Source organism: Arachis stenosperma, chromosome 10, assembly GCF_014773155.1.
Source record: "Arachis stenosperma cultivar V10309 chromosome 10, arast.V10309.gnm1.PFL2, whole genome shotgun sequence".
NCBI classification, from domain to species: Eukaryota; Viridiplantae; Streptophyta; class Magnoliopsida; order Fabales; family Fabaceae; genus Arachis; species Arachis stenosperma.
The window spans coordinates 7,144,906-7,205,828 of NC_080386.1; the positions used below are offsets into that span (position 1 = coordinate 7,144,906).

At 35.6% G+C, this 60,923-nt stretch overlaps 5 protein-coding genes and 1 non-coding gene across 6 annotated transcripts; 3 read left to right on the forward strand and 3 right to left on the reverse strand.

Annotated features, from left to right (window-relative positions):
• Window positions 1-6,557: 6,557 nt before the first annotated feature.
• Window positions 6,558-6,665, reverse strand: LOC130959452 (small nucleolar RNA R71). The gene has a single exon (XR_009078531.1). It is a non-coding gene; the product is annotated as a small nucleolar RNA R71 (small nucleolar RNA).
• A 12,134-nt stretch (window positions 6,666-18,799) lies between these two features.
• LOC130956670 (uncharacterized) lies at window positions 18,800-19,474 on the reverse strand. The gene is made up of 2 exons (XM_057883688.1): window positions 19,138-19,474; window positions 18,800-19,089 (listed from the first exon to the last, which is right to left on the reverse strand). Exons 1-2 carry the CDS (start codon window positions 19,472-19,474, stop codon window positions 18,800-18,802), a joined length of 627 nt encoding a protein of 208 aa, XP_057739671.1.
• A 3,602-nt stretch (window positions 19,475-23,076) lies between these two features.
• LOC130956671 (uncharacterized) lies at window positions 23,077-23,831 on the reverse strand. Its single transcript, XM_057883689.1, has 2 exons — window positions 23,527-23,831; window positions 23,077-23,332 (listed from the first exon to the last, which is right to left on the reverse strand). The coding sequence occupies exons 1-2, from the start codon at window positions 23,829-23,831 to the stop codon at window positions 23,077-23,079; spliced, it is 561 nt and encodes a 186-aa protein (XP_057739672.1).
• A 6,476-nt stretch (window positions 23,832-30,307) lies between these two features.
• Window positions 30,308-30,802, forward strand: LOC130956672 (uncharacterized). The gene has a single exon (XM_057883690.1). The coding sequence runs from the start codon at window positions 30,308-30,310 to the stop codon at window positions 30,800-30,802; it is 495 nt and encodes a 164-aa protein (XP_057739673.1).
• A 183-nt stretch (window positions 30,803-30,985) lies between these two features.
• LOC130956673 (uncharacterized mitochondrial protein AtMg00310-like) lies at window positions 30,986-31,375 on the forward strand. The gene has a single exon (XM_057883691.1). It carries the CDS (start codon window positions 30,986-30,988, stop codon window positions 31,373-31,375), a length of 390 nt encoding a protein of 129 aa, XP_057739674.1.
• A 10,943-nt stretch (window positions 31,376-42,318) lies between these two features.
• On the forward strand, window positions 42,319-44,857 carry LOC130955171 (probable receptor-like protein kinase At1g11050). The gene has a single exon (XM_057881982.1). It carries the CDS (start codon window positions 42,529-42,531, stop codon window positions 44,464-44,466), a length of 1,938 nt encoding a protein of 645 aa, XP_057737965.1. The 5' UTR covers window positions 42,319-42,528; the 3' UTR covers window positions 44,467-44,857.
• The last annotated feature ends 16,066 nt before the right edge of the window (window positions 44,858-60,923 follow it).

Consider the following 60,923-nt stretch of genomic DNA (forward strand, 5'->3'; position numbering starts at 1 on the left):
CTGAACCTGAAAGGACCTTGAAGCGAAAGCTAAGAGAAGCTAAGGCACACTCTCTGTAGAGGACCTAACAGAAATCTTCAAGAAGAAGAACCATGGCAGCGAAAACAAACAACAATGCCAACAATGCAAGGAAGGTGCTGGGTGACTTTACTGCACCTACTCCCGACTTCTATGGGAGAAGCATCTCTATCCCTGCCATTGGAGCAACAACTTTGAGCTAAGCCTCAATTAGTTTCTCTAATGCAACAGAATTGCAAGTTCCATGGACTTCCATTGGAAGATCCTCATCAGTTTTTGGCTGAATTCTTGCAAATCTGTGACACTGTCAAGACTAATGGGGTTGACCCTGAGGTCTACAGACTTATGCTATTTCCTTTTGCTGTAAGAGACAGAGCTAGATATGGTTGGACTTACAACCTAAGACAGCCTGAACTCTTGGAAAAGCTAGTCAATGCCTTCTTGGCAAGTTCTTCCACCTCAAAAATTGAGTAAGCTTAGAGTGGAAGTCCAAACCTTCAGACAGAAGAAGAAAGGAGAATCCCTCTATGAAGCTGGGAAAGATACAAACATTGATCAGAAAATGTCCTTTGACATGCTTTCTGAATGGAGCATCATAGGTATTTTCTATGGTCTCTCTGAACTGTCCAGATGTCATTGGATAGCTCTGCTGGAGGATCTCTTCATCTGAAGAAGACGCCTACAGAAGCTCAGAACTAATTGAAATGGTTGCAATAACCAATTCATGTACACTTCTGAAAGGAATCCTGTGAACAATGGACAAATCAGAAGAAAGGAGTCTTGAGATTGATACTCTGAATGCCATATTGGCTCAGAACAAGATATTGACTGAAGTCAAACTTGATTTCTCAAAGTCTGTCTGGAATGCAAAATGAAAGTGCTTCACTGAAGAAGAAGCTTATGATCCTAAGAACCCTTCAATGGAAGAGATGAATTACATGGGAGAACCCTATGGAAACGCCTATAATTCTTCATGGAGAAATCATCCAAATTTCTCATGGAAGGATCAAGAGAGACCTCAACAAGGTTTCAATAACAATAATGGTGGAAGAAACAGGTTTAGCAATGGCAAGCCTTTTCCATCATCTTCTCAGCAACAGACAGAGAATTCTAAGCAGAGCCACTCTGACTTAGCAACCATGGTCTCTGATCTAATCAAAACCACTCAAAGTTTCATGACTGAAACAAGGTCCTCCATTAGGAATTTGGAGGCACAAGTGGGACAGCTGAGCAAGAAAATTACTGAACTCCCTCCTAGTACTCTTTCAAGCAATACAGAAGAAAATCCAAAAGGAGAGTGCAAGGCCATCAACATGGCCGAATTTGGAGAGGAGGAAGAGGCAGTGAACGCCACTGAGGAAGACCTCAATGGGCGTGCACTGACCTCCAATGAGTTCCTTAATGAGGAACCATGGGAATCTGAGGCTCAAAATGAGACCATAGAGATTCCACTGGACTTACTTCTGCCATTCATGAGCTCTGATGAGTATTCTTCCTCTGAAGAGGATGAGTATGTCACTGAAGAGCAAGTGGCTAAATACCTTGGAGCAATCATGAAGCTAAATGACAAGTTGTTTGGTAATGAGACTTGGGAGGATGAACCCCCTTTGCTCACCAAAGAACTGGATGACTTGTCTAGGCAGAAATTACCTCAAAAGAGACAAGATCTTGGGAAGTTTTCAATACCTTGCACCATAGGCACCATGACCTTCAAGAAGGCTCTGTGTGACCTAGGGTCAAGTGTAAACCTCATGCCTCTCTCTATAATGGAGAAGCTAGGGATCTTTGAGGTACAAGCTGCAAGAATCTCGCTAGAGATGGCAGACAATTCAAAAACAAGCTTATGGACTTGTAGAGGATGTTTGGTAAAGATTGAAGACCATTACATCCCTGCTGATTTCATAGTCCTAGAGACTGGGAAGTGCATGGATGAATCCATCATCCTTGGCAGACCCTTCCTAGCCACAGCAAAGGCTGTGATTGATGTTGACAGAGGAGAATTGATCATTCAAGTGAATGAAGGATCCTTTGTGTTTAAGGCTCAAGGATATCCCTCTGTCACCATGGAGAGGAAGCATGAAGAGCTTCTCTCAAAGTAGAGTCAAACAGAGCCCCCACAGTCAAACTCTAAGTTTGGTGTTGGGAGGCCACAACCAAACTCTAAGTTTGGTGTTGAACCCCCACATTCAAACTCTAAGTTTGGTGTTGGGAGGTTCCAACATTGCTCTGAGTATCTGTGAGGCTCCATGAGAACCCTATGTCAAGCTACTGACATTAAAGAAGCGCTTGTTGGGAGGCAACCCAATGTTATATTTTATCTATTTTCCTTTGTTATTTTATGTTTTCTGTAGGTTGATGATCATGAGAAGTCACAAAATCAATTGAAAAAGCAAAAACAGAATGAAAAACAGGAAGAAAAACAGCACACCCTGGAGGAAGAACCTACTGGCGTTTAAACGCCAGCAAGGCTAGCAGATGGGCGTTTAACGCCCAGTCTGGCACCATTCTGGGCATTTAACGCCAGAAAGGGGCACCAGACTGGCGTTAAACGCCAGATATGGGCAAGCCTTGGCGTTAAACGCTAGAAATGGGCACCAGCCCGGCGTTTAACGCCAGAATTGGCTCAAAACGCATTTTTGCATGCTGATGAGCGGATAATTTGTATACTTTTTGGCATTGTTTTTAGTATGTTTTTGATATCTTTTAGTTAGATTTTAGTACATTTTTATTAGTTTTTATTTAAAATTCACTTTTCTGGACTTTACTATGAGTTTGTGTGTTTTTCTGTGATTTCAGGTATTTTCTGGCTGAAATTGAGGGACCTGAGCAAAAATCTGATTCAGAGACCAAAAAGGACTGCAGATGCTGTTGGATTCTGACCTCCCTGCACTCGAAGTGGATTTTCTGGAGCTACAGAAGCCCAATTGGCGCGCTCTCAACGGCGTTGGAAAGTAGACATCCAGGGCTTTCCAGCAATATATAATAGTCCATACTTTGTCCAAGATTTGATGGCCCAAACCCGCGAAGCAATCCGGCCTCAGGAATTCCAGCGTTAAACGCCGGAACAGGAATAAAAGTTGGAGTTAAACGCCCAAACTGGCATGGGAGCTGGCGTTTAACTCCAGAAAAGGTCTCTACACGAATTTCCTTGATTGCTCAGCCCAAGCACACACCAAGTGGGCCCGGAAGTGGATTTTTATGTCATTTACTCATTTCTGTACACCTTAGGTTACTAGTTTACTATTAATAGGACCTTTTACTATTGTATTAGTAGACTTTGGTAGCTATCTTTGTTTATGCTATCTTAGACCTCTGGGAGGCTGGCCATTCGGCCATGCCTGGACCTTATGCTTATGTATTTTCAACGGTGGAGTTTCTACACACCATAGATTAAGGTGTGGAGCTCTGCTGTACCTCGAGTATTAATGCAATTACTATTGTTCTTCCATTCAATTCCGCTTGTTCTTTTACCAAGATATCACTTGTTCTTCAACATGATGATGGTGATGATTGACGCCCATCACCACTCTCACCTATGAACAAGGTGACTGACAACCATTCTTGTTCTACAAGCATTCGAGGCTTAGTGAATATCTCTTGGATTCTTCGGAGTCTTCGTGGTATAGGCAGGACCTGATGGCAGCATTCAAGAGAATCCGGAAGGTCTAACCTTGTCTGTGGTGTTCTGAGTAGGATTCAATGATTGAATGACTGTGACGTGCTTCAAACCCTGAGGGCGGGGCGTTAGTGACAGACGCAAAAGAATCACTGGATTCTATTCCGGCCTGATTGAGAACCGACAGATGAATTCCGCTATGACCGTGACAGGGGCATATGCAATCGCTTTCACTGAGAGGATGGGAGGTAGCTGCTGACAACAGTGAGACCCTATACGAGCTTGCCATGGAAAGGAGTAAGAAGGATTGATGAAGGCTGTAGGAAAGCAGAGAGACGGAAGGGAAGGCATCTTCATACACTTGTCTGAAGCTCTTACACCAATGAATTACATAAGTATCACTATCTTTATCTTTTATGTTATTTTCGTTCATCACCATATACATCTGAGTTTGCCTGACTAAGATTTACAAGATGACCATAGCTTGCTTCAATACTAACAATCTCCGTGGGATCGACCCTTACTCACGTAAGGTTTATTACTTGGACGACCCAGTGCACTTGCTGGTTAGTTGTGCGAAGTTGTGTAATGCCATGGTATTGAGCCACCAAGTTCTTGGAGCCATTACCGGGGATTATTTGAGTTGTGAAAAAGTATTGTTCACAATTTCGCGCACCAAGTTTTTGGCGCCGTTGCCGGGGATTGTTCATGTTTTGAGCAAGCTTTTGGTAACATCAGAGCCAAGATCCGGCAACAACATCAAATTTTTGGTGTTATTGCCCGGGATTGTTTAGGCTGGACAACTGACGGTTCATCTTGTTGCTTAGATTAGGTATTTTTTTTCGAAATTCTTGAAGGTGAATTCTAGAGTTTCATGATGATTTGTTGAAATCTGGCTGGCTGAGAAGCCATGTCTAATCTGATTGGACCGAGGTTTCAACTTATCACCACAAGAGCTTGTTGATTTCGTATCAATCTTGCTGTTGGAGCAGTGATTTGCTAAGGCTTGGCTGACCTTGGTCATGTCTAGTGTTTTGGACCGAAGCTTTCTTTGAAAGCTTGGCTGGCTGTGAAGCCATGTCTAATTCCTGGACCGGAGTCGTAGACTAGCATTGCACTGATTCCTAGAATTCTCATTAAGAATTTTGATGTTTTCACTTAAATTTTCGAAAATCACAAAAAAATTACAAAACCATAAAAATCCAAAAATATTTCTTGTTTGAGTCTAGAGTCTCATCTTAAGTTTGGTGTCAAATGCATGTCTTTGTTATATTTTTCGAATCCATGCATATATTTTGTGTTCTAATCTTTGAATTCTATTGACTTGAAGTATTTTTTTTGTGTCTCATATGCATTCTCATATTGTTAGTGTCAGTAGTACACAAACTGCTAAGTTTGGTGTCTTGCATGCATTGTTATTTGATTCTTGTTGCATTTTGATTATTAAAAATCCAAAAATTTTTAATTTGTGTCTTTTCAAGTCAATGATACAAAGAATTGAAGATTTAGAACATACTGCAGAGGAATTATACAGAAAAAGCTGAGCATTCAAAAATGCCCAGTGAAGAAGGCAGACTGGCGTTTAAACGCCAGCCAGGGTACCTGGTTGGGCGTTTAACGCCCAAAGAGGTAGCATTTTGGGCGTTAAACGCCAGAATGTATACCATTCTGGGCGTTTAACGCCAGGATGGTGCTAGGGAGAAGATTTTGTTTTCAAATCAATTTTTTTTCAAATTTTTCAAAATCAAATCTTTTTCAAATCAAATCTTTTCAATCAAATGTTTTCAAAATCATTTCTTTCCTTTTTAAAAGATACTTACTAACAATTAATGATTTGATTGAACATCTCAAATTTGTTACCTTTTCTGTTGAGAAAGGTTTTTAATGTTTGAATCATATCTTTTCTTGTTAGGCAAGTCATCAATTTTAAAATCATATCTTTTCAAATTGTTTTTAAAATCATATCTTTTCAAATAGTTTTCAAATCATATCTTCTCAATCACATTTTTTTTTCATATCTTCTTAACCACATCTTTTTCAAAATAACTTTCAATCAAATCTTCTTAATTTCTAATTTCAAATTCTTTTTCAAAAATCACTTAATTTCTTTTCCACTTTTATTTTCGAAAATTAATTAATGTTTTTCAAAATAATTTCAAAATTTTTCACTTGATTTTCGAAAATAAACTTCCCTCCTTCCCACATCCTTCTATTTATGGAGTGCCACTCCTTCTCAATGCACAATTCGAACCTTATCTAACTAAAGTTCGAATTTATCTTCTCCTTCTTCTTTCTATTTCTCTTTTCCTCTGACACTTAAAGGAATCTCTATACTGTGACATAGAGGATTCCACATTTTCTTGTTCCCTTCTCTTTCATATGAGCAGGAGCAGAGACAAAGGCATTCTTGTTGAAGCTGACCCTGAACCCGAGAGAACCTTGAAGAGAAAGCTAAGAGAAGCCAAGGCACAACTCTCTTTAGAGGACCTGACCGAATTCTTCAAGGAAGAAGAACACATGGCAGCCGAAAACAACAACAATGCCAACAATGCAAGGAAGGTGCTGGGTGACTTCACTGCACCTACTCCTGATTTTTATGGGAGAAGCATCTCGATCCCTGCCATTGGAGCAAACAAACTTTGAGCTTAAGCCTCAATTAGTTTCTCTAATGCAACAGAATTGCAAGTTCCATGGACTTCCAATGGAAGATCCTCATCAGTTTTTAGCTGAATTCTTGCAAATCTGTGACACAGTCAAGACTAATGGGGTTGACCCTGAAGTCTATAGACTGATGCTATTCCCTTTTGCTGTAAGAGACAGAGCTAGAATATGGTTGGACTCTCAACCTAAAGAAAGCCTGGACTCATGGGAAAAGCTAGTCAATGCCTTCTTGGCAAAATTCTTTCCACCACAAAGATGGAGTAAGCTTAGAGTGGAAGTCCAAACCTTTAGACAAAAGGATGGAGAATCCCTCTATGAAGCTTGGGAAAGATACAAACAATTAATCAGAAAATGTCCTTCTGACATGCTTTCTGAAAGGAGCATCATAGGTATTTTCTATGATGGTCTCTCTGAACTATCTAAGATGTCCTTGGATAGCTCTGCAGGAGGATCTCTTCATCTGAAGAAGACGCCTACTGAAGCTCAAGAACTGATTGAAATGGTTGCAAATAACCAATTCATGTACACTTCTGAAAGAAATCCTGTGAACAATGGGACTAGTCAGAAGAAAGGAGTTCTTGAGATTGACACTCTGAATGCCATATTGGCTCAGAATAAAATATTGACTCAACAAGTCAATTTGATTTCTCAAAGTCTGTCTGGAATGCAAAATGCACCAAACAGTACTAAGGAAGCTTCATCTGAGGAAGAAGCTTATGATCCTGAGAACCCTTCCATGGAAGAGGTAAATTACCTAGGAGAACCCTATGGTAACACCTATAATCCTTCATGGAGAAATCACCCAAATCTTTCATGGAAGAATCACGAGAGACCTCAACAAGGTTTCAATAACAATGGTGGAAGAAACAGGTTTGACAATGGCAAGCCTTTTCCATCATCTTCTCAGCAACAGACAGAGAGCTCTAAGCAGAATAATTCTGACTTAGCAACCATGGTCTCTGATCTGATCAAAACCACTCAAAGTTTCATGACTGAAACTAGATCTTCCATTAGGAATTTGGAAGGACAAGTGGGTCAGCTGAGCAAGAAAATTACTGAACTTCCTCCAAGCACTCTCCCAAGTAACACTGAAGAAAATCCAAAAGGAGAGTGCAAAGCCATAAACATGGCCGAATTCTGGGAGGAAGAAGAGGCAGTGAACGCCACTGAGGAAGGCCTCACTGGACGTCCACTGGCCTCTAATGAGTTCCCCAATGAGGAACCTTGGGAATCTGAGGCTCAGACTGAGACCATAGAGATTCCCTTGGACTTGCTACTGCCTTTCATGAGCTCTGATGAGTATTCTTCCTCTGAAGAGGATGAGTATGTCACTGAAGAGCAAGTTGCTAAATACCTTGGAGCAATCATGAAGTTAAATGACAAGTTATTTGGAAATGAGACTTGGGAAGATGAACCTCCCTTGCTCACCAAAGAACTGGATGACTTGTCTAGGCATAAACTGCCTCAAAAGAGGCAGGATCCTGGGAAGTTTTCTATACCTTGCACCATAGGCACCATGACCTTCAAGAAGGCTTTGTGTGACTTAGGGTCAAGTGTAAACCTCATGCCCCTCTCTGTAATGGAGAAATTAGGGATCCTTGAGGTGCAAGCTGCAAGAATCTCATTAGAGATGGCAGACAACTCAAGAAAACAAGCCCATGGACTTGTAGAGGATGTTCTGGTTAAGGTTGAAAACCATTACATTCCTACTGATTTCATAGTCCTAGAGACTGGGAAGTGCATGGATGAATCCATCATCCTTGGCAGACCATTCCTAGCCACAGCAAAGGCTGTGATTGATGTTGATAGAGGAGAGTTGATCATTCAAGTGAATGAAGAATCCATGGAGTTTAAGGACCAAGGATATCCCTCTATCATCATGGAGAAGAAGCATGAAGAGCTTCTCTCAAAACAGAGCCAAGCAGAGCCCCCACAGTCAAACTCTAAGTTTGGTGTTGGGAGGCCACAACCAAACTCTAAGTTTGGTGTTGAACCCCCACATTCAAACTCTAAGTTTGGTGTTGGGAGGTTCCAACACGGTTCTGATCATTTCTGAGGCTCCATGGGAGTCCTCTGTCAAGCTAATGACATTAAAGAAGCGCTTGTTGGGAGGCAACCCAATGTTTTATAATTAATTATTTTCTTTTGTTATTTTATCTTTTTTGTAGGTTGATGATCATAAGAAGTCACAAAAACAATGAAAAAAGCAAAAACAAAATGAAAAACAGGAAGAAAAACAGCACACCCTGGAGGAAGATGCTGCTGGCGTTCAAACGCCAGTCAGCCTAGCAGTTGGGCGTTTAACGCCCAGTCTGGCACCTTTCTGGGCGTTTAACGCCAGAAAAGGGCACCAGACTGGCGTTAAACGCCAGTAAAGGGCAACAACCTGGCGTTAAACGCCAGGAATGGGCACCAGCCCGGCGTTTAACGCCAGAAATGGGTCAAAACGTGGATTTTGATGCCATTTGGTGCAAGGATGACTTTTCCTTGACACTACAGGATCTGTGGACCCCACAGGACCCTACCATCACTCTCTCTCTTCTTCCCCCATTCACCAATCACCTCAACACCTCTTCCCCAAAAACCCCTCACCTATCAAATCCCATCTTTCTCTTCACCACTCACATCCATCCTTCATAAAACCCCACCAACCTCACCCTTCAAATTCAAACCACTTTCCCTCCCAAACCCACCCTCAAATGGCCGAACACACTACCCTCCCCCTCTTCCTCATTTCTTCTTCTTCTACTCCTTTCTTTCTTCTTTTGCTCGAGGACGAGCAAACATTTTAAGTTTGGTGTGGTAAAAGCGTTGCTTTTTCGTTTTTCCATAACCATTATGGCACCAAAGGCCGGAGAAACCTCTAAAAAGAGGAAAGGGAAAGCAAAAGCTTCCACCTCCGAGTCATGGGAGATGGATAGATTTCTCTCAAAGGTGCATCAAGACCACTTCTATGAAGTTGTGGCCTTGAAGAAGGTGATCCCCGAAGTCCCCTTTTTACTCAAAAAGGGTGAATATCCGGAGATCCGCCATGAGATCCAAAGAAGAGGTTGGGAAGTTCTCACCAACCCCATTCAACAAGTTGGAATCTTGATGGTTCAAGAGTTCTATGCCAATGCATGGATCACCAAGAACCATGACCAAAGTGTGAACCCGAATCCAAAGAATTATCTCACTATGGTTCGGGGGAAATACTTGGATTTTAGTCCAGAAAGTGTGAGGGTGGCGTTCAACTTGCCTATGATGCAAGGAGATGAGCATCCTTACACTAGAAGGGTCAACTTTGATCAAAGGTTGGACCAAGTCCTCACAGTCATATGTGAAGAGGGCGCACAATGGAGGCAAGACTCAAGAGGAAAGCCGATTCAATTGAGAAGGCATGACCTCAAACCCGTGGCTAGAGGATGGTTAGAGTTCATACAACGCTCAATCATTCCCACTAGCAACCGGTCCGAAGTTACCATAGACCGGGCCATCATGATCCATAGCATCATGATTGGAGAAGAAATAGAAGTTCATGAGGTTATAGCTCAAGAACTCTATAAAGTGGCAGACAAGACCTCCACTGTGGCAAGGTTAGCCTTTCCTCACCTCATTTGTCACCTCTGTTATTCAGTTGGAGTTGACATAGAGGGTGACATCTCCATTGATGAGGACAAGCCCATCACCAAGAAAAGGATGGAGTATACAAGGGACCCTACTCATCATGAGATCCCTGAGATTCCTCAAGGAATGAGTTTTCCTCCACAAAACTATTGGGAGCAACTGAATACCTCCCTAGGAGAGTTGAGTTCCAACATGGGACAACTAAGGGTGGAGCACCAAGAACACTCCATCATCCTTCATGAGATTAGAGAAGATCAAAGAATCATGAGGGAGGAGCAACAAAGGCAAGGAAGAGACATTGAGGAGCTCAAGCACTCCATAGGACCTTCAAAAGCAAGGAAGAGCCGCCATCACTGAGGTGGACCCATTCCTTGATTTCCTTGTTATTTATTCTTCTGTTTTTCGAATTTTATGCTTTATGTTATCCATGTTTGTGTCTTATGATCATTAGTGTCTTAGTGTCTATGCCTTAAAGTTATGAATGTCCTATGAATCCATCACCTTTCTTGAATAAAAATGTGCTTAATTGAAAAAGGAAGAATTGCATGAATTTTGAATTTTATAATAGTTTAATTATTTTGATGTGGTGGCAATATTTTTGTTCTCTGAATGTATGTGTAAACAGTGCATATGTATCTTGAATTTGTGGTTCATGAATGTTGGCTCTTGAAAGAATGATGAAAAAGGAGACATGTTACTGAGGATCTGAAAAATCAATAAAATGATTCTTGAAGCAAGAAAAAGCTATTCAAAAAAAAAAAAAAAAAAAAAAAAAAAGAAAAAAACCGAAAAAAAAAAATCGAAAAAAAAGAAAGAAAAGAAAGAAAAAGAAAAGAAATAAAGTTGTGATCCAAGGCAAATAAGAGTGTGCTTAAGAACCCTGGACACCTCTAATTGGGGACTTTAGCAAAGCTGAGTCACAATCTGAAAAGGTTCACCCAATTATGTGTCTGTGGCATGTATGTATCCGGTGGTAATACTGGAAGACAGAGTGCTTTGGGCCACAGCCAAGACTCAATAAATAGCTATGTTCAAGAATCATCATACTTTACTAGGAGAATCATTAACACTATCTGGACTCTGAGTTCCTAAAGAAGCCAACCATTCTGAATTTCAAGGGATAGATTGAGATGCCAAAACTGTTCAGAGACAGAAGGTTAAAAGCCCCGCTCATCTAATTAATACTGATCTTCACAGATGTTTTTGGAATTCATTGCATATTCTCTTCTTTTGATCTTATTTGATTTTCAGTTGCTTGAGGACAAGCAACAATTTAAGTTTGGTGTTGTGATGAGCGGATAATTTGTATACTTTTTGGCATTGTTTTTAGTATGTTTTTTATATCTTTTAGTTAGATTTTAGTACATTTTTATTAGTTTTTATTTAAAATTCACTTTTCTGGACTTTACTATGAGTTTGTGTGTTTTTCTGTGATTTCAGGTATTTTCTGGCTGAAATTGAGGGACCTGAGCAAAAATCTGATTCAGAGACCAAAAAGGACTGCAGATGCTGTTGGATTCTGACCTCCCTGCACTCGAAGTGGATTTTCTGGAGCTACAGAAGCCCAATTGGCGCGCTCTCAACGGCGTTGGAAAGTAGACATCCAGGGCTTTCCAGCAATATATAATAGTCCACACTTTGTCCAAGATTTGATGGCCCAAACCCGCGAAGCAATCCGGCCTCAGGAATTCCAGCGTTAAACGCCGGAACAGGAATAAAAGTTGGAGTTAAACGCCCAAACTGGCATGGGAGCTGGCGTTTAACTCCAGAAAAGGTCTCTACACGAATTTCCTTGATTGCTCAGCCCAAGCACACACCAAGTGGGCCCGGAAGTGGATTTTTATGTCATTTACTCATTTCTGTACACCTTAGGTTACTAGTTTACTATTAATAGGACCTTTTACTATTGTATTAGTAGACTTTGGTAGCTATCTTTGTTTTATGCTATCTTAGACCTCTGGGAGGCTGGCCATTCGGCCATGCCTGGACCTTATGCTTATGTATTTTCAACGGTGGAGTTTCTACACACCATAGATTAAGGGTGTGGAGCTCTGTTGTACCTCGAGTATTAATGCAATTACTATTGTTCTTCCATTCAATTCCGCTTGTTCTTTTACCAAGATATCACTTGTTCTTCAACATGATGATGGTGATGATTGACGCCCATCACCACTCTCACCTATGAACAAGGTGACTGACAACCATTCTTGTTCTACAAGCATTCGAGGCTTAGTGAATATCTCTTGGATTCTTCGGAGTCTTCGTGGTATAGGCAGGACCTGATGGCAGCATTCAAGAGAATCCGGAAGGTCTAACCTTGTCTGTGGTGTTCTGAGTAGGATTCAATGATTGAATGACTGTGACGTGCTTCAAACCCTGAGGGCGGGGCGTTAGTGACAGACGCAAAAGAATCACTGGATTCTATTCTGGCCTGATTGAGAACCGACAGATGAATTCCGCTATGACCGTGACAGGGGCATATGCAATCGCTTTCACTGAGAGGATGGGAGGTAGCTGCTGACAACAGTGAGACCCTATACGAGCTTGCCATGGAAAGGAGTAAGAAGGATTGGATGAAGGCTGTAGGAAAGCAGAGAGACGGAAGGGAAGGCATCTTCATACACTTGTCTGAAGCTCTTACACCAATGAATTACATAAGTATCACTATCTTTATCTTTTATGTTATTTTCGTTCATCACCATATACATCTGAGTTTGCCTGACTAAGATTTACAAGATGACCATAGCTTGCTTCAATACTAACAATCTCCGTGGGATCGACCCTTACTCACGTAAGGTTTATTACTTGGACGACCCAGTGCACTTGCTGGTTAGTTGTGCGAAGTTGTGTAATGCCATGGTATTGAGCCACCAAGTTCTTGGAGCCATTACCGGGGATTATTTGAGTTGTGAAAAAGTATTGTTCACAATTTCGCCGACCACATGCCATTTGGTGCAGGGATGACTTTTCCTTGACACCTCAGGATCTGTGGACCCCACAGGATCCCCACCAACCCCACCACCCTCTTTCTTCTTCACCCATTCACCAATCATCTCAATACCTCTTCCCCAAAAACCCTTCACCTATCAAATCCCATCTTTTTCTTCACCACTCACATCCATCCTTCATAAAACCCCACCTACCTCACCATTCAAAATTCAAACCACTTTCCCTCCCAAACCCACCCATAATGGCCGAACCCTACCCCTCCCCTCACCCCTATATAAACCCATCTTCACTCCTTCATTTTCACACACCCTAAACACTACTTCTTCCCCCTTTGGCCGAACCACATAGCCTCCTCCATCTCCTCCATTTTCTTCTTCTTCTACTCTATTCTTTCTTCTTTTGCTCGAGGACGAGCAAACCTTTTAAGTTTGGTGTGGTAAAAGCATTGCTTTTTGTTTTTCCATAACCATTTATGGCATCCAAGGCCGGAGAAACCTCTAGAAAGAGGAAAGGGAAGGCAAAAGCTTCCACCTCCGAGTCATGGGAGATGGAGAGATTCATCTCAAGGGTGCATCAAGACCACTTCTATGAAGTAGTGGCCTTGAAGAAGGTGATCCCCGAGGTCCCTTTCAAACTCAAAAAGAGTGAATATCCGGAGATCCGACATGAGATTCGAAGAAGAGGTTGGGAAGTTCTCACCAACCCCATTCAACAAGTCAGAATCTTAATGGTTCAAGAGTTCTATGCCAATGCATGGATCACCAAGAGCCATGATCAAAGTGTGAACCCGAACCCAAAGAATTGGCTTACAATGGTTCGGGGGAAATACTTAGATTTTAGTCCGGAAAATGTGAGGTTGGCATTCAACTTGCCCATGATGCAAGGAGATGAACATCCTTACACAAGAAGGGTCAACTTTGATCAAAGGTTAGACCAAGTCCTCACTGACATTTGTGAAGAAGGCGCCCAATGGAAGAGAGATTCAAGAGGGAAGCCGGTTCAATTAAGAAGGCATGACCTCAAGCCCGTGGCTAGAGGATGGTTGGAGTTTATCCAACGCTCAATCATCCCCACTAGCAACCGGTCGGAAGTTACTCTAGACCGGGCCATCATGATTCATAGCATCATGATTGGAGAGGAAGTGGAAGTTCATGAGGTTATAGCCCAAGAACTCTATAAGGTGGCGGACAAGTCCTCTACCTTGGCAAGGTTAGCCTTTCCTCATCTCATTTGTCACCTTTGTTATTCAGTAGGAGTTGACATAGAAGGAGACGTCCTCATTGATGAGGACAAGCCCATCACTAAGAAAAGGATGGAGCAAACAAGAGACCCCTCTGCAAAGGGAATGTTGATCTGTAACTTCTTGAACACATCTAAAAATTTAGAGAACTGTTTTTCCTTGGAAGCCTTCTGAAGTCTCTGAGGATATGGCATTTTGGCTTGTATTAAGGAGCCTTTGGCAATGTAGGATATGTGTCTAGAGAGTCAGGGAATGGGTTGTCTGCACGCTTTGTAGGAGCGTGCTCCACTTCTTCCTTTTTCTCCTCTGGAGCTTTCTTTTCAACTAGCTCTTCATTAGCCCTTGTCTCAGAGCCAGCTATTTTACCACTTCTCAATTGAATCACCTTGCAGTCTTCTCTTGGGTTCACCACTGTATCACTTGAAAATGTACTTGCAGACCTTTCAGGTATTTGCTTGCTTAGCTGGCCCATTTGCACTTCCAGGTTTCTGATGGAGGCTCTTGTTTCCTGCATAAAACTCCTCATCATCTCCCAATTCGAATCTTCCTTGGATTTAGAGTTGGCCTGCTGAGGCTGAGGTTGGCGGTTATTGTAATTGTTCTGTTAGAAGCCGTCTTGAGAATTATTGTTGAAATTTTGAGGTCTCTGAGGTTGGTCTCTCCATCCAAAATTTGGGTGATTTCTCCATCCTTGATTGTATGTCTGAGAATAGGGATCATTGTTGGGATTTCTAGTAGCACTCCCCATGTAATTGACCTGTTCCGAAGAGGCTTGAGTATAATCATAGTTATCATTCTGCACAAAATTACCTGTCATGTCATACGAGGCTTCTTGAGGGGAATTTTGGATGTTGATAGCTGAGACTTGCACGCCACCCATCTGTTGAGTAAGAAGATTTATTTGCTGAGACATAAGCTTGTTCTGAGCAAGAATAGCATTAAGAGTTTCCACTTCCATGACACCCTTCTTTTGAGGAGCCTCAGAGTTCACAGGATTCCTGTTAGAGGAGTATAAATATTGGTTGCTAGCAACTAATTCAATAAGCTCAATAATCTCCTCAGGTGCCTTCTTCTTGTGCAATGAACCTCCTGCAGAATTATCTAAGCACATTTTGGATATTTCACCCAAGCCTTCATAAAATATGTCTATTTGTGTCCATTTGGAGAACATGTCTGGAGGGCATTGCCTAGTCAGTAGCTTGTATCTCTCCCAAGCTTCATACAGAGTCTCACCATCCTTTTGTCTGAAGGTCTGAACCTCCATCCTAAGCTTAGTCAGCTTCTTTGGTGGGAAAAATTTTGTGAGAAACTCAGTAACCACCTTGTTCCATGTATCCAAACTGTCCTTTGGTTGAGAATCTAGCTATAGTTTTGCTCCATCCCTCAGAGCAAACGGGAAGAGCATGAGTTTGTACACCTCTGGGTTTACTCCATTTGTTTTCACGGTGTCACAAATTTGCAGAAAACTAGAAATAAACTGATTTGGGTCTTCGTGGGGAAGACCATGATACTGACAGTTTTGTTGCACCAGGGTGACCAGTTGAGGCTTCAACTCAAAGTTGTTCGCAGCAATAGGGGGCACCACAATACTTTTTCCATAAAGATCCGCAGTAGAGGTAGAATAAGAGCCAAGCACTCTCCTTTGTTGATCATCCCCATTCGGATTTGCCATATTGACATTAGCATTATTATTGGGATCCATAGTGGATTCTGTAGCCTTATAAAGTCTTGCTTGTTGTAAACGCCGCCTGAAAGTCCTTTCAGGTTCAGGATCAAAGTCTAAGAGATGTTCTTTGTCTCTGTTCCTACGCATAAACAACCAGAAAACAAGAAAGAATGGGAATCTCTACGTCAGAGTGCATAGAATTCCCAGTGAGGTAACCTGTGTAAAGAGATAAAAATATTGAATAAAATAAATAGAAGGAAAATAATAAATAGGTAACACCAAACTTAATTTCCGAAATTAAGAAAAATATTGGTGCTATTTATTTAAAAAAATTTTCGAAAATATTTATATATATATTTTTTCTTTTTTTTGTTTTTTAAAAAAAATAGATTTTTATAAATTTAAAATTAAAATGCCTAATCTAAGCAATCAAACAACTGATAGTTGTTAATCACTATCAATCCCCGGCAACGGCGCCAAAAACTTGATGCGGTATTTTATAACCCACACTTACTAACTGGCAAGTGCACCGGATCGTACCAAGTAATACCTTACGTGAGTAAGGGTCGATTCCACGAGGATTGATGGATCAAGCAACAATGATTGATTGATTGGGTTAGTTAGGCAAGCAAAAATTGGTTTTGAGATGTTCAAAAGGTTTAAGTTCGAACTTAGAATATCAAAAGGATAGACAATTAAATGAGTTGGGAATAAAATGTTGAGAAAGCAGTTAAGGTTTCAGAGTTATCTATTTTCCAGATTTATTTTTATCACTAACTAATTTAATCATACAAGATATAATTTCATGGCAAACTATATGTGACTAGGCCCTAATTCCTTAGACCTTCCTAGTCTCCTTTAAAATTCATTAATTGCCAATTCCTTGGTCAATTAATTCCAATTAGAGGGTGATGATCAATCTCTAGTTTATATGCCAAAAGAATTCTAATTATCCAAAAATAAAGGGATTATATGTCACGTATCTCGTTAAATACAAACAATTAGAAATTCAGTATAATATGTTTTCAAGCTGTTGTTCAAGTAAAGAGCTTTTCCAAGTTTTACAAGAACTCAATTAGAACATGGGTCATACTTTCGTTCCACCCATATTCATAAAGTAAAGAGCAAAAACAATTATTGAAAAATAAATCAAGACATGAATTAAATTAGAAAGATCAAACGAATAAATCCATACAAATAGACAGAGCTCCTAACCTTAACAATGAAGGATTAGTTGCTCATGGTTCAGAGAAGAAAAATAAGGGTTCTGGTAACAATATGGTACCTGTCTAAATGTACAGAGTTTTCTATTTATTACTAATCCTAATAGGTTTAAAAATAAAAAATTAAAAATAATCTTTTCCTAAAAGATAAGATTTGAATTTAAATTCGAATTAATTAACAGATTTTCAGTTTATGGGTGGGAACCACTTGATTTCCATTCTGCAGCTTCTAATATGTATTTTCTGGGCCGGAAATTGAGTCAAAAACAGTCCAGAAATCGTAACCAACGCCATTTATATTTTTGCAGATCGTGCATGTGACACATTTGCGTCATCCATGCGTTCGCGTCATTTGTGCAGATTCTAGTCCACGCGTTCGCATCAGGCACGCGATTGCGTCATTGCGATTTCTCTATTCCGCGCGGTCGCGTGAGCCATGCGTCCGCGTCGGTCTTCGCTGGTCATCTCTTTGGTTTTTTCTTTTTCTCTGCAGAAACTTCATCAAATCCCTCCGAATGCTACCTAAAATAAATAAAATTGCACAAAAGTCAAAATAGCATCCATAGTGGCTAAAATATAATTAATTTTAAATTAAACTCAACAATTTAGATGCAAATTCACTAGGAAAAGATAGATAAGATGCTCACGCATCACTCCATATTCATATCTCAGATCACGTATAAGAGAAGGAAAGGCTTTACTGCCTACTCCTCTGCAGTTCCAGCTAATGATGTTCATCATCAGAACTTAATTAGGAGGAGAAGCCAAAAGGCTAGATTCATCTATGGGTACGGGCCCCCGACAGCGGACCCCTCTGGTCCTGAGAGGACGAGGCGTCCAAATTTTCACCACCACCGGCATCAGTCATGTTTACGTCAAGCTGCTTCACTTGATTTCCCATGTGTTCTTTATCCCCCATAAGTGCATTTTGAAGTTGCTGCTGCTTGTCTGGGTTAAATAGCAAATTTTCTCTTACCCAGTGCCCTTTCAGATTTGTTCGATTGCCCTTCAAAGCCTTGAAAGCTTCCCATCTGTCAGTCTCCATCCTTTTCATATACTCATTCACAACCATTTCTATACCTTCAAGCTCTGAATTTTTCTCCTTCCCTTTCATTGCTTTCATAGCGATTTCTGATCCCTTAAGGTTAGATGTAGAGAGCCCTGGAGTTCTGGATTTGATCTTCCCGTTATTCTCTTTCCTACCCGGTTCGATTAATGATTTTGGGGAGGGAGCATGTTTTTTTTGGGTTTGTGGGTTTTTGCCAGCACCCGGTCTGATGACCTTTTTTGGCATTTAGGTTTTACCCGAAACACCTTGGGAAAGGGTTAGCTGTGGCCCATTCTTACTTATTGTTTCCTGGCCCACTTCCACTTCATTCACATTTCCTTGGGCACTTCCCGGATTCTCTTCCTGCAAAATAGCAAATCTGGATCCCAAATTGGAATTGTTTCCCTTTAGAGAGATTCCTTCGTCAGTATTATAGAAAGTAGTCGCGTCTTGGTTGGCATGGGGATGTTTCTGTCCTATTTGGGATTTCTTTCTATTATTGTATTTTTCACCAACATCCAAGGCCCAAAATCAGGGTTGGATTTCTCGTTGCTAAGATTGCGGTGATTTTGTGGGTCTGCGATCCTTCCATTTTCGTCAGCAGCACTATTAGCTGGCATCCCACTTTGTGGATTGTCGCTATGGGCACCGTTAGTACCGCTTTCCATGCATTGCTCCAATATATGCCCATACTTGCCACATGAAAAGCAAATTTGGTACAAACCTTCATATTCAAGGTTCAGCTCACAACCAAGCACAGCTATACGTGGTACTAGTTGTTTAGCCAGATCAATCTCAACACATATCCGGGCAAATTTCCCCTCGAGTGGATTGAGGTAGTGCGGTCAACCTTGAGCATATGTCCAATGGCTGAGCCAACCCTCCAGAGAAAATGGTGGTTATAAAGCTCGATCGGAAGGTTTGGGATGCGAATCCAGGCAGCGATCTTTTTAACCTCTGTGGATCCGGAGAGGAAGAAAGGCCTCCATCTTTGCACGATGAGGTAATGACCAGCAATCATCCAAGGACCTTCCATAAGGGCATGTGCATAGTCCTCTTCGTCTGCAAAATGAACCAAAAAATAATCACGATTCATATCAATAAGATTACCTTTCTTTTCCCAGTCTCTGTGGAATCGTTGTTCCATAAACGCAAACATGACACGTTTACCCAGCACTTTGACCATGAGGGCATTCTTCCATGGTTTGCACCACTCTTCAAATTCCTCTTTAGGTACAGGAATTGTGGGACAAGGGTTGAAAGATTTCTCGTCATTTTCTTGGTCATCATCGTTTCTATACCACTTATCCTCAGGGTTGGGATCATCATCATCCATGTCCAGCGAGGTGGTCTGGTCTTCTTCAAGTCCAGGGCTAGTCAACAAAGTATCCTTGTATGATCCCTTCGCGGGACTGGCCGTATCATCCTCATGTTGGATAATTTTCATGTTCTCTTATGGTTGATTCAGATCCACCTCTCCCCGAGTTTTGACCTTCTTAGTGCTTCTTTGTACTAGGTCGTCCTCTTGTGTGGAAACCCTAGCAAAACTTTTTTCTGACATTAGTAACTAACAATTATATTCACAATTATATTTGATTTTCATAAACTATAAATGGTTATATTTTATTAATTAACCTTAACAAAACCATCAAACATCACTTTTGATTACCGTAGAAACTAATTATTATATTTATTACTCAATTTTTGTAGTGCTGCCTGATAACATATAAGAAAGTGGAACAAAGAAAAAGAAAGATGCAACAAATGGAATTGAAGTTTTCACTTCCAAAAAATTGATCTATGTGCGATAAAATAGTACAACATTAATTTTATATTTTTATTCGTGAATAAATTTATTAAGACTAAATTTTTTTGAATAAAAATGATTCCATATAAACCTAATGCATAATGGCATGACCCAATTTTGCAATTTCATAGCCCATAGAATTCAAGTCCCGAAAGAACAATCAATCATTTTAAGATTTTTAACACTGTCGTTCTCGAGATTCAGAGCCATGTAACTAAAAAAGGTGATAATAACACATTTTAATCATAAAGAATGAGTAATAATTGTACAAGCAAAATTAGCTGGAAAATCTTATATACATCATCAATAGCTACAAGTTTACAACCACAGATGTATATACATACATACATTAATTAAAACAGAAAAAGGTAATAATATACAAACAGCACTATTCTATACAAAAAAAAACATAAGAACATAGCATCTTGAAAATCATTATTGTCATCATGGCTGTGGTCAATTTCCGGTGTTACTTGTCGGAAGGGTAGCTACTCATAATCGGTGGGGTTGTGGATGTAGAGCTAAGAGGACGATCAGAAGCAAAAACAATTGTAGTAGCTACCTTTTTTGCCGTTTTTCTGCTTTTTGTGGCGGCCGGAGCAGGATAGTGCCGCCACTATGCTCTTGAATATTCTAATATTGACTCGGCCCCTTCTCGGCGGTAATATTTGTGTGTCTCTGACGGTGGTGGTTATTCGTTTGGCATTTGCATCGGCCATTAAAGCGAAAAATAGAAGAATTGAACATGAATAAATGGTGGTTGGAGGAGGTGGAATCTCAGAAAGACAAAAAAAAATAAGAATGAAGAGCGAGAAGAGAAACAAGCTTTTTATTTTGGTTGTGAATTGTGAATTGTGAATTGTGAATTATGAATTGTAATGAAAGTGAAGTGTGAATTGGAGTGATAGCTGTGTTATGAAGAGATCAGAGAGTAACTACATTAGCCTTACTGTTGAAGTTTCTCTATTTTTACACGTTTCATTGTAGGGTCTTTAATTAATTTATTTATTTTAACGGATTCTAAAAATATATAAAAAATTACAACATAAGATTTTGAAAATCGAACAAGTATTTAAAATCTTATAATGCTAGACTTATATTTTAAATCAATCATTTTATACATGCACAAAAATCAATCATTTAATTGCATATTGAAATATGTATTTGATCTTTTATAAAAAAAAATTTATTCAGTTATTACAGATTTAATTATTTTGTTATGGCAGATTTAATTATTTTAAAATTTGATTATTTAATTAAAAATATACAAAATAATATAATTATTTATATAAATTATATACTAATTAATTTTATTATTTTTTAATGTATAAGTAACAAAAAAATTAAAATATATTTATTTATTATTTTTATTAGCAGATCATGTTTTATTGAGTACTATACTCTACTTTTTGAATTTGAATTTTTTAAATTTTAAACTTTTATTTTAGAGAATAAAGTGTGATTTTTCACCATTAAATAGTTTTTTATCATATTTTCTCTAGATCCCACCTATGAAATAAATTGTAAAAAATCACACTTTATCTTCTAAAATGAAATTCAAAATTTAGAGGATCCAAATTTTCACTTTTTACGTAAGCATTTGTCTAAGAGAATAGACTAATAGAAAAATAAAAATATAAACATTACAATTTTCTAAAAACTTAATTTTCCTTTAGAAATTTAATACTTTATTTAAAGAATTTTCATAAACTTGTTTTTTTTTTCTCTAAATTTTATACGTTTCTTATATATTTTTTTTCAAAAATATACTTACCTTATTACTTTTGTTTTTCCTATATATTCACAATTATATTTGGTTTTCATAAACTATAAAAAGTTCTATCTCATATGAAATATATAAAAAATGTGTTTCAATAAATGAAATCCATAAAAGCTATATAAAAAATACCAAACAAAAAAATGTTATCTTGAAATAATATTTAAATATGATAATGCAAGACAATAACGAAGTAATTTTATTTAATTTAATAGTTAGTATTATTTATTTATTTATTCTAACAGTAACTACATAATATAAAAAAAATAATAATTAAAATATTAAATTAACTAATTTTACTTACTTTTTATTAGTTTTTAAAAATATAAAAAATTAATTTTTTAAACAATAATGCTAGGGAACCAAAATGGTTTCAGCAAAAAATCAGCCAAATATTTTTGGGTGAATCCAAAATTTCTACGTGAATGGTGCTTATGCTAGGCATTAGGATGTTTCTTTTCTTTGTAAATTCGATGGTTCTAAATCTATTTTTTGATTTATCATGTTTTAGGCATTGAGAGAGGGAAAGAGGATGAAGAGACGGAAGCTAATTGAATCAATTTCCGTGATTCATGTTGCAATGATACTGAATTTATCTCCTCATAGTTTGAATGTGGTGAAACATTTAATAACCAATATTTTAAATCATAAATAAATAAAGATAATTACTATATTTATAATTAATTAAATTGTTTCATTCTTGGCTGATTTGGAGTTAGTTCCATATACTTTTCCTTTTTTAAATTGTTAAAAAATATATTTAATCAATATCTAAAAAACAATCTCATCAAACAATACCTCTAATATTACCAACTTTACATGACTCTCCAAAATACCAAAACCCTATAATACAAGAGGGGCAAAATATGAAAATACCCACGGTGGCACATTTTACAAGGAAGGTTCCATAGTATCTTTTGGAACGAACACTCCTACGTAGGACAAATGGCACACGACGAGGCACTTTTTTATTGGTGTATAATTTCATTTTTATAAGACATTACAATAACGTTCATTCTATTAGGCAAAAAAACTGATGAACACAACAAATCTAGAAGCCATGAAACTTAGGAATATCTTTCGGGAACACTTTTGAAAAGTCTCTAACTACTGAGATTTGATCCAACTTCTGATTATTATCTAACGCATTTGCAGTCAACAATATATAATACTGACATTCTTTTCCACTACAGTGTACCATTACAAAGTTCAGGTAATACCTCTCAACTACCACTGCTTCATTTTCTCCTTCCAGCATAAATTAAATCGATCGCTCAAAGCAATCCAACAAAACTCAATTCTTTGACAACTAATCAGACCCCAAAATCATCTCCAACCCAACCATTGGCAAGCAAATCAAATCATGCACAAATCTATACCCTAAAGCTTGAAAACCTACTTGCCTACAATCTAACCTAGCCACAACCTTCTGATGCTGAGTATGTACATGCAAATCAAATGCTAATTATGACACTTTCAATCCTAGTTCTTCAACTTTGTTAAATGCAATAAACAAATGCAAAGCTCCAGTATCAAACAATGCAACTAATGTTTTATCACCAATTAAGCATATACCTCTCATTAATGGATCCGCGTTAGCAGCACCATTGGCGTTCACAGCAAACACCGATCTTGTTGGTTCTGGCCCGCATTCTGAGTATTCCTCCCACGAGTGCAATCTCTCGCAATGTGACCAGACAATCCACAGTTGAAGCAACCACCTATACCAATCTTGCAAGAGTCATTCGGATTAAAATGCCCACAACGATCACAAGTTAAATCCGAGAAAGCCTTACTCTGATTACCTTTCCCACTTGCCTGGTGGTACTGATCAAAAGTGGGTCTCCTAACATTGCCTTGACCTTGAGGGCAATGTCCTCCCCTCTTGAAGTTCTAACCCTTCGGCTGAAAGTACTTGCCACGTCCACAGTTAGTGTTTCCTCCACGAGTATCCCTTGACGAGGCTACCGTTTTTGTACACTTCTTAATAACCCTTGCCTTGTTCACAAGCTCGGAGAAAATCCGAATCTCCAATGGAGCCACAACAATCATAATATTATCCTTCAAGCCCCTTTGATACTTAATGCACTTCCAACTTTCATAGGTCTTCGGGGCACCCTGACATACCCTAGAGAACCTACAAAGCTCCTCAAACCGACTAGTGTAATCCGCCACAGACAAAGAGTCCTGCTTCAGCTGCATAAGCTCCAACTCCTTCATTTCCCTTGTAGATTTAGGAAAGTACTTCTTATAAAAAGTCGTCTGGAATACATCCCAAGGGACATCGGTATTCTGAAGCTATAGTAAGCGGCATTCTCCTTACCACCAATGTTGAGCCTCTTCCAAAAGCTGATACACAGCAAATTCTATATACTGGTTATTCGAAACATGCTGTGCTTGTAGCGCACGCTCCATGGCCTGAAACCAATTATCCGCTTCTATAGGATTGGTCGAACCTCTAAAACTTGGCGGATGAACCTTGAGAAAAGTAGCCAAGGTCATCGGAGCACCTCCCAAGTCATTAGCGTTTCCTTCCCCATTATTATTCCCATTTCTGTCACCATTTCTGGCTGGTTGAACTAATCTCTGCGCAGCTTGCAGAGTCGCAACAGCACTCGCCTCCATAGTATTCGCAAGATTAGCCATTGCCGCCATGAACTCGGCATGGTTATCAGCCGGTTGCTCATTTTCAGTCTCTCCTCGTGAACGCGTACGACCTCATCTACGAGTGGCCATTACGATTTCTGTCTACACCAAACAATCAATATCAAGGTAATCAGTCTCAATATCAAAGCCTAGTGCTTCATTTATCCCAAAAAAACACTCACAAACAAGCATGCTATGCAATATCAATAAGATAACCTAAATAGCATCAAAGAAAAAGACACAGAGTATGCAATGAAGCATAATCGGTCCATCCCTCAGGCTCATGAGGACGAACCACTCTGATACCACTAAATGTAACAACCTAATTACCCTAAGCCTTACCTTGTGTCGTAAAGCAAAGGATAATCAAATGTTACGCCAGTTCTAATGCTCATACATATAATATAGAAAGAATTAATATATTCTAGAAGCCCAATGAAGAATTAAGCTCAAAAACAGGGTTCAAAAAGCGCAAAACATATTCACGAGGCTACACTAAACGAAGCACAAGATATACATATGGATATCAAGGTACATGTAAATAGATGTATCAAAAGATAATAATATAGAGATCTAGACGCTGCTCGCAGAGTTTAAGCCGGCTAGTTACATACAGACTTACAGAGTTTAGATAGTTAAAATATCTTATACAAACTTTCTCTCAAAGTAAGCCTCTAGGCAAAATAAATACAAAAGTGAGAGATCTTAAACAAAATAATAAAAAAGACTTCAAACAAGATAGCAATCCTCCGCTCTGTCAGCACCAAGTAACTCACCGAGGTAGGTTGCGACCTGCATCTAAAAAACAACAACAGAATATGGTATGAGAATCGGAGGTTCTCAGTATGGTAACAGTGCCCAGTGATGTAAGATATAAAAGTCTGGGACGCCAGAGGCAATCCTAGAACTTCATATCCATCACAAGATTCAACTTAAAGCATAACTAAAACATTAAAACATCACCTAAAACCATAATAATAAAGGGGTAATCTAACATAGTGGATTTCTAAACTAACAACTCTCCGCTGTCCCACAGCCTTCACCAACCTATCCTCCATACGATCCCATCGCCACCGCCTTCCGAACCTCCTCAATCCCAGTAGAATGCACAATTAATACAATGCAAGTAAAGCACAAGTATAAGCATATATGTCAAATAATTCAAATAGGCAATTAGGCATGTTATACAATTAGGCAAGCAATACAAGTCGGCAAAGCAAGCAAACAGATAAAAGATGCACATGCTGAATTCATGTCCTATTTGGATGTGATATCACATTGTCGGTTCAACTGCCAACCCGATACATCTCCATGGAGATGTCGCCCTACGAACTCATAATGGGAACCCCCGAGTTATCGTGCCCGGATTACGGTCCAAGATATTAATGCCTACACACTATAGTGATTTTAAAGGCATGCGAGTGGGATACTCTTGCCACAGGCCTCACATCTCAGCGTAAGTAGGATAAACCTACCGTCCTTACACCGCCGCTGCGACCTCGACAGGTGGGATTAACCTATCCTCCCTGCCGGCACATAGCGTCTCAACAATTCTCAGTATATAACAGCAATCCAGTGGTTTTCAGAAAATTATTTTTCAGTATATCAATAATTCATCATTGAATTTCGAGTCCCATTAGTTCACCACTTTCATAATTCATTCAGAACTCTTCAGTTCACCACTTTCACAATTCATTATCAATAATCACCAATACCATACGCCGCCTTTTCACTCAACTAAAACCATCCTCAGTACTCCAGAAACCTAAGCCTCCGTTCTCTAACTTTTTATCAGAAATACCGAATTAGATTGCCTAGGACCTTTTCTATGTTTTGACATCCAAAAACAAGCCAAAGAGTCTTATATAAGTGTAATGGAAGTTAACAAGCTTGCCGGGAAGGTGAAACAGTTAAAAATAAGGTTTTTATTGAAAAACAGGGCCATGTGCGTACGCATAGGATTGTGCGTACGCACGCCGAGGAGGATTTTTTAAGAAGTGTGTGTCGCATAGAGGTGTGCATACGCACAGGAAGTAAAAATTTCCATTCTGCTCATTCGCACAATGCGTGCGAACGCCCTCAACAGAATGCACCTTCCAGAGTGTGCGTGCGCACAGCTTGCAAAACTTTGTTGGTTGTGTGAGCACACAGAACGTGCTAGCACTCCCAACAATAGCCATATCCCATCGTGTGCATGTGCATACAAACCAGAAATCACAAATTCTGCAGCATTCATAGAATTCAGATTTCAGACACCAACTTGCAATGATCATATCTTTCTCTAAAAAATTTGGATTTCTACAAAATTGATACCGTTTTAAAGTCCTTTCAATTATCTTTGATTTGATATAAAATTCATTCCATTTCATAAACTATAGCTCAAGATATGATCTGTTGAAGTTCATCAAAATTCCAATTTTACAAAAGTTCACAAATTTCTCAAATCCTTAAAGTTCATAACCAAAATCAACTTAAAATCACACCAAACTCCAATTTACCTCATAACTTACCATTTGTGTTACAAATCACCATTTACACCAATTTCCCTTCACATTACATGTTCCTTAACCTCAATTATCAATTATTTCACACTATAAAATTTTTCAACCAACACAATTATCCATCATCATTATATCACCAACAATCATCATGATCAATATCAATCTCAATCTTCAACATCATTTTATCAACATCAATATCACAATTCATCAAAACAATCCAAATTCATCAAATCATCATACATCATCATACAACAATTTCAACAACCAATTTAGTCCAATCCTATCATATAGGTCACTAGCCTAAGTGTCCAGAAATATTATATATTACATAGAGGAAACCGAAACCATACCTTGGCCGATTCCCAATATGGACTAAATCACCAAATTGACCTCCACCAAGTTTCCACAAGCTCTCAAACTCAATCAAGCCACCAAGTCCACTTTCAAGTCACCAACATTCTCCATATAACACCAATTCAAGCTATATACACATAATTCATAGCTAATTAACCTAGGATTTATCATAATCACAATTTCACAAGGGTTAAGAATAAACTCACCTCACTCAATATTGATTGAGTCAAAACCCAATAGGAGTCAAGTGCTAGTGTGTACCTAAATACCCAAAATCACAAGACTTCACTTAAAACCAAAACTAAATTTTCGAATTTCACAAGGGCTTGAAACTGGACCGAAAATTTCGAGAAGCTTACCACAATGCTTAGCTAGAAATGACGAGCACGGCGAGAGCTTCACGTAGCCGCTGACGGCACACGAATCAGAGCACCGTAGCTCGAGTTATGGTCAATTGAGTGATGAGGTGAATCGTGTTTCTTGTAAACCCTCACTCTCTTTTCACTTCAGCAGCTCTCCCTCTCTTGAAGTGTGTAATGAGCTGAAGTGTGGGTTCATTTGAGTGTTTATATATGTTGGGCTTGGGCCCAACTTGGATCCGGTCCAACCCTTAGCATTTTTTGTCTGTTTGGCCCAATTTTGGGCTAAAACTTTAAAATTAATACCCGATTTTTTATTTTAATTATTTTTCTAAGGTTTTCTACTGTTTTTAGTTACTCTCGCTCAGTACCGAACAGACTTAAATTGATTTTGTCAGTTCATTCACCGGTTCAAGTTTTTATGCGATTTTTTGCAAAAAATTATATTTTCTGACTCAGAAAAATCTACTGATTCTAAAAATCTTATTTAAAATTTTTAATTCAGTTAGTTAATTCTTAAAATTTTTAGATTCTATTTTGGGCAATTTAATTCTTTAATTAATCAGTTAGTTAATTGCGGTTCTTACATATGGCAGCATTATCTGTAAAATAGAAGAAAAACAAGAACAACGCTGACATGGAAGAAATGAGAATAAGTAGAGGGGAAGTTTTGATTACTGCCAGAAAACCTCTAGCAGAATTGAATTGTGCCAATTAGAATGAAGAGAATAATAGGGAGGAGCAGTCAATTGTGTTTGTTTGAAGTTTTCTAGAGAGTAAAAGTGAAGAAAATTCTATTATTGATGTACATAATTATCAGCAGATCAGAGGAACCAATTTAAAGGTCGGGTCAGTTAGCAAAAAGCCAAAAAATAAACACTTGGCTAGGAAGACAGTTTCTAATTCTCACATTACAGTGGGTGTTAAAAGGAGGTCAGAGGAAGCTGAGGATGAAACTTGGTGGAGGCAGGAAGACGCTGAAGATTTGAATATGGCCGAACCGGGAGAGGGTGCCAACCCGCAATTGGCACTCCAAAGCCAATGAAGATGATGATGTGGAACTGTCAGGGTTCGGGGAAGACCTTGACAGTTCACAACATACAAAGGATCAAAAGATCCCATTCTCCCGAGGTGGTATTTTTACGTGAGACAAAAAATACCTCTTCGTTTTTTAGGAGGTAGTGTGAAAGATTTGGGTTTGAAGAAAATTTTTGCGTAGAACCACAAGGTATGGCGGGTGGATTATTCTTGGCATGGACTTCTGACGCTCAGGTAACAATTATTGATGCAGGAAGCTACTTTATTTATTTTCATTGGCTAGATAAAGGGAGGAACATATTGTGGGTAGTTATTATTGTCCACCTTCACAGTGAAGAACAACAACATAATGCCCAATATTTGGAAATTCTTCGGTGACTTGAAGGCATTGGGGAACATTACTACTGATTGGAGTCTTCAATGCAATTTTGGCTCAGCATGAGAAAGAAGGAGGCATGCACAAATCCGCAAGTTTCGTAACAGGTTTCAATTATTTCATTAATATGGGCAAGTTAAGAGACATTGGCTATGAAGGCTACAAATTCACTTGGTCAAATAGACAATTTGGGAAAAGTCTAATAAGAGAGACGCTGGACAGATGCTTAATTTCTAACAGATGGTTGGCGGAGTACCCTAATGCAAGGGCTCTACACCTAGAAGATACGGGTTCTGACCACCGTCCAATCATTATTCAGACCGATCAGCAAGTTCAGAAATAGAAGCGTCGGTTCTGATTCTAAGAAAAGTGGTGTGAGTTGGAGGAGGTTCAAAACATTATCAAGGAAGCTTGGCAACAAAATTTCTCAGGGTCACCAATGTACATTCTATTCAGCAAATTGAAAAACTGCTATCATAAACTTGTTGAATGGTAACATACCAATCATAATAACTCAGCTAGGCTAATTGTGGAGCTTAATCAGATGCTGGAAGCTGAAAAACAGAAAGGTCAGGTAGCAGATAAGCGCCTCATTTTAAATCTAGAAGATGTTCTTCAAGAGGCTTATGAGAAGAGGGAGAGATATTGGAAAGAAAAGTCCCGCATGAAATGGTTACGGTGGGGTGACCAAAATACAAAGTTCTTCCATGCAAAGTTTCATGCTTGGAATAGATAGAATAGGTTAGAGAAACTGAAGGACGAGAACAGGCTGTACCTGACTGATGTGGAAGGTATTGGGGAGGTAGTCGAGTCCTTTTTCAAGAAGCTCTTTTCTACTTCAAATCTTAAAAACCCCGAAGATGCTCTAGAAGGTTTGGAAAGGAAGGTAGATGATAGAATGAACCGCATACTCACTAGACCCATCACGAAGGAAGAGGTTAAAAAAGTTGTTTTCTCTGTCAACCCTTTCTCAGTGCCAAGTGAGGATGGGTTCACAGCAAGATTTTTTCAATTCTATTGAGAGGTTATCAAGAATGAATTCTTTCAAGCATGTGTTAGCTTTTTCTCTGGAGGTAAAATGCTTCGCTCCCTGAACCACACGCAAATTTGTTTAATTTCAAAGATTACAGGTGTTGATTCTATGACTTAGATTCGACCTATTAGTCTGAGTACGGTGTTTTATAAGGTAATTTCAAAGCTTCTGGTTCATAGAATGCAGTTTTGTATGGATAAAATCATCAGTATGAATCAAAGTAGTTTATTATGGGTAGGTTAATCAGTGATACTATACTTATAGCCCATGAATTTATGCACTATTTGAAGAACAAGAGGCAAGGTGATTTTGATATGGCCTTAAAGTTAGATATGAGTAAAGCCTATGACCGAGTTTAGTGGAGTTTTGTTTGGGAAATGCTCAAGAGGATGGGATTTTGTCAGAAGTGGATTGGCTGGATGCAGGAGTATGTGACTACGGTTTCCTACTCAGTTCTTGTGGATGGGTTCTCTCATGGCTTTTTCAAGCCTACTAGGGGTCTTCGACAGGGAGACCCCCTTTCTCCCTATCTACTTCTCATTTGTGCAGAAGGATTATCTCATCTGCTCCACAAGGGTGAACAGAGACATGAATTTTCAGGTCTATGGTTAAACCGGTGGTGTCCTACCATTAGTCACTTGTTTTTTGCAAATGATTCTATTCTATTTGAAAAAGTCAATGCTCAAACATGTCAAAATCTACTTCACCTACTTCGGGAGTATAGTGAGATTAGTGGTCAAGTTACTAACCTGAACAAATCCTCGATTTTCTTTAGCCAGAACATGCCTGAGGAGCTGAGGAATGAGATTGCCAAGATTCTACAAGTTCTACATGTTCGTTCACAGGATAAATATCTAGGCCTCCCTGCAGTTGTAAACAGATAAAAAAACGCTACCTTTAGCTACATTGAAGACAAGGTAACCAAGAAACTTAATCAATGGAAGCGATCATTATTATCGGCTAGTGGTAGAGAAGTTCTTATTAAGGCTGTGGGTTCTGCTGTGCCCATATACATCCTATGCTGCTTCAAACTGCCAGAATCACTCACAGACAACATACAAAGCAAAATGATGAAGTTCTGGTGGGGTCAGAGGGTGAATGAAAGAAAGCTTCAATGGATTAAGTGGGACACTGTGTGCAGAAATAAAGATCAGGGAGGATTGGGTTTCAAAGACTTGAAAGCCTTTAATTTGGCAATGTTGGAAAAGAAAAGTTGGAGGATACTAAAGAAATTTGATTCTTTGCTATACCGAGTTTACAAAGCCAAATACTTTCCCTATTCCCCCTTCATGAATGCTCAGATTGGTCAGAACCCCTCTTGGACTTGGAGGAGCATTCTTGAAGGCAGAAACATGCTCAAAAAAGGTTTGAAATGGCAAATTGGACAAGGTACTCAAGTCCGTATCTATAAGGATATTTGGAAAACAATAAAGGCAGAATTCAGAGAGAATCGATGAATGTTTTAAATAATAAGCTAACATGGGTCAATCAGCTAATGCTTCCTAATGGCACATGGAATAAAGACCTAATCTGTAACACTTTCATAGACACAGTAGCTCAAAACATCTTGCAAACTCCTAGAACTGGTGAACAAAACAAGCTAATATAGGGGAAGGAAAAAAAGGCTTACTCAGTAAATATCGGTTATCCGATTAGCTTCCAATTCTTCCATCCAGCTTAGGAGTACCTTTCAAAAATTTTCCACAAGAAGGAGCTATTGCGCTCAATTTGGAGGCTTAGGTGTCCAGCTAAGGTTAGGCTCTTTTTCTGAAAAGCAGTTCATGGTGGCATACCTGTAAAGAAGAAACTGCAAGTTAGAATCCCTACAGCCCCATTAAATTGCCCCAAATGTCAAATTAAGGAAGAAATTGTTCTGCACTATTTAATTACATGCCAACATTTAGCTCAAGTATGGTCAGAAATTGGAATTGCTAACATATCTGGAGATTATGACGAGTTGTGAAAATGGTGGGTCTTGAATATAAAGAACATGGGTTCAGGCAATAGTGGTATTCGGAGGAAATGTCTCATTGGAATAACCTTCTGGCAAATTTGGATAGCTCGAAACCTAAAGGTGTTTGAAGACAAAAACTCCTTAAGTTTGGAGATTGCTCAAGCTGCCATTAGAGCCAGAGATGAGTTTTGTGGAGTTACATTCTGCTAGTTCTCAATTTTATTTCCTTTTTTTTTAAGTTTCTCTTAGTGCTCTTTAGTCAATGAATTGTTTATTTTGGCGAGTGCCACCTCTTTAATTCTGTTTTCCTTTTGAGGACCAACCCAAATTTTCTATTTAATAAAATGACTGTCTTTGAAAAAAAAAAGTGGGATCAAAATTATTTATATAGTGGGGCAACTAAAATTTAAGGAAAAGTATAGGTAAACAATGAAAATACTAAACAATGTGAACAATAGATATATTAGATATTCAATTCATTAGGTGTGCAGATGTTTATCCCAATATTAAGATTTAGGTAGGTAATTTGGAAGTGTAGTGTATTTTTATTTTATTTGACCAATTTTAGAGCTCATTCTTCACAAAAACTATTGTCACCTAGCAAAGTCCAAAATTTAATACTATATACTACTTGAGAATTTTATAAAACTTGATGGAGACCCTTATCTCCATATACTACCAAGTAGATCTGGTTACATAATTAGATACAACAACACAAAGCCTTGTCCCACTAAGTGGGGTCGGCTACATGAATCAAACGACGCCATTGTGCTCTGTCATGTATCATGTCTACAGAGAGACCGTTTACATGTAGATCTCGTTTGACCACCTCACGGATGGTCTTCTTAGGTCTTCCTCTGCCTTTCGCTCTTTGTCCATCTTCCATCTCATCCACCCTCCTGACTGGATGTTCTATCGGTCTTCTTCCCACATGTCCAAACCACCTGAGACGCGATTCAACCATCTTTTCCACAATGGGTGCTACTCCAACTCTCTCCCTTATATCTTCATTCCTTATTTTATCCAATCGCGTATGACCACTCATCCATCTCAACATCTTCATCTCTGCCACACTCAGCTTATGTTCGTGCTCCCCTTTAGCCGCCCAACACTCCGTACCATACAGCATAGCCGGTCTTATAGCGGTGCGATAGAATTTACCTTTAAGTTTTAAAGGCACTTTTTTGTCGCATATAAAACCAGATGCACTCCGCCATTTTGACCAACCTGCTTGGATCCTATGATTTACATCCTGTTCAATCTCTCCATTATCCTGTATGATGCACCCAAGATACTTAAAACTTTTAACTTTTCGTAGGATGTTTTCTCCAATCTTCACCTCTATATTGGAGTTTTCCCTTCTCAGACTGAATTTACATTCCATATATTCCATAATTAGATACATGTATAAAATTATTTTACACTAAAATAATATATTAAAATTAAATTCTAATAATAATAATAACAATAATGATAATAATAATAAAATAAATTATAGAATAAAGATATAAGTTTATAATTTTTTTTATGAGATAAAATATTATTTTAGAAATTAGAGCCTACACTTTAAATAATAATAATATAATAAAAAATAATTATAAAAAATTTTATACTTTTTATTTATATAATTTTAATTAGTATAGTATAATAGAGTGTCTCTAATAATAATATGAAAAAAACATTGAAAAAGTCAGATTCATTATTATTATGGTCAATTTTATAGTATCTATAAATTTTTGTCTAAACTTTGTTTAATAAATTTTAACTTTTTAAAAATTATTTATTTTTATATCTTTTAAACTAAATAATAATTTTTAACCTTTTCTAATAAATAAACACCACTTTTTAACCAGCACACCATTTGCTTATTATTATTGGAGGGAACAAATAGTCAAATACCAATTCGGTTTGCAAATAGTTGATGTCGGCAAATCCAGCCATTTTCGAAGGGCAATATTGAAAGAATAATAAGACTACAAACAAAATACAAAATTTTCGTAGTGCTTTAGTCCTATTCATTGACTATATATCCATAGTCACACTTTTTACATTATAAATCTACTTTGAATTGACTAACTTTTACAACTAATGACTCTAAGCAGTAAACAGTGTCATCATTATGCAATATCATTAGTTCAATTCATCATTGGCTATTTGGCTTCTCACTTTTAATTTGTTTAAATTCAACCGCAAAATAGAACCTCCACTACATAAGCTTCAGTCCACATTTAATTTCCACAGGATAGATAAAGATATCTAATGTACTACAATATAATTTGTAGAGACTTCTTTCACCTATACCGACTATTTTCTGTCTTATTATATATTTACACATCAATATAGTGACTATTATTATAATAATTATAAAAATTTTGATAATATTAAAAGCATAATTAAAATTAAAATGCTACTCTTTGTTATTTAGTAATATTTTTAATATGAAAAATAACAAATTAAAATATATGACTAAATTAAAAAAGTTTATTTTTAACAATATTTTTTAAATATTATTATACTAAAATTTTATATTTATCGTAATCACCATTATTATAATCACTATAAAATTTATCTTTCAATATATATTTAAATTTTAAAATAAATTTAATTAAGTAATTTTATAAAAAACTTATGCTATTAATTTATTATTAAATTTAAAAATATTAAATAAATAAATTACTTTTTAAATTAAATTCAACCATTTTTTTATTTTTTTATGTATATTTTTTTAATTAATTTTTATTGTATCAATTATGTAATATTATTATTAAAAAAGTAAAATTAAAATAGGAGTGAACTACCAATCTGGTCCCTGTCCATTTCTCAGAATGACAACGTGACCCTCACCATAAAAATGACCCACTTCGGTTACTATCCTTTACTTCCGTGACTCAACGTTGTCTCTATGGGTGTTTCTCTGTCAACTCTGAACGAAAAATACTAACGTGTCAGGTTTAAAAATGGATAGAAACCTAATTATCTCTAAATTTAAATTGGTTAGAGGTTTATTTGTCCCTATTCTTTAAATGATATTTTTTTTTAAAAAATTATTCATTATATTAATATTTTTTTAATAAATTATTGAATATATGGTATAATAAATACAAACTAATTAATAAATTATTTAAATTTAAAAATATTATTTATTATGAAACTAAATACATAATTTTCACAATAAAATAAAAAATAATAAACACATTATTTGATATATAATAATTTTTTTGAGTTTTTCTCTCTTTAAACTAAATTAATAATTCTATTTGATATCTTCACACTAAAATACACCATGAGTAGGCTGTTAATACTAAATAAAATATAATATAATATATATATATATATATATATATATATATATATATATATATATATATATATATGAAGACCATATATATATAATATATAAAGGAAGAACCATTTGAGATTGATAAAGAGTGGATAAGACAAGATTTTAATGCTGATTATAATAAATCACTAAGAGATTGGTATTTTACCAACCATTCAGAAAATGAAGTTATTAGACTAAGAGAACTATTCTATTATTTTATGAAAGAAAATAGAATTAGCTTATACTTCTTTGATTGGTACGTTAATTATTACTCCAAACCCGATAAGAAATTATGTCCTTTAACAAAGCCAACTGTTGTTTGGAAAACAAGCTCAGGATCAGTAATAGAATCTGAATATCCCCCTAAAGAAACTATCAAAATACCAATTGGAAAAGACTTAGAAGTTGAAGCAACACCTTATAAAGATAGTAATGCAGAAGGAAACATAGAGAAAAGAGATATTAAGAAATTACATCAACAATTAAACTTTACTGATACCATGTTAGATATAATGAAAAATCAATTAGGAAGAATGGAAAATATGGAAAAAGTTATTAAGGTAGAAAAACCCATAAAAAAACCTATATATAAATTACAAAGTTTAGATAATATTAGCTTAAAATCTAAAGTAGAAACAGAAGTTGAAGAACTAAAAGAAAAACTTAGAAGTATCAGCCTAGGAAAATTAACAATTAATACATTACAAAAGGAAGAAGAATTAGAATTAAATAAAATATCCTATAAAAGAGATTATCCTAAAACCAGAAATTATTATCCTAGACCATCACCAGTAGATGTAGGCCTAGAAGAGCGAACACAATTAGTACAAAATAGTTTTTCAGGATCAGACTTAGTAGAATGGAATATAGATGGATTAAGTAAACAAGCCATTTTAGATCAAATGTGTAATATGACTATGGCTGCAACTGCCTATAAGATGAGAAAAGCTTCTGATAAAGAAGCAGCAATTATGATAACTCAAGGATTTACAGGACAATTAAAGGGTTGGTGGGATAATTTTCTCAGCATCCAAGAAAAAGAATTAATTATTAATAGTATTAAACAAGAAGATCAGTCATCAGACGCTACATCCACATTAATATATACTATTATTAAAAATTTTGTAGGAGATCCCAGTATTTTTAAAGATAGGATACATACTCAATTAATGAATTTAAGATGTCCAACCATGTCTGATTATAGATGGTATAAAGATGTTTTTATGTCAAAAGTTATGATAAGAGATGATGCACATGCGCCTTTCTGGAAAGAAAGATTCGTAGCAGCCTTACCAAAATTATTCTCTGAAAAAGTATTACAAAAACTACAAACACAGTTTGGGACCCAGATTTCCTATAATTCATTAACTTTTGGACAATTGCATAATATAATAGTACAAACAGGTATAGAAGTATGCACAGATACCAAGATACAACAGAAAATAAAACAAGAAAGTATCACGGGTAAAAGAGAGCTTGGCACTTTTTGTTATCAATATGGAATAACTCCTGAAAAAGCACCTAGTGGACAGCATAAAGTTAAAAAGAAAAAATTTTATAAAAAACCTAAATATAATATAGACAAACCCATTTATTATGAACGGAAATATCATAAAAAATTCCATAAGACTCCTAAAGAAAAACCTAAATTTTCTAATAAGAAAAAACAAGTAACATGTTGGAAATGTAAAAAATAAGGACATTATGCTAATAAATGTACGACAGAACAAAAAATAAATAAAATAGAAAATAAAAAAATTAAACATGCTTTGACAGCCATACTAATCAATTCAGAATCCGAAGAAGAATCAAGTTATGAGGATTCTTCTGAAACTAAAGACTATTTTATACAACAATTAGACTTTATGTCAGAAGAAGAGAGCTCAGGAGGAAATAGTGGAAAGGAGGAACAGGATAATAATAATTGTTTAGGAATAGGATTATGTAACTGTAGAAACTGTGAAAAAACTGTAAATGTTTTAACTAAAGAACAAACTTCTATACTAGTCAAAATAATTGACAAGTTAGAAGATACACCATTAAGGGATGAGTTTATAAGACAATTAGCTGAATTAGTTAAAAAAGAAGAAGAAAGTAAACAAGAAATAAGACCAATAGAAATAAAAGAAATTTATAATCGTTTTAAAAATCCACAAGAAGAAGTTTCCCTTAATTCTCTCAAAGAAGAGATAAAAAAGTTAAAAAGAGAAATTTCAGAATTAAAACAACAAAACATTAATATGGACTACAGATTACTAAAAATAGAAGAAGAAAACATAATAAAAATCCAAGAACAATCTTTGCAAAATAATGAAGGGACTAGTAATATAACAATCCCCGAAAATTATATTAACCTAGGTACAGAAAATTATATAAATATATTAACATTATTAGTAAGTCAAAAATGGTTCACTACGATAACTTTAATAGTAGGAGAAGAAAAATTTGATTTAATAGCTATGGTAGATTCAGGAGCTGATGTTAATTGTATACAAGAAGGATTAATACCCACAAAATATTATGAGAAAACTACAGAAAGAGTCTTAATGGCAGAAAATGACTATAGACTATAAGTTATCTAAAGCAAAAATTTGTAAAAATAGGGTATGCTTTGCCACTACATTCTTTTTAGCAAGAAATATATCTCATCAAGTTATATTAGGAAATCCTTTTACTTTATTATTATATCCCTTTAATGTCGATATCAACGGAATAACTTGTACAAGAATCCCTAATCATCCTGTCCATTTTGAATTTCTCACAAGACCAAAGCAGCATGAACTCAATATGTTACAACACCTATCTACACATGTTAATGTAATGGAAACAGAAGTAAAACAAATTAATTGTTTGAGCCTAGAGAAAATTTTACAACAATTACCGCGTCAAGTTAATATTATAGAAAGAAAAACAAGACAAATTAACTACTTAAACCAAGAAGTTACACATAAAAGAATAGAAGAACAATTACAAACTCCAGAAATACAAGATAAAATAAAAGCAATTGAAGAAAAAATTAAAAAAGACTGGTCCATCATGACAGTTACTTTCTAATATTCCTATTAATGAATCACTAAAGAATTATTTTTCCCTAGATTTAAACTACTCATCGTTCTCAATAAACTAGCCATTTTATGGTTAGAACTTTGTGAGTTACGGGACCACCCTCGTTAATCAACGGATTCACTGCCTTACTAGGACTTATAACCGGGATTACAATCTGGGCTGACCAACGTATTAACAGTTCTCACTGCTACTTCAAAATTGTAACTATAAAATATTTGAGGTTTATTAAGAAGATTTGTAATAAAAATCCAGTTAAAAATAATTTCTTTATAAATATTATCAAATACCTTCCCCTTGGATAGATTGACCCAAGAGAATCAGTAAAAATCATTAGACAAAATAGTAAAAATAAACGCATTTATTATGTTAGAAGGATGCATTATTTACATATACAAAGCATGAGACAACTTTATGAGATAGAATCAAGAATACATGTATATAATGTTCAAAGAATACATGTATATAATGTTCAAAGAATAGACGGCAATCCTCAACCTACTAACCTTGTACAAGAACTTCAACCTTTACAAGATCCTGCTTTACAAGAAACAAATCAATCTATAATACCTATAATAGCTCAACCTTTACAAGTGGTATCAGAGCCTGCCCAAGGGGAAGGTATCTGATAATATTTATAAAGAAATTATTTTTAACTGGATTTTTATTACAAATCTTCTTAATAAACCTCAAATATTTTATAGTTACAACTTTGAAGTAGCAGTGAGAACTGTTAATATGTTGGTCAGCCCAGATTGTAATCCCGGTTGTAAGTCCTAGTAAGGCAGTGAATCCGTTGATTAACGAGGGTGGTCCCGTAACTCACAAAGTTCTAACCATAAAATGGCTAGTTTATTGAGAACGATGAGTAGTTTAAATCTTGGGAAAAATAATTCTTTAGTGATTCATTAATAGGAATATTAGAAAGTAACTGTCATGATGGACCAGTCTTTTTTAATTGTTACCCAAATTATGCTATGAATCTAAAAAATGAATACACCTGGCAAGCCTTAAAATTGCAAGTAACATCTGATGAGACCATTATAAATGAGAAATATGATCCATTCGAAATAATCTATAGGATATATTATAAAATTACTAAAGTTGACTATGACTTTAGAGCATTAAGACAATCTTCAAAAGAAGAAACGATAATTATGCATGCAAACCTAAAAAGATCTAATATACAAACCCCTAGAAGGTTAAGACATGAAGAATTAAAAAGCATAATGCCTGAAGAATGGGTAATACCTATTGGTATTGAAGAACCACAAATACAAAATACTAGAATAAGAGAAATAATAAGAGAAGGATCTGATATTAGAATTAGGATGAATAGATCCCAATCATTAAGAATTCTTGATAATGTTGAAACTATTAGTCATATAAATTCTATAGATAACTCATCAATAGGAAATATTGATGATATTGTAGGAATTGACAACAGAAGGCCACATATAGCCACTGCTGTATATAAATCATCTTCAAGAAGTGTATCAACTTTGCAAGCAATAAAAGTACAAGTTCATCTTTGTAAGCTTACTATCTTCCTTTTCTTTATTTTCTCAGTTATTATTCTTATAACATGAAAGAGTTTTATAAAAGGCTTAGATCTTTAAAATTAGTTAGAAGAAATATGAAAACAAGAGTAATGGCAATAGATAGAAAAATAAGAGAACTAATAACTGAATCTTCGGAATTAAAAGTAGAAATAAAAAAGATGGACAAGAAAATAATCAGAATCAAAAAATTTCTACAACAAATTAAAACCATAAAATCAGTAAAAACCATTAGACAAAATAGTAAAAATAAACGCATTCATTATGTTAGAAGGATGCATTATTTGCATATACAAAGCATGAGACAACTTTATGAGATAGAATCAAGAATACATGTATATAATGTTCAAAGAATAGACGGCAATCCTCAACCTACTAACCTTGTACAAGAATACATGTATATTATGAAAACCATTTATAAACTCAACAAACTCAAAGCATCAATAATATTATTAATCTATCAATAATACATATTCTCATAAGATACAGATCTATGAAGATTTATCAATATAAGAATAATGTGGATTAACTAAAATTTTATGTATATTAAAATTTAATTAAATGTTACATATATTTTACTCAAAATATTATTCATAGATTAATAATATTATTGATGTTTTGAATTTGTTGAGTTTATAAATGGTCTCTATAATATATATATATATATATATATATATATAATGTTTTATTTCATTTAGTATTAGACTATTAGTAGTCTTCATAGTATATTTTAGTGCCAAGATATCAAATAGAATTATTAATTTAGTTTAAAGAGATAAAAAAATTAAAATTTGGTATTACTCAAAAAAGTTTTACTATATATCAAATAATGTATTTATTAGTTTTTATTTTATTGTCAAAATTATTTAGATCATAATGCTAAAAGTATATCATAGAATTATTATTATTAATGTATTAACCGAATTTTAATATTTATTATTTATATATATTAAAAAATTATATTTAAGAATTATTCATAATAAATAATATTTTTAAATTTGAATAATTTATTAATTAATTTATATTTATTATATTGTATTTAATAATTTATTTTTAATAAAATATTAATATAATAAATAAAAAATTTTAAAAAATATTATTTAAAAAATATAGACAAATAAAATTTTAATTAATTTAAATTTAGAAACTATTAGACTTTTGTTTATTTTTAAATTTAATATGTTAGTATTTTTTATTTAAAATTAACGAAAAAATATCTACAAAAATTGTGTTGGATTACAAAAATAAAAAATAAGAGTCGAAGCAAATCGTTTTTATATTTAAGAATCGCATTATCATTCTAAAAAAATATATAAAGGCCGAATTGGTAGTTCCACTATTTTCGATTGATCAGGAAATGCGTAAGTAAAGTAAAGTTTATCTCACGTAGACTGAATTAGACCACGTGGAAATAAAATATCTGAAATGGTGTTGTCTTGTAGCAGTGATTAGAGGTGTAATCTGTGTTTTGTTAATATTACGATCCACATCGGTGTCACTGTGAAGAGTACAAAAAGTCAGAGACAGAAGCCTTTAACTTTTCTTGCGTTTGCAAGTGGCAAGCCGCCCATCAAAAGCGCGTACACACCACTCGCATTACCACTAGCCAAATTTAATGCCAACTCCAAACTTGTTGCCATTACATTCCGTCACATCGCTTACAAACTCTCCCGGATTTTTAATCACTCAGTTTCTTTTTTTTATTATTTTTTTTAATTATTATTTGATTTTAACAAGTATATTCAGTCAATAAATTATAATTTAAATAATATATTTTTTTATTTAAAAATTTTAAATTTAAATGTTACTCTTAATTTAAAAAAATTAATATGTATTCTAAAAATACATAATAAATTTGTTATTAATAAAAAATTTTAAATATTTTTTAACAAAGACAAAACAAATATATTAAAAATTTAAATTTTTTAGAGTTTGATATTTTTTATTTTCTGAATTTTATAAAAAAAATAAAAATAATAAAGATGTATTTATTTTGCATTTTTATTTTCAGTACTTTTTATTTTTTAAATTTTGTAGAGAAAAAAATAAAAACAGAATATAAAAACAGCAAACAAAATTTTATTATTTTTATCTTTTTTATAAAATTAAAAATATAAAAAATACTAAAAATAAAAACAAAAAATAAAAACGTAAATTAAACGCAGAGAATTTTATGTTTTCATTATATTTTCACATATTTTCTCTCATAAAATTAAAAAAAATAAAAATAAAAATAAAAATACAAATCAGATATACCTTTATATATATATAGTCCACATTCTCAAAAATTTATTTGTCTTATTACTTTATAATAATGTGAATGGTACGAATATTTGTATTAAGTAATAATTATTAAGCACTTAATATTGAGTTGATCTAGAAGAATTTGTGTTGTTGAAAGTCGCGTGTTGTGTACTCTCTCTGTCTCTTAGTGAAACTTGCAAGTTCAGTTTAAGCGACACCACACAGCTGCTCAAAACACAAACCCACACCTAACCACCCTCCCTGTCAGCAGCCAGAAGAAAATCATACGAATTAGAAAAAAAAATTAAAAAAAAAAGATGCGTCCTTTGACCTTAAGAAGATGCATCTCCCTCTCTCACATTTTCTGATCATCATCATTTTCATGGTTACTGCTATTATTAGCAACCTAATTCCTTCTAGATTCTCCATTTTTATTCTTTAATCACCAGATCCATATACACAAAAAGGATGAAGACTATGATGATGGTGATGATTATGGTGTCTATAACCATGGCAGCACCTTCACCTTCACCTTCTCCTTCTTCTCCTTCAACATGCCCCATCGACTTTAGCTATGTTAAGAGAGTTCCATGGAACCCTTCAGCATGTGAGAATTTCCACTCTTTATCATCGAACTTGAGCAACTGTTGCACCTCGCTCTTATCTCTAATCGGAATAGGATTCGCGCAGTATCTTAAAGCAACTACAAATTTCAACCTCCCAAACCTTGAAACCTCAACCTCATGCGTCCATGATTTCCAGTCTCAGCTCAATTCCTTATCTCTCCAAAACAACCTCGTTGACTTGTGCTTTGACCCTCACCAGTTCGTCATGTCCCGAAACGTCTGCGCAGGAATTGAAACCCTAAAAGATTGGGACAAGAAGCTTGGTCAAATCACGCCTCTTGATACTAGTTGCAAACAAGACCTCACTGATCTTTCGCTATGTGATGTGTGTCTTACTGCGGGGTTTCAGGTGCAGCATAAACTTGTCTCCATTGATGGTAATGCTTCTCACTCTGAAAATTGTTTCAAGTTTACTATTCTATATGCTGCTGCCTTTGTGAATCAGTATGGACCTGAAAGCAATGGTGCCATGAGTTGCATCTTTGGTATGTCACTTTACACACAGGGTGGTGGTTCTGGTGGGAAAAGTCACCAGGGTTTGGTTTTTGGGTTAACTGGTGCTGGTGTTGCTTTGTTAGTTATGTCTTGTTTGTTAGGGGTTTATGTTTGGTATGATAGGAAGGTTAGGAGGAAGAAGCTTAATGATGATGAATTTGACTTTGATCCTGAGGAACAAGGGTCTAGGCGTAGGTTGAGGCCGAATACAGGATCTATTTGGTTCAAGATTGATGAGCTTGAGAAGGCTACTGATAATTTCTCAACCAAGAATTTCATTGGCAGGGGTGGATTTGGGCTTGTTTTCAAGGGGGTTTTGTCCGATGGTTCCATCGTGGCAGTTAAGAGGATCTTGGAATCTGATTTTCAAGGGGATGTGGAGTTTTGTAATGAGGTGGAGATTATTAGCAACCTGAAGCACCGGAATCTGGTGCCCCTTCGAGGCTGTTGTGTAGTGGATGATGATGATGAAAAATTTAATGACAGGGGAAGCCAGAGGTTTTTGGTTTATGATTACATGCCGAATGGAAACCTTGAAGACCATCTGTTTCTGGTGAGTGAGCAGCAAAAGTTGAAGAAATCGCTGACTTGGCCTCAAAGGAAGAGCATAATCTTGGATGTGGCAAAGGGGCTGGCTTATCTTCACTATGGAGTCAAGCCTGCAATTTTTCATAGGGATATAAAAGCAACCAACATATTACTTGATGAAGACATGAGAGCCAGAGTTGCGGATTTCGGGCTTGCTAAACAAAGCAGGGAAGGCCAATCTCATCTCACTACAAGAGTAGCTGGAACTCATGGATATCTAGCTCCGGAATATGCTCTTTACGGTCAGCTTACAGAGAAAAGTGATGTGTATAGTTTTGGAGTTGTTGTTTTGGAGATAATGTGTGGGAGGAGAGCCCTTGACTTGTCTTCAGCAGGATCGCTAAAGGCATTCTTGATCACGGATTGGGCTTGGTCATTGGTGAAATCAGGGAACATAGAAGAGGCATTGGATGCTTCTTTGTTGAAGGATGACAGCTTTGGAAGTTCAAATCCAAAGAGCATAATGGAAAGGTTTTTACTTGTGGGAATTCTATGCTCACATGTGATGGTTGCTCTGAGGCCAACAATTTCTGATGCATTGAAGATGCTGGAAGGTGATATTGAGGTTCCTCAAATCCCGGATCGGCCAATGCCGCTCGGACACCCTGCTACATTTTACGGCGATGGCTGCAGCACTTTCAGCATATCTCCGGCCTTAAGTGGCCCCAAGTTGCAAACTGGAGACATGCTCAGGTAATTGTAATCAAGACTCAAGAGTGTACCTTAATTATTCCAAGCATGACTAGAAAAGGTGAAAGGTGGAAGAAAATGTTTTCCATTCTTTCCATGGCTTCATTTGAGGTTAAGAAACAGATGAGAATAGTCTTTCTTTACTGAAGAAAATTATAATGCCATGCCAAACATGAAAAAACGTAGAAGCTGGCAAGGCATCATTAGATTTTGGTATCTCTTTAGACCACTTAAATAGTCGGGAATAGGTGTTGTATTATAGCTTTTCAATGGAAAATTCTGTTGTAACTTAGAAGATTTCCAATTTTCAATTTGGTTTTCATCTAAATTTTCCTGTAAAGCAAAAACAAATAAAGGCATATATATGTATATAAATAAAATTGTTGATTTGACTGTAATGTTTGTGCTAGTTGAAGTAATATTGGTTGTTTTGTTCTTGATTCCTATTCCTAATGTTATATGATAGATTGGATTCCCATAAATATCTTTAGTAACCCTTTAACTACAGGTCCATTGGTAAGAGCTGAGCTCTTCAAAGGGATCTGCAAGCTGAGGATCTAGCTTCTTATATTATATTTTTCATACATAGACCATCAAATGGAACACAAATCAAATGCTCTTTTTTTTTTTTCCCTTTTGAATTTGGGTGTTTATAATTTTGCTCTTTACCTGTTATTTAAAGAGTTTTGGAATATTGTTTGTTTAGAATTTAGACAGCTTCACCGGTTTGTAAACGGTATAAACACATGTACATACATGCTTTTGATTTTTTCCTGCTCATGAAGGTATTAGATTTGAGGTACCCTTCTTTATTATATTCTCTCTTTTTTTTTTTGGGTATAACCATAAGCATTTTTTAGGGAAAAAATGGATAAAAATAAAACCACAATTTTTTACTAAACATAGGCCAACCTGGTTTCATACAGATGTACGTGTATCGGTATATGCAGGGTTCAAAGTTCAAACCAATATTTCTGGTTAACAACAAAGCTGAAATAATAATATATGAACAAAATTTTTAGTTATTTTTTTATCTGTATGAGCCGACTTGAGTAATCCAATGATACAAGAGTTTCGAACCTGTTGAAAAAGGAGTTCATTTTACATAGTGAGCCATGCTCCTCCTTATTATTTTATTATTATTTTGGCATATTAAGGACAATTAAATTTGGATTTATTTCTTTTCCTTCTTAGTTATTAGGTCAACGAATTTAGAATTTCATACATAAATTATTTAAGCTTCTAATAATTAAGCTACTATTAATAGCTTGTTTCCTTACTTGGCAAGTGGTAACACTCCGATTGAAGTTTTTTTTTTAATAATTAAAACGAGGCTAAAACCAAGAAACAGAAAATTAGAAATAATTGTTGTAAAATAAATAAAGAAAATATAATAAATATAAAATAAAGAAGTAGAAGTAGAAGATTTTAGTATTAATATTTATTACGATTAATATCTTAATATAATAGAAATTATTTATATATATATATATATATATATATATATATATATATATTACTAATATATATAGTAGTGTATATAAAAAGGAGAGAGAAGAGTGTTTTAATATAAAAGAGAGATAGAGAATTTTATTGATTGTATGTTTGTTTCAGGTTGATGCTTTTTCTATTCAGAAAAGCTCTGCATACAAGTCATTAGGGCTTATATGCTTTACAAGTTTAGTAACCAATAAATCCTCAAAATGCGCTGCAACACTACGTCCAATACACACGCTATATAAAAATTCCGCGTATTTATAACTACCAAATTTAAAAGATTTGTTTCCTTTTTCTCGTTCTTCTTCTTCTGGTTCTTCTTCTTCTCGTTCTTCTCTCTTTATTTCTAAATTTGTTTCCTTCTTCGTTCTTCTCCTCGTTCTTTTTCTTCTCGTTCTTCTTCTTCTCGTTCTTCTCTCTTTTAACTCCAGCTTCGTTTTCTATCGATTTTTGTTTACTTAAATCAAAGTTTAGATTTGTTTTTGAAGATAATGGTTGATTCAACCTCAGATTCTCACCTGAATCAGGGCGAAGTGGATTATGAATTTGAATCTAACGAAGTTCTTGAGGTTTGATTTACATATGTTTACTCTAAATTTTGTTGCAGTAATTTGTATAGCATTGTGTAGTTGAATAATTCGTGAACATTGACTGTGAGACTAATGCGTCAACATAAATGTGTTTTGAATGTAATGTATTAGTTTTGATTGATTATATGGAATTTATAGCAGACGCTCGGGTGTAGATCAGAACTTTTTTGGGTGTATTTGTTTCGGTAGTGTGGGTGTATTTATAGTTATGGCTTTTTCTGTTATTTTAGCTTAGTTGTTGTCGTTCGGGTGTATTATATCAGACATGATTGGGTGTGTTTTTAGTTTTTGTGATGGTGTATTCTGTAGCATGTGTGTTTACAGCTTATGGCTTTTATTGTCATTTTAGTTGAGTTGGTACCGTTTCGGTGTGTTATATTAGCAATGATTGGGTGTATTTATAGTTTTTGACATGGTGTATTCTGCAGCCTCTCTCTGTTGTTGATGACCAGTTTGTTCCGAAGGTTGGAATGACCTTTATCACCCTTGAAGATGCTGGAAAATTTTACAGGAACTACGCCAAGGTTGCAGGTTTTTCTACAAGAGTTCAGAGCACAAATAGGAAGGGAAACGAGATTAAGAATCAATTGATTACATGTAGTAGAGAGGGAAAATAGAAATCTAAAATATCTCTAATCGAGAAGACGAATCCGATAGCCGGTTTAAACTGTCCTGCAAGAATTTATATACACACATTGAAGGATGTTGGTGCTTGGATCATTTCAAAGGTTGTGCTGGATCATTCACACCCTTGCTGTCCAAGTAAAGTAGATATGCTTAAACAGCACAGGGAACTAAGCATGTCCATTCGTCGTACAATAGAGAATATCGAGGAGGCTGGTATCAGACCAAGCAAAACTTACCAATCATTTGTTGCGGCTGCCGGTGGTCATCGAGAGTTAAATTTTATTGAAAAGGAAGTGAGGAATTACATTACCAGGGAAGTGCGGAATGTTTCCTGACAAGAAGATGCAAAGGAATTTGGGAAATATTTGTTACGAATGAAAGAGAAGAATCAGAATTTCTTTTTTGAGCTTGAACTCGAGGAGGATCAATCGATTAAGCTGGCTTTTTGGGCCGATGCAAGAAGTAGAGCTGCCTTTGAGTATTTCGGAGATGTTATTTCATTTGGCACCACCTACAATACAAACAGGTAACAAACTGTCCCTGTTTATTATGCTAAATTAATGTATTTTTATGAATCTGCCGCAGAGGTGTATATTGGGTGTCTTTTGGGTGTATAGAAAGCATTTTGTTGGGTGTACTTAACGATTTTTCATTCTGCACTATGGTAATTTGTTTCAGATATAATTTGGTTTGTGGTTCTTTTGTCGGGGTGAATCACCACGATCAGTCAACACTTCTTGGATGCTCTTTGATGAAAAACGAAAAAATTGAATCATTCAAATAGTTATTTCAATGTTGGCTTCGTTGCATGGGAGGAAATGCTCCGAAAGGATTTCTCACCGATCAATGCGAATCAATGAAAAGGGCTTTAGAGGCCTGTATGCCAACAATAATTCACCGTTGGTGTATTTGACACATCATGAAGAAGATTCCAAGCAAATTAAACGGCTATAAAGGACATGCAGATATTGAACAACAAATGAGCCAAATTGTTTGGAACTCTCATAGTAAAGACTCATTTGATAGGAATTGGAATGATTTTCTACTGAATTTTGGTCTTGTGGACAACAGGTGGCTTTCAGGTAGTGTTGTTTTAAAATCTGCAGCAGAGGTATAAATTTAATTTTTATCGGGTGTATTTATAGTCTGCGTTTGGGTGTATTCTGCAGATCTCTATGAAAACCGTCATATATGGGTTCCAATTTATTTGGATCACCATTTCTGGGCAGGGATGAGAAGCACGCAAAGGAGCGAGAGCATGCATTCATTTTTTAACAAGTTTATTACCCAGAATAGCTCGCTTATTCAATTCGTCAAACAATACGATAATGGCCTCGGAAGCAGGGAGCAAGCAGAGAGAGAATCAGATGCTGCAGATTTTCATACGGTCATACCGTGTGCAACCAAATCCTCCATTGAAGCTCAGTTTCAAGATGTGTACATTCATCAAAAGTTTAAGGAAGTCCAAGCGCAATTCAGAGGAAAGGTGAATTGCATCACTAGATTAACGAATTCTGCTCTAGGCTATTCAGTATATGAGGTTGGAGAACAACTTTCCAGCTCAATATTCAACAAGTTTGTGGTTACTTACGACTCAGTTGCAGCCGAGATAAAATACCAATGCTTATTATTCGAGTCGAGAGGGATACTGTGTCCTCACGCACTAAGCGTGTTAAGCTTTGAACAAGTAAGCCAAGTGTCACCTAGATATATACTGGAACGATGGAGCAAGAAGGTAAAGAGGCGACACACACACATCAAGAGCAGCCACGACGAGCCACTTTTGGAGCCAAGAAGCAAGAGGTTTGACCAATTGGTTTTTCGTTCGCAAAATATTTGCGAATTTGCATCCGAATCGGAGGAGTTGACTGCAATTCTGCACCGTGCGTACGATAACGTCATGGCTGAGATGGAATCATTGAAAGCCAAAAGAAAGGGCACATCTTCTTTATCTCACGAAGACGCTAACTTGGAATCTGTTAACGAGCTTCAAAGCCCCCCAAGGATTCGAACAAGAGGACGTCCAAAAAATAGGCTAGGTTCAAAGTTGGACAAACAGATTACAAATGCCACAAAGAAGAAGAAAACAAAAGTTTTAAGCGAGGTAAAATTGATGTTCTTTAAATTTCTGGTGATTAAGGTTATTTTTCTCGTTAATAATTTAGCTAATATGTGAGTTTGTTATATTCAGATAAACCTTTTTGATACTGCATCAGTGGTGCATTCAAATTCCAGCCAATATCAAGGACATGTTATGAATTATCAATTCAGGGTACCAGCAGCAGGGGACAACTCTTTGGGTGTATAGTTACAGAATATGGGTGTAAAATCAATGTTCTTTTGGGTGTATTTTTGTGAATTTTATTGTGATTCACATTTTACATATAGATACATATATATACTTCAGAATCTTGTGTTTCTTTTTTTTACAATGGTTTAATGGTTTTAGGTATTATGGTTTAGGGTTTTAGGGTTTACAAGTTACGGGGTAAGGGTTTAGGTTTTAAGTGTTTAGGGTTCAGGGTTTTAGGCACAAAGCATCAGGGGGGGATAGATTTAAGGGTGTATATTCAACTTTCTTTGGGTGTAAAAAATGGCAGGTTATGGGTGTATATTTGATTTGATATTTTCCTTCATATTATAGTACCTGTAATTCATACATTTTGAACACAGCACACAGAGTTTAATAATTGAAAGAAATTTCACAATAAAATGCATTATAATTGTCAAATATTTACAACATGTCTTCCATTTGTTACAAGACTATATAAGATTTACATTAAGCAATGTCAACATCCTGAGAATCTATTACATTAAGCAGTGTCAACATCCTCAGAATCTATCTGACAATATGGACTCAATAACAACGAGGATGGCTTGGACAGTCTTATTGCATTACTTCCCCTAATGGCTTCATGTTTGTCTAAAGTGGTCCACCTCGTCCTATAGTAAAAAAGAATATTCTGTTTTAATCAACCATGTTAATTGAGTAATGTAATATAGAGTTATTTAGTTTTAAACATATTTACCTGAGTCCAATTGTCCCACTCATACTTTCGCCTCTTAATGTTTGCAGGCTCAAATATCTCAAGCCACTTCATTACGTAGATAGCACAGTCATAGCTGAAAACAGAAAAATAAATTATAAATTACATATAGGAAAGTTTAATTTTCAGAGTGAAAGATTTATACCTTGTCTTTTGGCCCGGGATGTGAAGGTATGGTGCTACAATTTTCCTGTCCTTGTCCTTTGATTTCAGAGGTGCCCCCAGCATATACTTTAATTCGTGATATTACGTATCCCTTAAAACACAAAATAAATCAGTAATAAATGAATAATTTCAATAAAAGGATACACCCAAAGGAGTTAATAGTTACCCCTTATATTAAACAGAAATACACCCAACTATATATATACAGAACGCAGAACCAACTTACAACAAATGTATTCAGCACAGTTCTCTCTTCGGTAGGAGATTTGTTGTGTATTGGGTCGACTATATAAAATTTCTTCTTTCTTGTACCAGCGACCCATAAACACCAATGGTCTGAATGGCAAACATGTGCAAAAATATGAAATATGTGCAAATTGAACACTGTTTTAATTTATTTGGCACATAAGTAAAAAATCATAATAAGAAATTTTTGAAATGAAAACTTACATAACGATGTGATGCTAATTTTTTAAGGTCCAAGAAGGGTATAAATATTGGGTAGTCTTCCACCCTGAATGGCGTATTAGTTTTAGCGTTTAAGAATACCCAGTTTGGATGATTTACAATCGCCATGTTCTGCAAAAATTGAGAACAACCAAATGAATCCAGAAAATATACCCAAACGAATAAACAACTCCCACCCAATTGAAGACAGAAAATACACCCAAATGAATAAACAGAATACACCCAATGTAAGAAAAACAATATATCCTAACGAATGCAGAAAATACACCCGAAATTCATTGAAGCAACCCTTACCACAATATCAGGGGGGAGATAATATACTTCTTCTTGAAACCTTTGAATATTTTGTTGGTTTAAGATGAAGCACATGGTAGAGACAATCTAGAAAAACAGAATACACATCAATCAGGATTGTACTTAATTTTGGTGATAAAAAAATTAATATTTTTGTGATATTATCTCAGCTTCTATATGCGTTTTAGGCGCAAGTGATGCAAGGTGAAATTTTGACAGAGTGTATATATCTCCAGCTTGGAGTCTGCCGATGTCGTCAAACTCATCAGTTCACTCATCTGAGTAGGATTTCACTCGTATAGCCCAATGGTAGCATTTTTGTTTCATGTCAGTAGTATCTAAATTTGGCCTGACAGGAGTTTCAAACTTCTCGAAACTCTCTGCCACACTCTCCTTTGGAATCTGCGGACTTTTTTCTTCTTTTGACCCCCCATCACTTGTAATTTTATGTACCAGTTTCTCTAATTGTTCTAGCAGTGTTGCGGAATCTGGATTTTTTGCCACGTGTTTATCTTGCGTTGACGCTCCCTCCTGCGTTGTTGTTTCTTCTTGGCTCGAATCAGTGAAGCCAAGGCTGAATGATGGCAACTGATCTTTTTTAGGAACGTACGATGTTGTCCGTGCCATTATCAACAATGCAGCAGCGTCTTTTGGGGCTGGATTACTGCGTGATCATTTATAACATATTGTAACAATACGAATATACGGATGATAACCAAAACATTGATTTTAGTGTAATGAACCTATATTTTAGATGGAGCTGGGGGAGTGGTGGGTGTGCTTTCTTCAAGTTCTTGGGGGGGTTCAGGAGTGCTGCACGGCACATAAAATTAATCATTACGTAAATAAAACTATTCAAGGGCAATATACACCCAAACTATAACCCAATATACACCCAATAATATTTCTTACGTTTTTGTAGTTCTTTCAATTTGTAGCAGAGGGGTTGGTTCATATTTTATCTCAGGTGTTTCTTCAAATTCTAGCACAGCGGTTGTTTGGGACACTGGTAGACAAACTTGAATCGGAACTCTAAACAAGAAGAAAAATGAAAGGTTAACAATGCCTTTGAAAATAAAAAGGTTATAAGAGTGAAATGTTCTTGAAAAAACTCACATTGAAAGAGCTTCGGACGGTATATCTTTCCTTACAAGCATCATATTCAAATCAGCCGGCTCACTGTCTGACTCTTCAACCAGACTCATTCTAAAATACACCCAAAGAAAGTCAAAAATACACCCGAACAATTCAAAAGAAAGACAGGCTTTGTTTTTTGAGAACTTACATAATTGCAGTTTTTGGTTTTTTTTCCTGCCTTTTTTTTCTCGAATAAAACAATAAAGGGCTTTTTTTTCTAAAAAAAATATACAGAATTAGAAGTAGAAGGTAATAAAAGAACAAAAGTAATGGTTATTTGAAAGAAAAATTACATGCTGTCTGCCGGTCTGTTTACGCTACTTTGTGTTGTGTGTCCTTGAGAGGAAGGATCATCACTTCCCAAGTTTACGTTCGGTATTCTAAACAGAGTTCATGTTATTCAGACAAAATATCATACAGTTAAATCATGATAACAAGATTTTATTAAATAAAGCTTCTTACGTTTCAGAGGAGACATAGTGACCTTCCGTCGATCGCAGGTCAGCTTCCTTCTCCCTGCGAAACAAGAAACAGTTATTAACAAAGAAAACCCCAACAAGACATACCCCTGTGCAGCAGAATTTTCATTCTTTCCCCTTAAGAATTCATTTAGTTCTTCACTTCCTATTTCAGATCTGTCAGTACATTCATAAAAGAACATGTTAACAAAAATAGTCATGATTATAGACGGTAATATAGCTTACAAAGTATTGTACCCATGATAGGATTGATCTTCTTCAGGAGATGAATGCTCAACAACAACCTTTTTGTTTTTGGATTGTGTTCTGGGTGGAAAAAACAAGTATGAATCAGAAATAAAAAATTAATTTTATCACAAAATATTATTCAAAGAAGTGCTTACTTTTTTTGTGTTCTTTCTGTCTTTTTCTTTTTCTTTTTTTTGCTTCTTCACCGGTGATGATTCTTCACCGGTGATGATTCTTCACTTCTATAAGTTATTAAGAGACACTTCTGTTAATACATGAAATCTTTATAATAAAGCCAAAAGAGAGGAGTAATAATTTCAGAACATTACTCATCAGTTGATTCAGATTATGCCTCAGAATCTTCTTGACTCTTCTTTCTTTTTTTGGAGTCGATTCTGGAAGGCAAACAATCATTATTTAAAACATAGTAAAGATATAAAATACACCCAAATGAATGCACAATATACACCCAACACAACAAACAAAATACACCCATTTTGATAAACAAAACACACCCAACTTGATGAACAAAATACACCCAAGTATGGTACTTACTTTTTTCCTATTTTGCTGGGTTGTTTTCTTGATGAATCCTCTGAGTCTTCTTGAGTCTCAGACTCAGAGGTAGAACTCTCATTATCATTTGTTTCTGTGTCCGAAGACGATGTTGAACTTGCCTTCCTTTTTTTGTTTTTTTTTTAATTTCTTGTTTTTTTTCTTTCTTCTCTATTTTTTTCATTTTCTCTCTTGTTTTCGCCATCTTTACAATCCCCTGAAAATTAGAAATTTTAGTTAGCAACATTCAGGTAAATAAAATACACCCCACATATTATGTTCACTTACCATATTTTCCTCTATTTCCTCCTTCATTCTTTCCACCAACTGCTCCTTACTCCAGTTCGCTATCCAGGGTTTTGGTGGTCTTTCTGCCCTCTTCTTGTCTTTATTTTTAGAGAGATGAAAGTAAATTATCATTAGGGCAAAGAGGCAGCCATCAATTGCCTTTTTCTTTTTCTCCTTGTAATCGGTTACGCCCTTGATGATAAAATTCAGTACATGCCCTCCCCAGTTTCTCTTTGTTATGGTCTCCATCTCAAAAATTGGGGTCAGGTGCACATGCGAGATTTTGTTTATTGTCATTGGTAAAAAGAATGTCATCTGTATATAGAGGATGAAAATCCTCTTGAATATTAGGCGATCCTGTTCGTTACCAACACCAATATCCATCATCTCATCTGTAAGACTTTTGAGGGTCTTACCCTGGAATCTTCTAAAAATTTCTTTATTATCCTCAGAAAGTTTCTTATAATTGAATTTTGTAGGAAATAGATCTCCTACAAAAAGAAAAATAACATAGTATGAAAATCAGTTTAAATACACCCATGCATAAGCTTAAATACACCCAAGCATCAGTTAATATACACCTATAATTTTTAGCGAGTTACCTGATGCCTTGATGCCAAGTGCATTGCCTATTCTTTTTTGTGTTATTTTAAAAGAACCGTATCCGGTTTCCACCCTGTTCTCCCCTAATTTGAAGTTGTTAGCCAACTCCCTTATTACTTGGTGATGCACCCTTAGTGGTGGGATGTGCATTAAGCCACCGAATCCCAAATCCCTCACAATCATTTTTTTCTCCTCACTCATATTTCTGAATTTGTCACTTAATAAATGTGTTGCACACTTAAGGTCTTTGGTTTGCTGTAAAATAAAACAAAATTGTAGTCAGATATTTTTCTATTATATAAAACTGATTTCATCTGAGGCATATATTTGTTCTTACATTTTTTCCAGCTTTGTTTCTCGCTGCCATTTTTTCTGAAATGAAAAATACACCCATAGATGTCAGTAATATACACCCATAGATATGAGTCAGATACACCTACAAATATGAGTCAGATACACCCATAGATATGATTCAGATACACCCATATATATCAGTAATATACACCCATAGATATGATTCAGATACACCCAACAATTTATGCCATATACACCTAACAAGTTACTCCATATACACCCACTAAATTATGCAATATACATCCAAGAACAACCAATATTAGAATAGTTGCAACAGTTGATTATATTACACTATATCAGTTCAGAAATTTACATCCAACAAATTATGCCATATACACCCAACAAATTACGCAATATACTCCTAAAAATCAGTTACGAGAAGAACTAGAACAAGAAGATTAGTAAAACGTAGAATAACTAAGAAGAACAGTAAAACCTAGAACCAAAAGAACAGTAAAACGTAGAACAAGAAGAATATTAAAAACAGTAAAATGAGAGATAGAACAAGAACAACAGTAAAACCTAGAAGAACGTAAAAGAATAGTAAAACCTAGTTCTTCGATTTCGAAATGTGAAAAATCTACAAGATGACTAAAATAGTAACGTACCTTGAGTAATATTTGTTCATTTTTTCTGAAAATTGTTGATGGAGAGTTCTATCTTTTGTTGATGGTTTCTGCTAATCTTTGCGACGAGTTCTATCTCTTGATTTTGGAATGCTGCTCGAAGGTTGACGGTTTGTGTATTCTTCGAAGGAGAAGTGGAAGAGTGCACCATAACGAGCGCTTTTTTCTGATGCGTAACGGTTGAGTGACGTGCGTGACATTGACGCTCTATTCAAAGGGTGTGAGTGCGCGTGTATTCTTATTGGGTTGGGCCAACTTGTAATGCTTGTATACCTTTTTTGCTTATATGTGTAGCAGGCCCCTTTTCTATTTAATTATTTATATACATAAATGGTCATCTCTTTTCAACTTTCGTTAAATTCATTCTCTTTTGAGAATGGACATCCACGTAGTGATCCTTGTCACAACACTCTTCTTTGGATGTCCATTTAGGATTGTACCTCGTTAAAATCTTACTAAAAAAAATTCAATGGAAAAAAATTTTTAGTGAAGGAAAAAGAGTACAATATCTTTTATGATGGAGACTGCCTCGTTAAAAACCTTGTCAAGAAAAACCTAATGAAAAAAATCTAACCAAGGTAAAAAGAGTATAGTCTCCCCCTCTTGTCGACATCATTTAATATATCGGAAACGGCACATTCCAATCTGATATACCAATCTTTCAAATGAGGATTTTGCGAGTGACTTTGTAAGTAAATATGTTAGATTATCACTTGAGCGGATCTGTTGGACATCAATTGTCCCTTGATTTTGAAGATCATGAGTAAAGAAAAATTTGGGAGAAATATGCTTTATTCTATCACCTTTAATGTATCCACCCTTAAGTTGAGCAATGTATGCTGTATTATCTTCAAACAGGACAGTTTGAGCTATCTTATGATTAGTTATTCCGCATGATGACAGAATATATTGGATCAGACTCCTGAGCCAAAAACACTCGCGACTTGCTTCATGTATCGCTAGTATTTTAGCATGATTAGAGAAGGTTGCTGCTATCGTCTGTTTCGTGGACTTCCATGATATAGCTGTACCACCATATATGAATAGGTATCCTGTTTGAAACTTCCCTTTGTGTGGATCAGACAAATATCCAGGATTAGCATAGCCAATTAATTGTGACTTGGATCCATGTGAATAAAACAATCCCATGTCAACAGTTCCATGAAAATATCGAAATATTTGTTTGATTCCATTCCAATGTCTTCTAGTTGGAGAAGAACTATATCTTGCTAGTAAATTTACAGCAAATGATATATCGGGTCGTATATTATTAGCAAGATATATTAGTGCTCCAATCACACTAATATATGGTACTTCAAAACCAAGGATATCTTCATTTTCTTCTTTAGGACGGAATTGATCATTTTTCACATCCAAAGATCTTACGATCATTGGGGTACTTAATGGATGTGATTTATCCATATAAAATCTCTTCAAGATCTTTTCTGTGTATGCAGGCCAAGACAAAATTTAATCTTTTCAAGATCTTTCATCTCAAACTCTTCTTTCAGAGCTTTTATAGTTGTTGGAATCTCTTCAAGGGTTCCAATGATATTTAAATCATCAACGTACACAGCAATTATAATGAATTCAGATGCAGATTTTTTTATGAAAGCACACGGGAAGATATCATCATTCTTAAATCCATTTTTGTCCAGATACTCAGTAAGACAATTATACCACATTCGTCCAAATTGCTTTAGACCATATAAAGATCTTTACAATTTGACTGAGTATAACCCTTGCAAATATTCATTAGATGGTTTAGATATCTTTAGTCCTTCAAGGACTTTCATATATATATATATATATATATATATATATATATATATATATATATACCACGATCTAATGATCCGTATAAGTACGCTGTTACCACATCTATTAAATGCATATATAGTTTATGATATGCGGATAAATTATCTAAATAATGCAATGTTATTACATCCACTACAAGGGAATATGTTTTTTCATAATCTATACCGGGCCTTTGTGAAAAACCTTATGCACAAGTCGAGCTTTGTAGCGTACAATTTCATTTTTCTCATTTCGTTTTCTTACAAATACCCATCTGTATCCAACAGGTTTTACATCTTCTAGTGTACAGACTATAGGTCCAAAAACTTCACGTTTTGCAAGTGAGTCTAACTCAGCCTTCATGGCTTCTTCCCATTTTGGCCAATCATTCCTTTGTCAACATTCTTCGACTATCCTTGGCTCAAGATTCTTACTTTCATGCATGATATTTAACGCCACGTTATATGTAAATATTTCATTGACAATTGTCTTATTTTGATCCCATTTTTCTCCTGTAAAGTCATAATTTATTGAGATCTCGTCATTTTCACAATTTTCAGGTACCTGAACGTCTTCTGGCGTTAAAACTATATCAGAAATTTGGACAATTGTAGGTATCTTTACTATGTTTTTTTTCAATAGGTATAGGATTTATCTCTTTTCCTTTTCAAGGATTTTGTCTCTGTAACTGACAGGACTACCACGCTTCTGGCGTAAATTTGTTTCGGTGGCTATTTGTCCGACTAGGACATTAATTCGAATTGGACCATTTTTAACTGTTATATAAGATTTGGTTATCCTCTTTGTATTAGAAAATGTATCAGGCAATTCATTTGCTATTCTTTGCAAATGTATAATCTTTTGAACTTCTAGTTCATATTGTCCTGATCAAGGATCTAAATGCATCAAGGATGATGCATTCCAATTAAGTTCCTTTTCAGGAAGCTTATTCTCTCTCCCTAATGTTGCAAATTTTGATTCATCAAAATGACAATCTGCAAATCTGGCTTTAAATACATCTCCAGTTTGTATCTCAAAATACCTCACTATAGAGGAAGAATCATATCCAACATATATCCCCAATTTTCTTTGGAGTTCTATTTTGGTGCGAGAAGGTGGTGCAATGGGAACATATATCGTACACCCGAATATTCTTAAATGGGAAACATTTGGCTATTGGCCAAAAGCTAATTGCATAGGAGAGAACTGATGGTAACTTGTTGGTCTCAAATGAATAAGTGCTACGGCATGTAAAATAGCATGCCCGAAACTAAGGTTGAGAGATTTGTTCTCATAAGTAAGGGTCTAGCAATTAATTGAAGGCGTTTAATAAGTGATTCTACTAACCCATTTTGTGTGTGAACATGAGCTACTGAATGTTCAACGCTTATTCCATTAGCCATAAAATAAGCATCAAAGGCTTGGGAAGTAAATTCACCAGCATTATCAAGGCGAAATGCTTTGATTGAATTTTCTGGGAATTATGCTTTTAATCGAATAATTTGAGCAAGTAATCTCGCAAACGCTAGGTTGCGAGAAGACAACAAGCACACATGTGACCATCTCGAACATGCGTCTATTAGGACTATAAAATATCTAAAAGATCCACATGGTGGATGAATAGGTCCACATATATCTCTTTGAATCTTTTCTAGGAATTCAGGGGACTCAAATCCAATCTTTACTGGTGATGGCATTAAAATTAACTTTCCTTGAGAACATGCAGCACAACAAAATTCACTAGATTTAAGAATTTTCTGGTTCTTTAGTGAATGTCCATGGGAGTTTTCAATAATTCTCCGCGTCATGGTTGTTCTCAGATGACCCAATCGATCGTGCCAAATTATAAATTCATTTGGACTGGTAAACTTCGAGTTTACAATGGCATGTGATTCAACTGCACTAATTTTAGTGTAATATAACACAGATGAAAGTGAGAGTAAATTTTCTAATATAACTTTTTATTTAAATAATGAGTTGTGATGCATAAGTATTCATGGTTTTCCTCGTTCATTATTTCAATATGATATCTATTTCGACGAATATCTTTAAAACTCAACAAGTTTTTTAGAGACTTGGTAGACAATAGTGCATTATTTATTATGAATTTTGTTCATCCGAAAAACAAAATTATAGCTCTTCCGGAGCCTTCTATCACATTGTTTGAGCCAATAATAGTATTAACATATTCTTCTTTTGTCATAAGATGTGTAAAGTATATTTTACTTTTGAGAATTGTGTGTGAACTTGCACTGTCTGCAAGGAATACATCTTCATTATATATCCTTGTCATTTTCTTCAAAGACAAATAATAATAATAAAATGAGTAAAAATATATGCATAGTAAAATTATTTTCTTGATTGAAATTATTTTTCTAAGAAGTACTGTACATTATATCATATACTAAAAATTTTTATTATTTTAGAACTTGGCACATTTAGTAATTTTGAAATTCATAAACATAAATATTTTATCAAACATTATTTATGTACATCACACTTGAAATTCAAATGTATAGAAAATAAAACTTAACAATAAGTTTCTTACATTATTTATTTACATGAGTACTTAATAATCTCACATATTAAACTATTCCATCATCGATTAAATGACCAATATTTCTTTCAAGATCCTCAAAGAAATCAGATACATCATAATGAGTGGTGAAATTTTCAGTATCATTTGAAACAAAATTCGACTCCATTCCTTTGTCGTCCTTTTTCAAAGATGCTTGATAAAGATCGTCTAGGTGCCTTGGGGTACAACAGGTACGTGACCAATGACCATTTCCACCACAACGAAAATATTTATCCTTTGTTGATTTATTTTGTCCAGTGTTTCTTTTTTATTCCACTTCTGGTGAGATTCTTTCTTGTGAACATAATTATTTTTTCTTCCATAATTTTTATTGTTACTAAAACCTTGCCATTTACCTCTTTTAGAGTAATGATTTGCCGCATTTGTTTCAGGAAATGGGACGGCACCAACTGGACGCGCTTCATGATTTTTTAAGAGCAACTAATTGTTGCGTTCAGTAACAAGAAGGCAATAAATTAGTTCAAAATATTTTTTAAATCATTTTTCTCAATATTGCTGCTTTATGAGCACATTTGAGGCATGGAAGGTTAAGAAAGTTTTCTCTAACATATCATTATCAGTCATCTTTTTCCCACATAATTTCATTCGTGAAGTGATTCGAAACATTGCTGAATTATATTTATTTATGAATTTAAAATCCTGTAGACACAAGTGCGTCTATTCATACCAGACTTGAGGAAGTATCATCGTCTTTTGATGATTATACCTTTCTTCAAGGTATTTCCATAGATCTGCAGGATCTGTTAATGTGAGATATTCATTTTTCAATCTTTCGTCAAGATGACGACGAATGAAGATCATGGGGATGCATTATTTTCAGCCTTAATGGTATCTCCAAGATCCATTGAATCAAGATAGATTTCAGCATCTAGTATTCATAATAAATAATTGTTTCCAGATATATCAAGAATATTAAATTCAAGATGAGAGAGTTACGACATAATAAAAATCTATTACTTGAGTTGGTTAGAAAATCATACTAATAACGTGTTATAAAATAAATAAGGAAGATATAATAAATATAAAATAAAGAAGCAGAAATAGTTATAAAATAAATAAGGAAGATATAATAAATATAAAATAAAGAAGCAGAAATAGAAGACTCTAATA

Bases quoted from the DNA above. Each gene is read 5' to 3' on its own strand.
- LOC130956673 (XM_057883691.1), top strand. From the start codon at position 30,986: ATGATGAAGTTCTGGTGGGGTCAGAGGGTGAATGAAAGAAAGCTTCAA.
- LOC130956670 (XM_057883688.1), bottom strand. From the start codon at position 19,474: ATGAAAATTATCCAACATGAGGATGATACGGCCAGTCCCGCGAAGGGA. The intron at 19,090-19,137 runs GTAATCTTATTG...TTCATTTTGCAG, and splicing joins CAGAGACTGGGAAAAGAAAG to ACGAAGAGGACTATGCACAT.
- LOC130956671 (XM_057883689.1), bottom strand. From the start codon at position 23,831: ATGAAGGAGTTGGAGCTTATGCAGCTGAAGCAGGACTCTTTGTCTGTG. The intron at 23,333-23,526 runs GTACTTTCAGCC...AGATTGGTATAG, and splicing joins ACTAACTGTGGACGTGGCAA to GTGGTTGCTTCAACTGTGGA.
- LOC130955171 (XM_057881982.1), top strand. From the start codon at position 42,529: ATGAAGACTATGATGATGGTGATGATTATGGTGTCTATAACCATGGCA.
- LOC130956672 (XM_057883690.1), top strand. From the start codon at position 30,308: ATGGGATTTTGTCAGAAGTGGATTGGCTGGATGCAGGAGTATGTGACT.